The sequence below is a fragment of the Chenopodium quinoa genome, unplaced genomic scaffold (assembly GCF_001683475.1).
Source record: "Chenopodium quinoa cultivar QQ74 unplaced genomic scaffold, ASM168347v1, whole genome shotgun sequence".
NCBI classification, from domain to species: domain Eukaryota; kingdom Viridiplantae; phylum Streptophyta; class Magnoliopsida; order Caryophyllales; family Amaranthaceae; genus Chenopodium; species Chenopodium quinoa.
Window position 1 is genome coordinate 1,484,609 of NW_018743050.1, and position 72,089 is coordinate 1,556,697.

Consider the following 72,089-nt stretch of genomic DNA (forward strand, 5'->3'; position numbering starts at 1 on the left):
TTAGTAAGTGGATCGGCTACATTGTCATCCGTTCCCACTTTGCAAATTCTGATTTCACCCTCTGCCTTCCATTCTCGAATCATGTGAAATCGCCTCTTGACATGTTTGACCTTCTGATGTTCTCGTGGCTCTCTAGCCTGAGCAATAGCTCCATTGTTGTCACAATGGAGGTCTATTGGACCCTTGATGGAGGTTACAACACCAATTTCATCAATGAACTTGCGAATCCAAACTGCCTCAGACGCTGCCAAGTAATCGGCTTCAGTTGTAGAATCAGCAGTTGTGCTTTGCTTTGCACTCTTCCAAATAAACGCTCCTCCATTGAGACAGAATATGTATCCGGATAGTGACTTGGAGTCATCTCTATCTGTTTGGAAACTTGCGTCGGTATATCCCTTAACAACCAATTCATCTTTACCGCCATAGACCAGGAATTTATCCTTGTTCCTTTTCAGGCACTTCAGATTATTCTTGGCCGTAGTCCAATGCACCTCTCCTAGGTCTGATTGGTATCGGCTCGTAGCACTCAAGGCATACGATACATCCGGCTTAGTACATATCATGGCATACATGATCGATCCAATAAGAGAAGCATATGGAATACGACTCATCCTTTCTCGCTCATCAGGTGTCTTTGGACACTGCTTCTTGCTTAAGGTTATGCCATGTGACATGGGTAGGTGCCCTCTCTTGGCTCCTTCCATTTGGAATCGAGCTAGTACCTTATCGATGTAAGTACTTTGACTCATTCCTATCATCCTCTTTGATCTATCCCTATAGATCTTGATGCCTAGTATGTACTGAGCCTCTCCCAAGTCTTTCATTGAAAAACATTTCCCGATGAGCAAAATGTCATCGACATATAAGACTAGGAGGGCGATGTCACTCCCACTGACCTTCTTGTAAACACAAGACTCATCTGGATTCTTGATAAAACCAAACTTACTGATGGCTTCATCAAATCGCAGATTCCAACTTCTGCTTGCTTGCTTTAATCCATAAATGGACTTCTTAAGCTTGCAAACCTTCTTAGGATTGTTCTGGTCGACAAAACCTTCAGGCTGTGTGTAGACACCTAAAAATGTCTCCCCAAAACCAAACCCGATGATAAATAACCGCCACTGTTGTCGGGTTTAGTATTTAATCCCGAGAGTGCTTGAAAAATCATATTTTATTAAATTCATACCTTTGAAAGGTCCATGGATTAGTCTTGGTGTTTGGTAAAAGCATAGTTTTAATTTTAGCCCAAACTTGTTAATTAATTTTAAGCCCAAACCTTTTTATTTTATTATTTTATTTATTATTTATTTTTGGCCCAAATATTTTATTTTATTTTATTATTTTAGTTTGAATAATAAAGTCAGAAAAAAGCCCGAAATTATCAATCGACACTTAAAAAGCCGAAAGAAATTAGGGTTAAAAATGAATTTAGGCGGAAAAATGGACTGAAACTGATCGTGTCACGGTACAGCCTGACCGTGTCACGGGAACCCCTCCCGTCTGACGGTGGGACTTCCCGTGACACGGGAGGTCTGCCGTGACACGGAGAGTTCCGTGTCCTTTCCGCGTAAACCCTTAACGCGTTTTCCGTTCCGTTTTCTGAAAATTTCCCGCGTCACTTAAAACTGACCGTGTCACGGGAACTTGTACCGTCTGATGGTACAGTCTGACCGTGTCACGGTACAGTCTGACCGTGTCACGGGATACTTTTTTAGGGTTTTTTATCATTTTAGGGTTCCGTGTGCTCCCTCAACACATTTCCCTATAAATACCCCCTCATTTCTGATGTACGGGGCAACCAGAATTCGATTATTCTTATTTTTCTCTCTTCTATGCTCTTAACCTAAACACTAGCCTACCCTTTTCACTTCAAAATTCCTTCTTCAAGCACTCAAAGGAGTCCATATTTTACTCGAGGTTCTGTCCTTAAGCCAAGGCGTGAAAGGTAGAATCGTTTGAGGGTTTGGCCCCAAAATCAACCTTATTTTATTTAATTTAATTTAGTTATTGTTTTATTATTTCCTTGAAGTTACTAACTCGTTTATTATTTTGTAGTTGCAAACAAACAGATTCAAAGTAAGGATCATGCTCTTTTTATTATTATTATTTTTCTAACGATTTTTATATTGTTGGAATTATGATTAGATTGGTTTTTATATTAATATTGATTTTATTATTTTTATTGATCACCATATTGCATGTTAAAGGGAATATGTAATTGAAAATCACGCCTAATAAGATAATTTGGACAACCGGTTTAGGTTCCCTTTTAATCTTATGTTTAATTCAAGTGATCACCAATTTTTAGAATTATGTGTGCATTAATCTTAAACCAATTTAGTTAAATAATAGTTTGGAGCGAATTGAATTATTGTTTGTATGCCTTTGAGATCACATGAATGCTTTTCACTATAAGAATCGAATAGAGGCCAATACGGGCGAATGTGACTCCATGACTCACTTCGTACCATCATCCCCGATCCTCCTTTCATGGTTCCGAACCATATGGAGTTAGTAATCTCATGGATTATGAATGGGGTGTAACCTTCACGGGTCAATCGTTGTTGCCTTCGTTGTCCCTTTATCGTGGTTGCCTTTTATGATCCGTGAACGGTTTACAAGTTCCTTAAAAACTTGTTGGCGGCTCCCTACTTTATTTGCCCCTAATCGTAATGTCAATTCCCACTTCCTATGAGTGCCAAGCATATTCACAACATGCTTTTAACGTAGGCGCACTTCGAACGACGCCTACAATTTGGCGACTCCACTGGGGAGGATTCTTAATTAATTATCGATTTGAGTGATCGGTATTTAATTAAGATGAGTGGATGAGACTTGAAAGATTCTTGAAAAAAATATTCATGTGATTAATTTGGCATTTTTGCATCTGCATAGACGTTTTAACGTCGCATTCAGGTGTGTCCCGTAGGAAAAATTGGATAACTCGGTTGCGCGCAAAAGGAAACAGGGCACCAGTGTCACGACAGTCCTAAAATCAGTCCGGTGGCCTATTTTCTTTTCTCACAGTCGACTTCCTTCGATTTTTCTGAAAAAACGTATGTGTTCTACATGCGTCTTAGCCCCGGGGGATTTAAGCTCTATCAACCCAAAAACGCTCATGGCAATAAGGGTTTATCCGAGTCATTAAATCCACCCAAGCCATGGAGTCGAGTTCGATTTCATCACGAACTCGCGGAGCCGCCCGTTGGCATACACCCTCAAGGGAGGCTACCTTTCTAACGCGTCCAAACTCTTAACCATGGTACCCTTTTGACACCCAAAGCTTGACCAATAGTTGAACATAGATCTTGACTTTAGGTAGCGAACTTTTTTTACATCATCGTGCCTAAATGCTATGTGTTTGTTCGGTGCTAACCCTAATGTGTTTGCTCTTTTTGTTTGACCCATGACCGGGGGTTTTTATTCTCACATAGTAATTAGTACGGACTTAAAATCGATTAAAATCTGAAAAAAAATCACAAAACTTACCTGGAACTGCGCACCGTGTCACGGCATTTTCTGCTGTGTCACGGTGAACAGTGTCGTGACACGGTTAAGCCTACCGTCTGACGGTAGGCTTAACCGTGTCACGCCAGTCTGCACCGTGACACGGTGCCCAGGAAAGTGTCCCGACAGTCTTTTTTCTCGAATTTTGTGTCCAGTATTGAGTCGTGTCTAGCTATACGGTCAAAACACGCGTCTATAACCTCACCTAATCACTTACATGTTATGTCCACACATTTTTTTTAGTCATGCACAACTTTTGACCGTATTTTAGGGAAGTTTCGTTTTTTGTGTCGTTTTTTTTCGGAGTAAGTCGGATGGTATCCTCCCATGTTTTCTTTTTTTTTTAAGTAGAGCTTCAACAAAAAACAAAAAAAAAATTTTTAAAAAAAAAACGTCCTCTTCCCACGGACCCCTAAATTTCTTTTTTTTTTTTTTTAATCCTGATAGGTTAAGGTCAAGTGTGGTCATTAAAGGTGTGTTTGTTTCGGTGTCACGGCGCTTGGGCAAGAAGCAAGGGTAGATTGTTCCGGTTCGAGTCCATACCTCAACAACCTCTTGTATCAAAGAGGCGTACAAGGAAACCACCTCAGTCATCTCCACAAGACCCGTCTCCAGTCTACTTTCAACTAATGGCCACTAAGGAAGACATCGAGAACCTCAACAAGACAATCGAAAGATTGTCTGACATGATGCAGATACTAACTACTAGAGTCAGCACTGTAGAGCAAGACAAGCAAAACAGTGTCACTACTGCTGCGATGGACAAGATCAAGGAACAGATGAGCAAGATTTCCGAAGAGTTCACTTATGTGAAACAACCTATCACCCCCTCGTCCATAAGAGAGAAGCTTCCTGAAAAGTTTTCCACTGCTGATATTCCCAAGTTCAAGCCTACTGATAATCCACTTTTCCATTTGAAGGCTTTTTCTGCAACTATGGCTCTTAAGGGAGTAGATGTGACACTCTTCCCTACGGTGTTTCCTCTTTCCTTAGAACATGCCTGTCAACAGTGGTTCTATTCTCTGGAATCCAAGCATGTCGCGACCTGGGAGGATGTTACTGAAAGCTTTATGAATCGGTACAAGTGTAACATCCAGGCCAAGACTTCTGAACGTGAATTCTCCATTCTCAAACAGAAAGAGAATGAAGGCTTCACCACTTACCTAAGCAGGTGGAGAGAAACAACTGCGCTCTTGGTGGATCCTCCCAAGGAGAAGGAAATGGTTCGCTTGTTCATTGCCAACCTCACCCATAAGTACAAGCAACACCTGAAGTTTCTACCCCTAAGTACCTTTAATGCTGTATACGATATTGGAATCAATATCGAAGACGAATTGATGAAATCTGTTGGTAGCAACAATAACAACAGTACTTGGAAAAACAAGAAGAACGACACTCCTTCTTCTTTGTCTTCTAAGCCCAATAATGCTACCAACAATATCAACATCAATGATGTGCTGGCCCTTAATGCTCCTCCTCAAATATTCCACAGGAAAAGGAGGGTTTATACGCCTTTGGGAATGACTTATGATGCTGCTTATGACCGTCTCCATGGTCAGGGACTGATTATGCCAATCGGACCGTTTCCAAAACCTCGACCTGAGAATAGGACCGCCAACTATGACCCCAATGCTTATTGCAAGTATCATCAAGGCAAGGGTCATAACACTGAGAAGTGTTGGAGGCTGAAAGACGCAATCCAAGACCTGATAGATGCTAACCAACTTCCTGTCCCTCCAGTGGGCAAGAAGCTTAACATTCAAACAGGTCCTCTTTCTGATGCTTTGGCTATCATGGGAGATGAAGTCTCCTTTGATCTGTCAATACTCATTCAACCTGTGAATGAATCTCTGCCGGAAGTTGTATTTATCTCAAGCACTGAAGAAGTGAATGGGATTTAGGATAGTGATGATGAAGATGTCTATCTCAAAGACATAACCTGTTCATCTCTCGGCACCAGTAAAGATGTTTGGGGGGACCTTGAGGTCAAGGTTCTCACTAGAAGTGGACGGTTGCAACAACCTAACCCACCTCCACCTCCACCACAGTCAAATCCGATAGTTGATCCCATCAACCCTGTGAATAGCGATGTGGTCAAACAGCTACAAAAGACCAAGGTGGAGATGAATGTATGGAAGCTTTTGGCCACTTCCCACGAGCATCGAAAGGCTGTAATGAATGCTCTGGTGAAGATAGGAGTCGATGACGACATGACTCCTCAAGGATTGGTCAACTTTCTCACTACTGAGCTGTCGAGTACTAGCAATCTGATCTCCTTTTCTGATAAGGATCTACCCCCGGAAGGGGACCAACATAATAAGGCCTTACACTTCACTGTAGTGTGTAGGCAGATGAATGTTCCTATGAGCCTGGTTGATAATGGCTCTGCAATCAATGTGTGCCCACTCTGTACTGCAAATAAGTTGGGTATAAAGAATGAAGAGTTGACTCCCTCCACTCAAGGGATTCGAGCTTACGATAATACTCGCCGTCAAGCCGTGGGTACTATCATACTGAATATAACTACTGGGGTCGTTGAGCGTCGCACCAAATTTCAGGTGGTGGACATTAAGGCCTCTTTCAATCTGCTGTTAGGACGCCCTTGGCTTCATGAGCTAAAGGCGATTCCGTCGTCGCTTCATCAGAAGGTGAAAGCCATAGTTGGAGGGGTTCCGATTACCATCGATGCTTCTCCTATGCGTATTCAAGTTATTGATACTCCCATCGTCCATGTTGAACACGACGAGGAAGATGAAGATCTTTGGGGGTTTTCACTAGATGATGTTCTCGCAATCGAAGAAGAGGAAAAGTGTCATCTCGACTTCGATCCTTATTCAAACACCAGTATCAACGCCATTCTGAAGAAGCAAGGTCACTTTCCTGGAATGACCCTTGGGCTCAAGAAGGAAATGGCTAAATCTTGGGGCCATCCTTGTGCAGTCAAGAAGGACACTTTCGGCTTAGGATTCGAGCCGACAAAGGAAGATCTGAAACAGGCTGCGTTGAAAATGAAGGCTCGCAACAATGCTCGAATCACGAAGACAAAAATGGCCATGGATCCATATCCGTTCACTCTCAACGGCCAGTACATCAAAGAAGGGGAAGACTTCCCATGCTATGAATTCCTCGAACCATTTATCCATGATGGGATCCGTGAACCAGGATTCGAGGTGTTCCTCGATTGTGACTTCATCGATGAAGAGCTCTCCACAGTCGAGAAGTCAGCTAGCCTGAACTCTGATGATCTAGGAATTAACCTTCTTTTCGGAATGGAGAAGAATGAATCCAAGCCGGTCTACAATGACAACTCTGAGCTCGTTCAAGCGGTTATAGAAAACAAGGAATTTGATCCCTCCGAGTTAATCGTCCAAGCTGACAACATTTCAAGGGGATGGCGCAAGACATTGAGGATCACTACGCCAAGTGGAGAGAAGTTAGAAATAACCGCTGGCGAGGGTCCTATGTTTGATGAGTCTGAATCGTCTGGGTCCGAGTCTGAGTCTGAGTCTAAGTTTGTAGATGAGTCCTTAGAGTCTGAGGCTGACCCTCTTTCTGCTATAGAGTTCAACCCTGAGTCTCTTATTGAGCCCTATCCTTATAGTCCTAATAATTCTGGTGAGGTCGCAGCTGACCTTGCCTCTCTTGATGTATTAGCCGGTGATTTCAATAAAATGAGTACCTTTGATTACGATGTGTGCCATTCCCCTAGCCCTGATCAATATTGCTTTGCTAATGATAAAAATGACAAAGAAATACTAAAAGCAATGGAAGAACACGAAAATAAAACATCAGTTATTGAAGATACAGAAACAATTAATATTTCCAATGATACGACTGATAAAGAAGTAAAAATTGGATTAACCTAAGTCAAGATGAACGCAAGGAGCTAATTAACTTGCTTAGTGAATTTGTTGATGTATTTGCTTGGTCATACCAAGATATGTCAGGAATTGACAGGGATATAGCTTAGCATACGATACCACTCATTCCAGGTATGAAGCCTGTCAAACAAAAGTTGCGCCAAATGAAACCAGATGTGGCTCTTAAAATCAAGGAAGAAATCAGAAAGCAATTAGCCGCAGGTTTCATCAAAGTATCCAAGTATTCGGAATGGATAGCAAATGTGGTTCCAGTTCCAAAGAAGGATGGAAGGGTCAGAATGTGTGTTGATTACAGGGATCTCAATAAAGCAAGCCCAAAAGATGGGTTCCCTCTACCTCACATTGACATTCTGGTCGATAATACAGCAAACCATGCACTCCTGTCATTCATGGATGGTTACGCCGGATATAATCAGTTATTGATGGCCGAAGAAGACATGGAAAAAACCACATTCATCACACAGTGGGGTACATATTGCTATACGGTAATGCCATTCGGGTTAAAAAACGCGGGTGCTACCTACCAAAGAGCAGCTACAGCATTGTTACATGATATGATGCACAAAGAGGTGGAGGTCTATGTCGATGATATGATTGTCAAGTCTAAGGATCGCCCAGGCCATATCGTCGCACTTCGCAAGTTTTTTGAAAGACTCCGTAAGTACAACATGAGATTAAATCCAGCAAAATGTGCATTCGGAGTCACGTCAGGAAAATTACTTGGATATGTGATCAGTTCCCGAGGGATTGAAATAGATCCTTCAAAAGTAAAAGCGATCATGGCCATGCCACCACCCAAAATTGAGAAGGAGATTCGAGGCTTCATTGGAAGGTTGCAGTATATAAGTAGGTTCATATCAAAGCTCACAGCGATATGTGAACCTATATTCAAGAAGCTTAAGAAGAATGTCCCAGTCACATGGGATGATGACTGCCAAAAGGCTTTCGACAAAATCAAAGAGTATTTGGCAAACCCACCCGTGCTAGCGCCAACAATACCTGACTTTCCTCTTCGACTCTACCTTACGGTCACAAGAGAAACGATGGGGGCAATGCTAGCACAAGAGATCGAAAGCAAGGAGAATGCAATCTATTACTTGAGCAAGTAACTCCAAGGATATGAGACGCGATACACGCCACTCGAGAAACTGTGTCTCGCACTTGTATGGGCCGCACAGAAACTGAGACATTACATGCTCACTCATACAGTGCATGTCGTGTCTAAGATGGATCCTCTCAAATACCTGTTCGAGAAAGCAACACTCAACGGCAGATTATCAAGGTGGATAGTTAATCTAGCTCAATTTGACTTGAGATTTGTGCCACAAAAGGCCATCAAAGGTTCTGCAGTTTCTGACTTCTTAGCAGACTTTCCGCTAGAAGAAGCTGAAAAAGAAGAAGATGAGTACGATTCCCCTGACGAAGATTTACTCATGACCGAAGACGATAGTTGGACGCTCTACTTCGATGGAGCTTCAAACCAAAAAGGATGTGGCGTAGGAGTCTTGCTCGTATCGCCCAATGAAGAACACATCCCAATTTCCATGAAGCTCGACTTTGATGTCACCAATAATGCCGCAGAATATGAAGCATGCATTTTGGGATTAGAAACAGCTGTCGCCTTGGGAATCAAGAAACTCAGAATCTACGGTGACTCTTCGCTATTCATTAACCAAATCTCTAAGAGATGGAAAGTGAGGAGTGAAAGTCTCGCTACGTATCAAGCTCATTTGGAAACTCTCACGGAGCAACTAGATGAAGTGGAATATACGTATTTGCCAAGAGAAGAAAACCAGTTCACCGACGCACTAGCTAAGTTAGCATCAATGGTGCGAATTCCAGCTGACATGATGAACAAGAAAACCAGCTTACGTTCATGCACTTGATGATGAACAAGAACCACAGGAGGAAGATGAAGAGCCATGGTATACAGACATCCTTAATTATGTGACAAAAGCAGAGTACCCTCTTAATACTGATAAAAGGGCACGCCGTGCTTTGAGGCTCCTGGCCTCACAGTATGTGCTCATCAGGGGAGAACTCCACAAGAGAACCGCAACGGGAAGGAATCTCTTATGTATAGCAAAGAAAAAAGCACATAAAACCATGGAAAACCTTCATGCTGGTATATGTGGAACTCACATGAATGCAAAAATGCTAGTCCAAAAGATTCAACGACAAGGTTACTATTGGACTAATATGGAGAGAGATTGTCACGAGTACGTCAAGAAATGTATGAAGTGTCAAATCTATGCAAACTTACAGCATGTTTCACCTTCACTTCTCTATACGTATACTTCTCCATGGCCTTTCTCCACTTAGGGCATTGACATCATTGGAAAAATCACACCACCAGGACAAGGGGGGCATGAATTCATTCTCGTAGCAATCGACTACTTCACCAAATGGGTCAAGGCAGCCTCATATGCCAAGCTAACGGCAAAACACGTAGCTCAATTCATTGAGAAAAATATTATATGCCGCTATGGGGTACCACATGAGATGATCAGTGACAATGGAACACATTTCCAAGCCGAATGCGCGGAATTGTTGCAGAAATATCATATCAAACATCATCGATCATCACCTTACCGACCACAAACAAACGGAGCAGTCGAGTCGGCCAACAAAAATGTGAAGACCATCATCGAAAAGATGACGGAAAATTATAAAGATTGGCCAAGTAAGCTACATTTCGCCCTTTGGGATTATCGAACCTCTGTTCGTACATCGACAGGGGCTACCCCTTTCTCTTTAGTCTATGGCGTCGAAGCTGTACAACCAATCGAGCTCGAGATACCTTCTCTCCGAATCGCATTGGAAAGCCAACCGTATGAAGTCGACTGGATTAGAGCAAGATACGACGAACTGGTCTTGCTTGATGAAAAACGCTTGGCAGCTTTGCATCATGTCCAAACCTACCAACAACGTATGGCACGACATTTTAATAAAAAGTCAAGACCAGGAACATCAAAGAGGGTGACCTAGTGCTTAAGGCACTCCGCAAAAATGTGTTAGATCCAAGAGGAAAATTCAGACCGAACTGGTCAGGCTTGTACATTGTTAAAGCCATCCTGTCTGGCGGAGCGGCACAATTGGTAGACATGGACGACAACGGCTTCCATAATTTAACAACTTGGATCAACTCAAAAAATTCTACGCCTAGTCGCATGGGTTCATGACCCAATAGAGCTACGTCTGGCCTGATTCCTTTTTAGGTTACGTAGGCAACCCCTCAAGGGGGCCCGGCCGCTTTAAAAAAAAAAATCCTCCCTCTATTGATTTAATATGTGACCGGTTCAACATTGCGTCACGACAAAAAAAAAAAAGGGTAAATATGCCGCGACACGGGACATATTCCCGTCTAACGGGAGAAAATCCCGTGTCACGGCAAACTCTGAGCGGCAAAAAAGGACAGAGTGCCTCCCGTGACACGGGATTTGTTCCCGTTTGACGAGAAAACTGTTCCGTGCCACGTCATCTTGTCTGTCAAAAAAAAAAAAAATTTGCCGTGACGCGGGAATTTGAACCGTGTCACGGGACCCTCTGACCTTGACACGACAGATTTTTAGTTTCCCATTTTATTTATTGGCACATTCGTTGCGAATTTCCTGTTCGTGTTGTGTTTTCGTTCTTGCATTGCGTCCGACTCCTTGACTCGGATAATAAATAAAAGTCATTGTAATTTTTATTTAAGAAATAAATGCGCTATTATTATTAAAATAAATGCGACTACAATATCGGCATCATATGCCTTATTTTAAATAAAAATTATAAATAATAAAATGCAAAGTACTATTGATCTAATCTCTCTTCTCTTTAGGAACATCCTTCTCTTGTTCAATTAGGTCGGCCTTAACCATTAGTGTGTCTTTTGTAGCCCGAACCGTCACACCCCTAGTCGAACTTTCACCCTTTTCAACTTTCTTGAACTTTTTCGGTTGTTTCTCCCTATACACCATCTTTTCTTTACCCTTTCCTTTCACATAGGTCTTCTTTCTTGACATCCTAGGAGTCTTAAACTCAATTCCTTGGGTTTTCGGACCTAGGCGATCTTTAAGAGGAGATTTCTTATCTCCAAGACGACTCTTTACATCAGACTTGCGTGATCCGAATCGTTCCCTCCTACTTCTAGGGTTCAACCACGCTTTGTATGCACTAGATAAGGGAGGAGGAGCTTGGTCACTTGCAGAAACGGTCCACAAAGGTCTTCCAATCCAATAAGCCTCGTACTTGTGAACGTTACTTTCATGCAACGATATTTCACGAGGACTATCGTTATAGCGTGGAATTACTTGTCCAAGTCCATAATGCCGCATTAGTCGAGAGGGACATTAAAAAGTCAGTTTGGAGATACTAGGAACACGGCAATATGGAGTTTCATTCGTGCCAACCATCCTAGTAAGCCTCCACCAAGGCACCACCCAACGAATGGAAAATTCTCTCTTTGCAAAGAAATTTTTCCAAATATTCATACGACATGTTCGCAGAATAATTCTTCTTCCTACGGACTAAGTCGTTAGGGCCGTATTTTTCAATATCGTCGGGGGCTTCAAATAATTCCAAACGCTCCATCAACCAAATCTGCAAAACAAAAAAAAAAAAAAAGAATATCAGTCGAAAAAAAAAAAAAAACTGCAGATTCCCGTGACACGGCAGTTTTGACCGTGTCACGGCAGACCCTAACCGTGAAACGGTGACTGTTTTGTGTCACGGGGGCTATTCAGAGCGTATTTTTACCTGTAATAGTACCAGAGAGCCCTTCCTGATGGCTTTCCGGTCAGATTTTTCCTAGTCAAGGCCACGAAATGTTTCTCCAAGGCACGTTGGCATAGGAGATCTTCCGGATTCTACATGCTCAAGCACAGACGCTAGACAAGCATGTCCTACCCTACCGTTTGCAAAAAGTAGCTTGCTAAACATGCAAAAAATATATGCCCTTCTACGATACACATGATAAGACTCAGAGACAGGGCGATTAAAATATAAGTTAGCAAGTTTTTGTAAGTCTACTTCATTACCACAAACAATTCTATTTAAATCTGGATCTGTTAGATTCAGATGGCGTTCAAAGTCTTGGTAATAATATTCACGTAAGGTAGGCATGGCTATAAGATTCCTAGCAGGAAATCCAAAGATTGCACCAAATTCCTCCGGCAGAGGACATATTTCATCATAATCAAATTTGAAACAATGCGTTTCTGGACTCCAATAGTCTAATGCTGCTCTAAGAAAATCATGTTCAATAGCTACATGTCGCAGGGCTAGCAAACCCCTGACATAAAATAATTCTAACTCTCTTTTTTCAGCATTGATCAAAGAATAAGACCAGTCGCACAATGTATTAGCAAAATTCTGAGACATGATTATTGAAATATGGAATTCTAAATTATTTTGTGCTTCGTAATTTTGCACATCATGAATAATCTGGTCTTATTTTATAGCAAAAGCGCTCGAAACTGCCCAGAATTTATCTTTTCGCACGCGTGAAACAAACCGTTGAATAATACCCTTCCCGTGACACGGGAAATTCCACCGTGTCACGGGAACCATTGCCGTGACACGGCAGATTTTGCCGTGACACGGTGAACAGTGCCGTGTCACGGCACTTTACGCGTCTAATTTTTCATCTTTTCCGTATCTATCCGGATTTTTTTATATTTTCTTATCTTTAACGTTTTTTTTAGTCTTTTCTGAGAGTTTTATTTCTAATAAAATTCTCACCTTTTTTATCTTTATTTTAAAATTTTATTTCCGAGAGTTTTATTTCTAATAAAATCCTCACCTTTTTATTTCTTTATATTTGTTTTGTTTTTTACGAAAATATTTTTTATATTTATTTACTCATCATTTTATTTTATTTCTTTTCTTTTCTTTTGGGGAAATTTTATTTTAAGTATTTTTTTATTTTATTTATTCCTTTTCTTTTGGGGAAGGTCGGTACCCTCCATTACTCCACTTATGTTCTTCGTCGCGCCATTAATAAGTACACAATCACACACAAAGAGTCACAAACACACACTAACACACGTAATAATAGATGTATAAACTGTAAATAATGTACAAAGAGTCGTAATACATAAATGTGTCAAGTATCATCATAGTATGCACAAAAACCCTCGGTCAAAAATCTCTAGAATCAGAATCAGTCTCATCTTGACCCTGTGCATGTGGACCTCCCTGTGTGTATGGGAACGGCGAACCGAAGAGTCCCTCGACCATCCGAGTACGGGGAGTAGCGTCCCTACTAGTCCCCGTAGGCCCGGCAGTAGCTAAGCTCAAGGCAGGACCCGTCCAACCGGAAAATGGAGTAGACTGGCCCAAAGATACTGGAATCGTTGGCAAAGGCATCGTCCCATACATTGGAACTGAGAACAAGCCCGACAGCGGTGGAGGAATCCCGGATAATGGAGCCGAGAATGAACTAGGATCCAAAAGAGACCCAAACTCGGGAACTGTAGGCTGTGAAAATGACGGACGCTGAGAAGACTGACCCTGCTGCCACTGAGCCTCCTGGAATGGCTGAGTAGTCTGAGGCACTCGCTGAGAACGCCAGTGAGCCTCAGGAGATCATCTACCGTGGCCAAGCTCCTCCTCGTCCGAGCCTCTGGGCCTCGAGCGCGAGCGGGACCTCCGTCGCTCCTGAAAAACACAAAATCAAAAGGTGTCAATGATGCAAAATAAAACAAATGACAACTCGCACCACGCCGAAGCTTGATGATGCAATACTTCAGCGCGTCCACCAGCTTTATAATTCCCATCACCTCCGGGCGGTTAGGCTAAGGATAAAACAAAGAAAAATCAGTAATAAGCAGCATTAAAAGAGTGGATAATGCGTCGAAGAAAACTCACCGGCTCAAAAACCTCGGGCACTTACTCCTGCGCCTGTCTATAACCCTCCGGCGCGTCGGCAATATGGTCCTCCGTGATACCGATCGGCCCAGGGTAACGGACAGACTGAGGAGGAATCTGAATCCTCCCCGCAGGGTGGATGGTCGTCTGGAAATATGATCGAATAATCAAGTTATTCGACTATTTAAAACAGAGACTAGCAAAGAAGATTCTCGAAAGAAATCATACCTCGGGAAGACGGGGTGGAGGAGCCAGAGAGGGAAGCAAATCCCGCGCATAGTCGCTCTCCATGTGAACGAGCTCCTGCCACGGAAGAGTGTAGCGCTCTCCCCTGTTGATCAACCCTCTGATCAAGCGGGAGTCCAACATCGACTCTGGCGGGGATGAAGGACCACAAAGCGATCGCCGCTATGCTGACGGACGACTCGCTCCCCTAAATACCAGACGAAGCGCCCAGTACCAACCAAGATGGTACGGTACACTGAAAGACGTAGGGCCTCGGGTAGATCAGTCATCCAGGCCCAAGGACGATACTGGACATCGATGGGAACCTGGAAACCATAAAAAGTTAGGCGTGAAACAACAGAAACAACATTAGAAGGAAAAAACACAACAAAGCTAATCCTTACGCCAACGGAAGAGGTGCCTCGGCGTAGTAGCCCACGAAGCGCCGGAACAGACTCCACCCGTGACTCTCCTCGGTCACGCCAGCTGGCTCCGACGGGGAACTCATGGACCACTCCCCGACGCTGGCGAGGAGCCAAGCCTGGGAAGTACTCGTAGAAACATAACTGCAAAAAAAAGAACATTCAACACACGAATCGAACAAGCCGAAATGAAACAAGAAGGGAAAAGATCATCACCTCTACGACTCTCCACAGGCCGTAAACGGTGATAGGGGACTCGTCATTTAGCTGACGGCAGCCATGACGTAGAGATAGAAGAAGATCCGCGTACCAAAGACTAGCCCAGCTGTAGGATCCTATCTCGGGAATCCTGGCCAAAGAGGGGAGGTAGCAGAGGAGCACGCGTGAACCCCTGTCGGGAGAGAGGGTCATAGAGATCAGGATCAAAATGAAGATCCGCACCCGCTGCTCGGTCGTCGTATCCTCCATATCAAAGCCTCGAGCAAGAACTGAAGCCGACTCCGATCGTCCACTCCTAGGACAACCTCGAGACACCGGTCGGGTCCTGATGTGCTGAACGACCGGACCCAACAAATCAGCTACCTCAGCCGATGTCCAAGATAGATCAAACATCTGGCCTACTGCCCGGTCAGTAAAGCACAGCCTGTTGATCATGCTGAAGTCCAGGGGGGTCACCGTCATCTCCCCCCAAGCAAAGTGAAACGTGTTGGTAGTATCCCAAAAATACTCCAACAATGCGCGAACGACCGTCGCGCCGCAACCCTGGGGGCTGCGAAACCCTACAACCGCCGCGTAGAAATCGACCAAGCCAGATGACTCCCATAGGGCGCTCGTAGCAGGATCCCCCGTAATGACCTGGTAAAGTCGAGGGATCAAATCACCGGCCCCGGAACCATGCTGGCGAAGTGTGCCATCGACTATGCCGGAGAGTGCGCGGTGAGAGATGTGATTTTCACGGCAGAAAACCAACTGGTCTGGGGTCCACGGAGGTGGAACCCACCTACCCTACTCATAGAAGTCCGAGGCTCGGACTCCAAGACGTCGTCGTCCACGCCCTCAGGGACAGTGGGAGTGTCCTCCCGAAAAGCCCGACGTCGGCCGCGGGTAGAAAGGTCGCAATCGCGTCGTCTAGGCATGCTATTATAAAAATCTAAATGTTTAGCATCATTTCCTAAACATTTTTAAGTTGCATATTTATAATAAAAAATAAATATTTAAATACGTAGCATCATTTCCTAAGCTATTTAGTTGTTTATTGAATTATACGCTAAATTTTATTAAAATCTAAGTGTTTAGCATCATTTCCTAAACATTTTATACTGCGTATTTATAATAATAAAAATCTAAATACTTGGCATCATTTCCTAAGTTATTTAGTTGTTTATTGAATTATATGCTAAATTTTTACCTCAAGGCTACAAATTGGCAAAATTATGGTATTTAGTTTCTCCATGACAAACTAATACTACAGTTCTCCTAGCCGCATGATACTATGTTCTCCATGACAATATAGTACATATGAAAAATATGAATCAACACATCATTTCACAAGATTCACCACCATTTTTTTCACCATTTCTAAACATGAATATTATGTCACAAAGTAGCACCCAAAAATGGTGATTTGCTCAATTCTCCATCAAATCATGCAATTTTTTGTCTCAAATTTCTCACAAACACACATGTACACATATACAAGTAAAATCATGGCAAGAATTTCAACATAAAGCTTCAAAATCAAAAACCCCCAAATTGATTTTTTAGGGTTTGTCATGAAATTGTTAATGTGAAGCAAATTCAAAGCAAAAATCAAAGGGAGCTTACATGGATGTTTGTAAAAGGTCAAAAATGAGGAGAAGATCGAGAAATTACAACAAAATTGGTGAAATTCGAACTCCAAAACTCGAAAATATGTTCCGATCACCAGCGCAGCTGCCGCGACACGGGCAAGACTAACCGTGTCACGATCAAGAGCAACCGTGTCACGACAAACCTTCAAGGCTGACGGAGCTCCGGTGAACTGGGTGGCAGTACAGGAATAGAAACAGAAGCAGCAACGAAACAGCAGCAGCGCAGTACAGTAGCCAAACAACCACAGCAAAGCAAAAAGGAGAAGAAAAAAAAAAGAGACTAACCGTGTCACGGTCGCCGTTACCGTGTCACTGCGAGTTTCAAACGGCTGGCGGTTAACCTCAGGCGTGGCGCGGAAGCTTTTGGGGAGAGAGAAGCTAAAGTGGTAATGGTGAAAGCAAGTGTGAAGGCAAGAAGAAATGTGAAATGTGAAATGGTGAAATGGTGCACACGGATTTAAAGGCAGAAAAGGACAAAAAAGAGCAAAAGTAACCGTTGTTGACTTATTCAAACAGCGAAAAGAAAAAAAAATAAAAAAGAAAAAAAGAAAAATATGTGTCCCGTGACACGGGATACTAGTCCCGTCAGACAGGAATCCCTGATCGTGTCAAGGGAACCTACTGACGTGGCGCGGCAAATCTGAGCCTGGTCAGGGAATATTCTTAGCTTTTTGACCAGTTTGGCTGACTTTCCGAGTTTATTGGGCGATTATTTTTCGCTACGGTTACGCAGAAAATCCCAACTAATATTTAAGGGGGGGCTAAAATTACCATTTTACCCCTGGCAAGTGTCAAAGCCTATTTTTCCGCATTTTATGCATTTAATATGGTCGGATAATCGGCTTAAAATTTTGAATCATCTGCGGCCCACGTTCGGGGATAATCGAACCACCATACACTTATCAATTTTCAGCAATCGTCGGCTTTCCTCAGGCTTGGAAAGCGTTATCGGTGGATTTTTCTTCAAGTATAGAAAACCGCCAAGTCGGCTTTCCTCAGGCTTGGAAAGCGTTGTCAGGTGGATTTTTCTTCAAGTATAGAAAACTGCCAAGTCGACTTTCCTCAGGCTTGGAAAGCGTTATCGGTGGATTTTTCTTCAAGTATAGAAAACCGCCAAGTTGGCTTTCCTCAGGCGTGGAAAGCATCATCCGTGGATTTTTCTTCAAGTATAGAAAACCACAAAATTCCTTTGTCGGCTTTCCTCAAGTATGGAAGGCATTATCGGTGGAATTCTTCAAGCATAGAATGACACCAAATTCGTTCGTCGACTTTCCTCAGGCATGGAAAGTATTATCCGGTAGCTTTCTTCAGGCTTAGAAAGGTACCAAACTCTTCAGTCGGCTTTCCTCAAGCATGGAAAGCGTTTCAACCAATGTCACTCGGTGGATTCCTTCAAGCTTAGGAAGCTGCCAAATTCGTTTGTCACCGACACACTGGTGCCAGATATGTATTCTATCCTTTTACTCTTTTATCTGTGGAATTAACATTTTTCTGCAGGTATCGGCGTATACAGAATGATTTAGGATCGCAAAATGTCTTAAATCATTCTCCGTCCCTATCGACTACTTTGACTATCGTTTTCGAAACTGACGTTTCTACAAACTCAGTCAAAGTGGGGGCTTCTGTAGACACCTAAAAATGTCTCCCCAAAACCAAACCCGATGATAAATAACCTTTCACCGCCACTGTTGGTCGGGTTTAGTATTTAATCCCGAGAGTGCTTGAAAAATCATATTTGATTAAATTCATACCTTTTAAAGGTCCATGGATTAGTCTTGGTGTTTGGTAAAAGCATAGTTTTAATTTTAGCCCAAACTTGTTAATTAATTTTAAGCCCAAACCTTTTTATTTTATTATTTTATTTATTATTTATTTTTGGCCCAAATATTTTATTTTATTTTATTATTTTAGTCCAAATAATAAAGTCAGAAAAAAGCCCAAAATTATCAATCGGCACTTAAACAGCCGAAAGAAATTAGGGTTAAAAATGAATTTAGACGGAAAAATGGACTGAAACTGACCGTGTCACGGTACAGCCTGACCGTGTCACAGGAACCCCTCCCGTCTGACGGTGGGACTTCCCGTGACACAGGAGGTCTGCCGTGACACGGAGAGTTTCGTGTCCTTTCCGCGTAAACCCTTAAAGCGTTTTCCGTTCCGTTTTCTAAAAATTTCCCGCGTCACTCCAAAACTGACCGTGTCACGGGAACTTGTACCGTCTGACGGTACAGTCTGACCAAGTCACGGTACAGTCTGACCGTGTCACGGGATACTTTTTTAGGGTTTTCATCATTTTAGGGTTCCGTGTGCTCCCTTAGCACATTTCCCTATAAATACCCCCTCATTTCTGATGTGTGGGGCAACCAGAATTTGATTATTCTTATTTTTCTCTCTTCAATGCTCTTAACCTAAACACTAGCCTACCCTTTTCACTTCAAAATTCCTTCTTCAAGCACTCAAAGGAGTCCATATTTTACTCGAGGTTCTGTCCTTAAGCCAAGGCGTGAAAGGTAGAATCGTTTGAGGGTTTGGCCCCAAAATCAACCTTATTTTATTTAATTTAATTTAGTTATTGTTTTATTATTTCCTTGAAGTTACTAACTCGTTTATTATTTTGTAGTTGCAAACAAACAGATTCAAAGTAAGGATCATGCTCTTTTTATTATTATTATTTTTCTAACGATTTTTATATTGTTGGAATTATGATTAGATTGGTTTTTATATTAATATTGATTCTATTATTTTTTATTGATCACCATATTGCATGTTAAAGGGAATATGTAATTGAAAATCACGCCTAATAAGATAATTTGGACAACCGGTTTAGGTTCCCTTTTAATCTTATGTTTAATTCAAGTGATCACCAATTTTTAGAATTATGTGTGCATTAATCTTAAACCAATTTAGTTAAATAATAGTTTGGAGCGAATTGAATTATTGTTTGTATGCCTTTGAGATCACATGAATGCTTTTCACTATAAGAATCGAATAGAGGCCAATACGGGCGAATGTGACTCCATGACTCACTTCGTACCATCATCCCCGATCCTCCTTTCATGGTTCCGAACCATATGGAGTTAGTAATCTCATGGATTATGAATGGGGTGTAACCTTCACGGGTCAATCGTTGTTGCCTTCGTTGTCCCTTTATCGTGGTTGCCTTTTATGATCCGTGAACGGTTTACAAGTTCCTTAAAAACTTGTTGGCGGCTCCCTACTTTATTTGCCCCTAATCGTAATGTCAATTCCCACTTCCTATGAGTGCCAAGCATATTCACAACATGCTTTTAACGTAGGCGCACTTCGAACGACGCCTACAATTTGGCGACTCCACTGGGGAGGATTCTTAATTAATTATCGATTTGAGTGATCGGTATTTAATTAAGATGAGTGGATGAGACTTGAAAGATTCTTGAAAAAAATATTCATGTGATTAATTTGGCATTTTTGCATCTGCATAGACGTTTTAACGTCGCATTCAGGTCTGTCCCGTAGGAAAAATTGGATAACTCGGTTGCGCGCAAAAGGAAACAGGGCACCAGTGTCACGACAGTCCTAAAATCAGTCCGGTGGCCTATTTTCTTTTCTCACAGTCGACTTCCTTCGATTTTTCTGAAAAAACGTATGTGTTCTACATGCGTCTTAGCCCCGGGGGATTTAAGCTCTATCAACCAAAAAACGCTCATGGCCCCGGGGGATCATGCTCTTTTTATTATTATTATTTTTCTAACGATTTTTATATTGTTGGAATTATGATTAGATTGGTTTTTATATTAATATTGATTCTATTATTTTTTATTGATCACCATATTTCATGTTAAAGGGAATATGTAATTGAAAATCACGCCTAATAAGAAAATTTGGACAACCGGTTTAGGTTCCCTTTTAATCTTATTGTTAATTCAAGTGATCACCAATTTTTAGAAATATGTGTGCATTAATCTTAAACCAATTTAGTTAAATAATAGTTTGGAGCGAATTGAATTATTGTTTGTATGCCTTTGAGATCACAGGAATGCTTTTCACTATAAGAATCGAGTAGAGGCCAATACGGGCGAATGTGACTCCATGACTCACTTCGTACCATCATCCCGATCTTTCTTTCGTGGTTCCGAACCATATGGAGTTAGTAATCTCATGGATTATGAATGGGGTGAAACCTTCACGGGTCAATCGTTGTTGCCTTCGTTGTCCTTTTATCGTGGTTGCCTTTTATGATCCGTGAACGGTTTACAAGTTCCTTAAAAACTTGTTGGCGGCTCCCTACTTTATTTGTCCCTAATCGTAATGTCAATTCCCACTTCCTATGAGTACCAAGCATATTACAACATGCTTTTAACGTAGGCACACTTCGAATGACGCCTACACTGTGTCATGTACACAGTTTCTTCCAAAATTCCATTGAGGAAGGCGGTTTTGACGTCCATGTGCCATATTTCATAATTGTAATATGCAGCAATCGCCAGAAGAATTCGAACGGACGTAAGCATAGCTACTGGAGAAAAGGTTTCATCATAATCAACGCCGTGAACTTGCCTGTAACCTTTTGCTACCAGCCTTGCTTTGTAAATAAATACATATCCATCTTTGAAAATCCATTTACATCCGATAGGTGTGTAAACTACGGGTAAATCAACCAAGTCCCATACTTGATTTTCAAACATGGAGTCCATTTCGGATTTCATGGCCTCTTGCCAGGTTGCCGGCTCATCTCCATCCACTACTAGGATGTCCTGATCTTCAGTTAATACAACACCGAGATATCTGTCAGGTTTAGATCTTGGCCGAGTTGACCTACGTAGGGTAATGGACTGAGCATTTGCATTGTCGGTTTGACTTTGCATATTTTGACTTTGACCAATGTCAACAGATGCTTCGTGAGCACTTTGATTGTCAACTTGTCCTTGTTACTCGTCCTCTCGAACTTCGTCGAGTTCGATTTTCCTCCCACTTGTCATCTTGAAGAGATGCTCCTTCTCCAAAAAGACACCATCACGAGCAACAAACACTTTGTTCTCGGATTTGTTGTAGAAGTAATACCCTTTGGTTTCTTTTGGATAACCCACAAAGTAAACCTCGTCAGATTTCGGATGAAGTTTTTCATAAATGAGTTTCTTGACATATGCTTCGCATCCCCAAATCTTGAGAAAAGACAACCTTGGAGGTTTATTTGTCCATAATTCATATGAAGTCTTTTCCACTTCCTTTGACGGAGCACGATTCAGTGTAAGTGCCGCAGTTAAAAGTGCATGTCCCCAGAGAAAGATTGGAAGTTCACTAAGACCCATAGTCGATCGGACCATGTCTAACAGGGTTCGATTCCTCCTTTCAGATACTCCATTCCATTAAGGAGTTCCCGGAGGTGGCAACTCTGAAAGTATTCCATGTTCTTTCAGATGGTCATCGAATTCTTGGCTCAAATATTCGCCACCTTGATCTGATCGAAGCGCTTTGATTTTCTTGCCGAGTTGGTTTTCAACTTCTTTCTGAAATTCCTTGAATTTATCAAACGATTCAGATTTGTGCGACATTAGATAGACATAACCATATCTACTAGAGTCGTCCGTGAAGGTTATGAAATACCGATAACCACTCCTTGCGGGTGTACTCATTGGCCCACATACATCGGTGTGTATTAGTCCCAACAAGTCACCAGCCCTTTCTCCCAACTTGGAGAATGGTTGCTTTATCATCTTGCCTAATAAACATCATTCGCAATTCTCAAAGGATTCTAAATCAAATGAGTCAAGAATACCTTCTTGAAGAAGCTTCTTGATGCGTTTGATGTTAATGTGGCCAAGACGACAACGCTATAAGTAAGTTTGACTAGGCGGTGTAGTCTTAGCTTTCTTTGCATTGGTATCAAAAATTTTGTCTAAAAACACGTGAAAGTGTCATTCCATAAATATATTCAAGACATCAAAACAAAAGTCTTGGTTGATGAAAACGACGTCCAACGTCGGAAATACATCAAAAGTATGGTGTATAAAACTAAATAAGTTCTACTTCTTTAGACAAAACATGAGATTACAAGTTTTCTTGGATAGATCACCTTCATCCTACTTGTGTACTCATTTCCACATGAAAAAGCACCGCTCACTTGGTTCCTGAAAAAGGAGTGTATTGTGAGTCAATTTTCCGGTATCTAATACCTTTTAAAATTGCTTATATTCAAGTGTTTAAGATGATACTTGAGGTTGAGGTTACTTTTCCTTTCGCCTCATCATCCAGATACTTGCTGCATTCTCTTTTGTAGTGTCCGGGGTTACCACAATAGAAGCAGCGCATCTTCCTCTTGTCTTTGAACTCCTTCTTCCTTGGTCTAAGGGAAAAGTTAGCCTTCTTGCAAGAATAGGTCTTTTGGAGCTCTTGGATGTCTTCCCTTAAGGACAGTGTATCCCTATTGGCGGTGAGACGCATTTTAAGCCCCACATATCCCGAGTGAAGAGAGCTAAGAAGCATGTGAGCCGCTTGCTCGTCTTCCACTGGTTTGCCAATTAGCTCCAGATGGTTGAATAACCTTGTCATGTTAATTACATGAGCTTGAAGTGGCATTCCGGGCCTAAGTCTCGCATTATAGACTTTTCCTCACACCTCTTGTCTTTCTTTCGAGAGACAACCATCTTGCGGTGGCTTGATCCTCATTTTGGAGAGTGACCTAGTCACATCCTCAACGTGACCATCATAATTGCCCCTAGAACTTTTGGTGACACTAAAATTGACTACATCTTCAAGTGCTTTGAGCATCATGTCCGGAAAATAGCCAGAGAAAATCTCCTTCCATTGTATCGGGATGGAGTTTGCCATGAGTTTCGAAACTCTCTTGCAATCCATGCTTCATTCATCATGAGCTTCATCACTCATGATCCCTTTCGAGTAGAAACTGGGGATCGGAGTGTCCAAGGTATGCTCTAGGTAGCAATTTCTGAGTGTCTTTCGGAGTTCATCTTCCCATCCTTAAAGTTCACCAAATTGAGAAAAAATGGTAACTATTCGGGAAGTTCCGGGTACATAAGGTCGTTGTCATCAGTTGAAGACACGATTCTACAATTGAAAGAATTTTAATGAAAAAACATTCAAAATTACTTAAATAAGATTGAATTTTATTCATGTAAATTTTCAATACTTATTTAGCGTCTTATTTACACGTAAAATTGTCCCTATTTTGTGAAAATAAGGCGATTCCAAGATCCGAAGAAACAAAGAGTGGTTAAGCATGCTTTGGCTTGTCTTAACACTCAATCTTCTAGGGTAAGCATTGCCTTGCTAATGGCTCTAAGCCACTCTTGGTTAGACAATCGTCGCATCTAATGCATCTTTGACGATGTATCTCTTTTGCCACGGTATGTGAGGACTCCTCACTCATACCGATGAGTTAAACCAAAACCAACGTGCACACCCGGTGTGCCTTATGAGCCTTGGAGAAGTGACGGAACCTCGCTTTGGCATAGCCTACCATCACCCTCGTTCGGTTGGTAAGTGTTGTTTTGGAAAGGCAAGTTTGACTTAATATTATTAGGGACCTAGGATTTCTTTGTTGGTTGATTTAAGTGAACTTAACTAATCATCGCAACATAAAGAAAACCTAAACATGCATCTAACGAATAATTCACATGTATATAAGCATAAAATAAAAAAGCGAAATTATAGATGCATATTGGCAACTAGCATGACCCCTTGAATTCTTCAAATCTTCAAAAGGTCTTCATTTGCAATTCAAGGCTTTGTCTTCCAAGATACGCCGTCTTCAAGATTTAACCAAACTATGCAAATACTAGTGTCTACGACTAGGAATAATCTAAATATTAAGGTACAAAAATACTTAACGGTGTGTAGACCGTATTTAGATTTACAAAAATACATAACGACACGTAGTCCGTATTTTCTATCCTAATCGGGTCCCACTAGTTGCCATTTCATAAAACCCGTGAGAGAGAATACATATTCCATTCATCCATTCACTATTTGTGAATGGCCCATGCAATTTACAATATCAAACAAGTAAAATGCATTTAAACAACGCGTGAACTAGTAACTAATCTAGGTGGTTAATCCGATTAACACGCCTAATTAAAACTAGTCAAAGTTGTTTAACCGATTATGTAATTGACGTCATTAATAATTGAAGCTCCCACTAAATTCCGCATTTCCCTTAATTAATCCAATTAATTAAGTCGGTAGCACCCAAACTTGTCAAAATAAAATTTTGCCAATGCCGCTCAAAACGGAGGCCTAGCCTCCCAAAATTTTAATTAAAATAAACAAAATTAATTAAAATAAATAAAACGGCAAAATAAGCAATATTAAGCTAACCGCATTTCTTTCGCTTTAAGCGTTTTGCCAAGGAAACTCGAATAATTGCGGCTCATGCAAACCAAGCATACTACGGCTATTCACCTCACCGCACCAAGCATATGCACACAAAAAAAAACTCCGCACACACGGCCCGCGGCAAGCAGCCATGGGCTGCTGCCACTGCCGCACGCACAGCCATGGCTGCTGGTGCGTGGCTGCTGCGGCCGTGTGCTGCTGCCGCGCGTGTGGCCGCACGCAAGGCAGGGCAGCCACATGCGGGCTGCTATGCAGCTCGGCTAGCCAAGGGTGATTCTTTGCCTCGCTTTGCGTGCCATGGCCTCGGGATTTGATCCCATTTCGCGAGATATAATTAATTAATTTTAGAACTAAATTAATGAGCAAAAAATAAAATTTTAAACAAGTCTAACTTAATAAAATTTCAAAGTGCAAATAACCAAAATAATTCCAAGAACCATTCTTAATTAAATTGGTTTAGCTTGGTGCAATAACAAAGTTGAGGCAATTTCTCACTTTTAATTTAATCAATTTAAATTAAACTTGAGAATTTGACAAAGTAAGGGGAAGTTGGAAAAATATGAACTTTAATGTTCAAATAAAAACTCCAACATCTAAATTTTGTGAATCCTTGAAAATTATATCTTCCAACATGAGGATAACCAAATTTCTATCACAAAAATTGAAACTTTATGTTTCCAATCAACTCAAAATGATTAAAACAACAAAGTTTAATACAAAATAACATGGAATTTAGTTTTTTTTAAAGTTTCAATCACTTATCACAAATAAAGATTGAATCTTTAACACTTAGGAAGCCTCAAAACAAAAAATTTAACACTAAAAAGCAATTAGTTTGCAATTATGTGAAAATAAATCAATCTTTAAGCATCAAATACTACCAAGTAAGTATGCTTTAAGGGGACTTAAAAAAAGCAGAAAATAATGCAAATAATCAACCACATAATCAACAAGTTATGCCATTAATTTTAAGGTTAGAAAAGACTTAAAATTTTTCGTCAAAAACGAAAAATCCCTCGAAAAAGGCATTTCTGGTCAGAATTTGGCTAAAATCCCAGGTCCAAAGGGGTAAAAACCTTTCCAGAACACCTTTTCCACCAAAAATTCACTATTTTTGGGCGAAAATCTGGGTTTTGGGCCAAATTCAACATTAAAAACGGGATTAAAATAAATAAAACCGAGCTACTAATCTAATTAGCAACTTAAAACAGAAAAATAAGCCAAAATAAACCTTGAAAAACATGATTATAAAAATAAACGAGCGGGGCTCCGATACCGCTGTTGGGGTTTGGTGAGTCCGACTCACCGTGGAAACAACCCCGACCCAAGGAACCACTCGTAATTAATAAAACCATAAAGCATAAATAAATAAACACAAGAAAAGGAAGAACGAATCATACCCTTGAAGCAAGCTTCGCCCTCTCAAAACGGGCTCTTACTTAAAAGCCTTGAGCACCGCAAATGTCGTGCCTCCAACGGTATCCACCCACAAAGGACGAACACGACTTTTTAGGTCCGCTACCTTGGAGTTAGCAAGGTCCGACCAAAACCCAAGTGTTAATGGATTTTAAGAGTTTTTCCCAAAATATGAAATGCTCTTTCTAACTCCCACTCAAGCACTTTACTCCAAATCCCAAGGTTGGTATTTATAGAGGAAAGTATGAGTGGGAATTTCTATCCCATCAATGTGGGATCATGAAATTCCACAAATTAATTTAAAGCTAAAATAAATTAAAATTGCAAACTAATAATAAATCTACAAGTGGCATTACCATGTGAAATGGGTTGGTGAGGACCACATGGAGAGTAGGGGACCATACTTGCTCCCCACTCAATACTCTACTTGTGCCACATGTCCTTACCCACTTTCTCCCATATTCCTCAAGCTTCCCCATATTTAGCGGCCCTATGGCCCAGCCACGAGCCCAGCCCCACACCAAGATGCGGGTTGCTGCTGTGCGCGCAAGCCACGCACTTGGTGCGGGCTTGCTGCTGTGCGTGGCTTCTAGTGTGTACGCTGCTAGCACGCCTAGCTTGAGGCAGCTAGCTGCTGCACGCACCACGTGCACGCGGCTGCTAGCTGCTGCTGTGCGTGGCTGCTAGCACGCACCTAGCCATCCATGCTAGGCTCGGCTTGGTGCACTTGCTAACCACCTATGCTTGGACATTTTTTCCTCTAGCATTCGGATGCTCGGGGCATTCCTATACTAGGGGTATTTTGGGAATATGGTCGATTTATTATTATTTTGCGCGTCTCGTCTTTTTATTATTTTTGAATCGACTTCCGACGATCGGTTTCGACGCTCCAAGCTCGAATTACCGACGTCTAAATATTTAAACTCGGGCGACGAATTAATTTCTTTCGAATTAATTCGTCGAGTCGGTTCGTATATTTTGCTTGGGTGTGACCCAAAGGGTTCAGTCAAGATTAAGCTGTAATATTAATTATATTAATATTACTGATCGGAAGCGGCCTCCACCTAGGTATTTCGATCACTTGACCTTACTGAATATATTAGCTTTCTAATAATTTTGAACCCGCTATCAGAATAATACACTTATTCGAAGGACACCATTCCTTTCAAAAATGTGGATGATAGTCTTGATAATACAACAACATATATACGTATTGATCATGAGGAAGGGACTTGGCATGACAAAAAAAATAGTGATGCTAATAATCGACCTAAAAAGCGACTTCGTACAGGTTATTATGCTACTAAAAAATCTTATTCTTGTGGTTCTTGTATTGAAATTTATAATCTGTTCTTCATATAAAGTTTTTAGACAGATGCTTTATTTTATTTGGTTTTAATGACACTTCTTAGAGATGATTTCTAATATATTTGTATGTTTGCAGGTTGATGTCGAAAAAGAGAAAGCAAGCATGTGCTAATGAGGCCTCTGAAACTGGCGAGGCTGAAGAATCTGCTGAGTGTGAGAATCAAAGGGGTCGTACAGTTGCTGCAGTAGTTGGAAAAGCAATTCTGAGTGGCGTCAAAATCCCCTTGGAATGGAATCACAATAAAGTGCCAATTGGGGAAAATAGATACATCTTTTCATCATACATTGGTGTAGTTGTTCGTGAAAGAGTGAATATAAATTATCGCGACTGGGAGGATGTTCCGAAAGAAGTTATTGATGACCTCTTTAAATTCATTACGGTAAGATTAAAGGCTTTTTTATTACTTCCATGATCATGAGTTAGTTGCAGAATTGGAGAATACTTTGTTATGTTGTTTGTAGCCTGTGAATTGGAGAATCTGGTAGGGTTGGATTTCTTTTTTTTTTTTTGTTTTTCCCCATGAAATTCACATATCTTCTTAATGCTAACACATTGATTTAAACTTTGTGCCTTTTAGTGAAATTTTTTAAAAAATCTAGTTTATTTCAATGCCATTGCCACCATTGAGACTGACCGCATGTAATGACTGGTAGCTAATAGCCATTGTGATGTTCTTTCTTATCTCTTGATTAGAAATACAGTCACATGTGCCATGTTTAAATATAGCTACAAGTACATGTGGTTTCTGTTCCTGCTCTAATAGCTTGCCAACAATAAGAGCTCCCTCCACACCAACTTTTTTAGCAATGGTGTAAACAGGGGTCTGCAATATAATGATAAATAGAATCATTTAGGATGATAGTATTGATAAAATCTAATTTGTCAGAGATAATAACATATTCATCCATGCTCTAATTGTAGCAGCAACACGAGGAACAGGCCTTTTATCCATGGCAAGCAATTTTAGAGCATATGTCCTGATAGAAAACTCCAATTTAAATTACTCACCACAACAGCGGAAGCAAAAGTGAGGGATTTATCTGGTGTATCAAAAGCTACATTTTTTTTTGAAACCTATCAAAAGCTACATTACTAAGCCATTCAAAAACAAATAAAGTAAGCTTGTAATACCAAATTACAAGTATTACCAATTTAAATCTGATGTTCTGACTCACCAGTTTATCTGATGTTCTGACTCAAAAAGTGAAGGATTGTTGTGCTTGTTTGTGTTCATCCCACTTGTATGCTTATATGTAAATAAGTACAGGAGGCTATTGTGCATACGCATGCTGGGATTATTCTTCCCACTTGTTTGTCCAGTGATGTGATAGGTGGGAATTGAAGGCTACTGAAGCTATCTGGTGGGGTTTACAGCTTGCTAGAGAGGCTGGCTGATGAAAATAATCATAGAGTGATTCACAGTTGGTTATCTAGGCCTTGAAAACAGCTCAGAGGGAAGGAGTTCGTTCCATTTAATCATTGATGAGATTCTAGTTCGTTCCATTTTATCATTGATGATATTATTGATATAGCTGAATCTGATTTATCTACATAATTTCTTCCTTGATGGGGTTCCTAAAAAAAGATGAAAAAAAAGAAAATCAAGACTGCAGTGTGGCTTCCAGAGAATGATCAAGCCTCATAAAATCTTGTTTATTCGAATTCAGGTATTGTTTTAATATATGAATTTACGTATTGTCATATCTAATATCTTTTATTTGAATTGTGTAGAGAGGATTTATAGTGCCGGAAGAACGTAGAAATTATGTATTAGGGATAGCTTTAATCCGATGGAGAGCTTTCAAGTCCAGATTAAGAAAGGATTGGATGTACGACACCAAGGGAGTAAATCCAAATGTGATTATAAAGAAGCCACCTTCGATATATACATTTATAACACAAGCTAATTGGACCAAGTTCATTGTAACATATACTGATGATACATTTAAGGTAATCTTTGAATTATAGCCCATAACTAATCATATTTATGAAAAAACCTTTGAAAACTGGGAATTAATTGTTTGTACATTATTATATTGAAAGAAACTAAGTGACAAGAATCGAGAGAGGGCAAAAATGAACACTTCAAGATATCGAGGAGGTCGAAAAGGGTACTTGTATTATGAACAAGAGATTGTAAGTTTAGAAATGATTATGTTAGATTTTTTGTTGATTTTTTTAAGGAGTAACAGTAAATAATCAATTAAGGGAAGACTTTTAGTTGTTAAATGGCATTGTGTTATTTATATTGTCAGGCTACTGAACTGAAATGATTATCTCAGATTTTTTGTTGATTTTTTTTAAGGAATAACAGTAAATAATCAATTAAGGGAAGACTTTTAGTTGTTAAATGGCATTGTGTTATTTATATTGTCAGGCTGCTGAACTGAAATGATTATGTCAGATTTTTTGTTGATTTTTTTAAGGAATAACAATAAATAATCAATTAAGGAAAGACTTTTAGTTGTTAAATGGCATTGTGTTATCTGTATTGTCAGGCTGCTGAACTTCAGAAACAAGGAGTGCAAGTTAGAGACGTGCCTCGACATTTGGTTTGGATAAGAGCTCATTCCAGACAAAAAGATGGTTAAACACTAGTAGAAAAAGGCTCATTTGCGTCGCCATATTTGCGTCACTTGTTATTAAAGAAGCGACGCAAAAAACAAGTGTATGTTAGCTTTCTATCATTTGCGTCGCTCTTATTTATTGAAGCGACGCAAATAATAAACTTATTTGCGTCACTCATTTACTGACAAGCGACGCAAATAAGGCAGTGAATAAATTGCGTCACTCTTTTAATAAATGAGCGACGCAAATAACAAATTTTCAGCATTTCAGATTTTGTTATTTGCGTCGCATTTTTATTATAAAGTGACGCAAATAACTCAGTTGCACCTTAGGTTACCCATTCTTTGCTTTTTTGACCTTAGCTTTTCACTTTCACTAATTCACTAAACAGAGTTGCTTAATTTCGACCCTTCAATCCAACAAATTCGCCCAAAAAACACCCACAAATTCGCCCAAAAAACTGCAATTCCCCAGCAAATTCAACATCCAAAATCGCAATCAAGTTCAACACCCATAATCGGCAGCAAATCCGAGCAATTTCGAGCAAAAATTTAAACCAAAAACCCTAATTAATTTGAACCCTTAAACCCCAGAAAATTGATTATTTTCGACAAAAAATCCCCCATTTCGAGCAAAAAATGTACTCAATTCCATACGAATTCGAACCCTAGAAACCTCAAAAAATTCAATTAAAAATCCTGCTGAAAAAATTCGAGCAATAAGTGATATTTTCGAGTGGAAAATCGCTTAATTTCGCCCCCAAAAACCCGAGGAAGTTCAAGCAAATTACAGCAATGTTGAATTTTTGAATTTTCGAGTGGAAAATCGCTTAATTTCGCCCCCAAAAATCGATTTCGGCTCGACATTGTTGAATTTTTAGAAATCAATTTCACCTATGGTAAGATTGCTTTTATTTATGTTCAATCTTTTCATGGTAGATAGAATGTAGTATTTAACTTGAATAATGACTTAGTTTAATTTCAGGTTTAGTGTTAGTTCACTAATCAGAATTTATATGGCAGATTTAATTGAATTTTTATAATTTTCAGTCATTGAATTTTCATTTGAGCATATTGCATACTTGTGAATTTCAGTCATTGAATTTTTGAAGTCAATTTTCATCAGAGCATATTGCATAGTCATTGAATTTATATGGCTGTTTTGCAATATACTACTGGTTGCTTGTTTGCATCTTTGAACAGTCTGTAGAATAGCATAGTCATTTGAGCATATTGCATAGTCCCTGAAAACGGATATGTACCATACCGGCATACCCAAGCCTAAATAGCATAGTCAATAACGCATGAATAAATTGTTAACTTTGCAATTTAAGCCAGTAGTAACTTTTAAAAACTAAAAAACCGAGAAGGCGTTGCATGATAAGCCAGGCCTCTAGCTTATGTCCTAATAGAGAAGTGATATTGTAATTGGAATTCTAGGTTTAATCATCTGGGATCTTTTCAATATTATGTACGGTATAATTATGGAGCAAATATTGAACTTTTTCTCTTTGGGTCTTTGACCTTTAGAAGTAGGCGGATACTTGTGAAGGTATCACAGCCTCACAGGTTATGTACTTTCTCTGGCGTGTAGGAAATTGTCTTTTACTTTCTCTATGTAGTTTAGTTAAGTAAGGAGATTATTATTACTTCATGTTATTGGCGTAGGAGTGCAGTCAACTTGACATAGTTGTTCACCTGCAAAGCCTGCTTTTATGCGATCTGTTCTTCCACCCAGTGAAATACTATTGCACTGTTCAAAGCCTGGATACAATTTGCGGTAAAAGTTTTTTGGGACTTTTTTTTTTTTTTTTGAAATACCATGGTTTCTTTGAAGTTTCAAACTTCAAACTAAAGTAATTTAATAGATTGTGTTCTTTTACTATGCATAATTGTTAGTGCTCCATTTGTTCTGCAAATTTGTTTGCATTTAGTCTGTAGATTTTTACAGTTGATGTTTTGCAATATACTACTGGTTGACATCTATGATTCTTTGAATGTCTTATTAAAATTATTTTCTATCATTTAATTTTTTTGTAGGCATCATCATAATGGGCGATGGGAAGCACGAATTGGGCGCGGTTATGAGAACAAGTACCTCTACTTAGGCACTTTCAGTAATGTCCTGAACTCTATTTCTCTCGTGCTCGCTCTTGTTCTATGAGATTTAGGATCACGAGCACACACGCAAATACGTGGTCAGACAAAGTGATTATCATAATCACAGGGACAAAGATACTTAATATTTGGATTGTCCCTTTTGGTTTGATCACTTTCTGTGATCATCATATATAGTATATGTTGTATGTATTCCTGTCCACTATAAACAATAAGATATAAAGGAAAGGGGGTGAGTACGGTACCAGTAGATATGCCATTAATTAAAAAATTGCTCCTACAGACTCACATGGCGTCACGTGAGTCAAATATTGTGAATACCTCTTAGGAATGGGTTGCTTGATCTGATTTATGAAGAAAATTATTAGTATGATTAATTAATTAGGTAAGGTTTTGGTGAAAATTATGATCCACTAAGATTCCTGCTCTTTGCTTGAACCCCGTCACACCTGACTATTACATATGCAGTTATGCACCCCCACCTTTACTTATAAAGATATGTAATAAAGTCAAATTTGATCAGAAAAGAAAACAAAAAGAGGATTAAAGAATAGAATCAATGCCGAATAACAACTTTTATGTCACATGGCAGATTAAGTTGAATCAACCATGTTGGTTTAATATATGTAATTTTTTATGGCAGATTCTTAATTATGCGGAAGTGAATTCCACAAGTTGCTCGAGGTTCTGGTTGTGGACAAACGATTAAGGCAGTAGTACGCATACGAGATTGTCTTCACTTGTGGTATATATATCTGAACCATTGTACTTATTTGTTCTGGTTGGTATAATGATTGTGAATTGTATGAGATTTTTAATTGTGATATAATTGATTGGAATTGCAATAATACTTGCATCATTGACTTAGATACCCGTTCAGGGCTTACTCATTAGGAGTAAGTCTTGAATAGTCCCCGGTTTGGGACTGTTCTTGAATGTTCTATCTCATTTAGGTGATAACTACTTGAATTGTTTTGGATCTAAGAAGATCATGGCTCACTATTTCCCGATTGTTCTCTGGGTACATATGTTGATAGCCGATTATCTACATTGTGTGCTTGGAGAACTATAGGGAAATGCTGCCGGATTTTCTTTAGAACCAAACTTTACAAGTAGTTATTAGTGAGATAGGACATTCAAGAATGGGTTAGGTTGGAGTGATAAGGACCTTATTGGATCATCCGGAGTTGCATTTACATGATATAAACTTTGAATGAAAATGTTTGATGCCTTATATTCTTGTTTATGGTTAAGGAGCTATATATGTTACAAAATATACACATTATCTTAAAATTAATTTTGTTATTCAGTGGTTGAAAATGGATCGAAGTTGGATGTATGGTAAACGAAATTGTACAAGTTTTTTACGAGGAATTGAAGAGTTTAGCATTGTTGCCTTAAAACACCAAATAGAGAATAAATCAAAGAATATTCTTTGTCCTTGTTGTGACTGTAATAATTCGAGGGGATATCGTGATATAGTTGATATTAAAGATCATCTAATTCGTCGTGGGTTTAAAGAAAACTACACGAGGTGGACATGGCATGGTGAGAGCATATATATTGAGGCAAGTTCTAGTTATTGTCCAAGGGAAGATGAGAATCATTGTGATGACGATAATGACCCCCAAGGTGAGGATATCGATACAGCTGATGATATTGGTGTTGAAAGTGAGAGTGAAGTGGAGAAGGACAGGATAGATGAAATGATGCAAGATGTTGAAGACCATTTCACAGAGTGTCCCCAGACATATGATAGTATTTTGAGAGCTGCTGAAACCCCGTTATATCCTAGTTGTACAAAGTTCACTAAACTTGGTGCTATTATGAAGTTATTCAACTTAAAGGCGAGCAATTGTTGGACTAACAAGGGTTTTACGCAGTTGTTAGAAGCCTTAGTAGAAATGTTTCCCGACGGGAATGAACTTCCAAACTCCACCTATGAGGCCAAGAAACTTATGTGCCCCTTGGGTATGGAGTATGAGAATATACATGCTTGTCCCAATGACTGTGTGTTGTATCGAAATGAGTATGCTGATTTGCATGAGTGTCCAAGGTGTGGAGTTTCTCGTTACAAGATGAATGATACTGGTGAGATGTGTAAGAAAGGGTCTCCTGCTAAAGTATTATGGTATCTTCCAATTATACCGAGATTTAGGAGACTCTTCTCGGATGAAAAAACTGCAAAATTATTGAGGTGGCATGCTGATGGGAGGAAGAAAGATGGGTTAATGAGGCATCCTGCTGATTCCCCGCAATGGAGGAACATTGATCGAAAGTTCAAGGACTTTGGTGAAGAAGATCGAAATCTTAGGCTTGGTCTTAGTACAAATGGAATGAACCCATTTCGGACACTAAGTACCCAATATAGCACCTGGCCGGTTCTTCTAACTATCTACAATTTGCCTCCTTGGTTATGCATGAAGTCTAAATACATTATGTTGTCCCTTCTAATATATGGGCCTAAACAACCTGGAAATGACATTGATGTGTATCTAGCGCCTCTCATTGAAGATTTGAAATTGTTGTGGAATGAAGGTGTCCAAATGTTTGATGCATATAGTAAAACCAATTTCACTTTACGTGCCATGATTTTTTGTACGATAAATGACTTCCCAGCTTATGGGAATTTGTCGGGGTACACTGTGAAGGGAAGAACTCCTTGCCCCATTTTTGAAGATGATTTGGAGGATTGCGCCTAGACAATTGTGGCAAGCATGTATACATGGATAATCAAAGACATCTTCCAGAAGACCACCCTTTTTGATTCAATAAGGATGCTTTTAATGGAAAAGTGGAGTTGAGAGAAGCTCGTGGCCCTTTACGTGCAAGTGAGGTTTATCAGCGGGTCAAAGACATTGAGAATGAGTTTGGTAAGCCTTACAAAAGCAAATAAACTAGGGGTTACAAGAAGAAGTCTGATCTATGGTCTCTTCCATATTTGAGACATTTGGAAGTTAGACATTGTCTAGATGTAATGCATATTGAGAAAAATATATGTGATGCCATTGTGGGAACTTTATTAAACATGCCAGGAAAGACAAAGGATGGAGTTAAAGTAAGAAAAGACATGGCTGCTATGGGTCGTTCAGAGTTGGCACCCGAATCTCGAGGAAAACGCTGGTATCTTCCCCCAGCTTGCTTTACCTTGTCTAAAAAATAAAAAACTAGCTTTTGTGAGTCATTGCATGGTTTAAAGGTCCCGGCTGGATGTTCTTCTAATTTTCGTAGACTTGTGTCAATGTCTGACTTGAAATTGGGTGGCATGAAATCTCATGATTGTCATGTCTTGATGCAACAATTATTACCAGTTGCCATCCGAGGAATTTTTCCACCTCAAGTGAGGTATACAATTACAAGATTATGTGTCTTTTTTAACAATATCTATAGCAAGGTCATAAATCCAAGTATTTTAGATGACTTGCAAGCAGATATACTTGAGACAATGTGTCGATTTGAAATGTATTTTCCCCCATCTTTATTTGACGTGATGCCTCATTTGGTTATTCATCTTGTACGTGAAATTAAACTTTGTGGACCAGTGTGTAAGAGATACATGTATCCTTTTGAACGAGAAATGGGTGACTTAAAGGGAAAAGTCATGAATCCGGCCAAACCTGAAGCTAGTATTGTACAACGAACAGTTGCTGAGGAAGTGGCAGCATGGGTTGCTCAATATCTTGCACGTTCACAGAAAATTGGGTTGCCAAAGTCTTGACACGATGGGAGGCTTGGAGGTCAAGGTACTATTGGCAAGAAAAGGATATCCATGGGCTTTGAAATGAAAAATAAGGCCGAGCTTTTTGTGTTGCAAAATCTTAGTGAGGTTCATCCTTACTTGGATGAGCACATGCTTTTTCTTAAAAATAAATATCCTTCCAAAAGTGATCTTCAGCTGATAAAGGAGCATAATTGTTCATTCGTTACATGGTTCAAGGAACGAGTGATGTCCCAACTATCCACAACACCTAACGATATATCTGACACATTGAGATGGTTGGCATATGGTGCTAAATGTCAAGTCATGTCATATGAGGGATACGACATCAATGGGTATTCTTTTTACACTAGCCGACAAGATGACAAGTCAACAATGCAAAACAGTGGTGTTAAAGTAGTAGGTTTGTCATCTGAGTATGTTAGTGCACATGATAAAACACTTGTGGATAAGAAGAAATTTTATTATGGAATCATTGAAGAAATAATAGAGCTGGATTATGTTGATTTCAAGATTCCTCTATTTCGATGTAAGTGGGCTGATAGTAGCCGTGGTGTAAAAAAAGATGAACAAGGGAACTTGACCCTTGTAAATCTTGGTCGACGAGGGCATCTAGCTGATCCATTTATATTAGCTTCACAAGCAAAACAAGTTTTTTACATGGCTGACCCAGCTGATTGTAAGTGGTCAGTTGTTTTAGAAGGTAAAAGAAGGATACTTGGCATTGAAGATGTGGTGGACGAGGAAGATTATGATGAGCAATTTAATGAGTCCCCACCTTCCGTTTGGAGCTTCCCTCCAATAGTCGATGATTTTGACACAACGTTGAAACGAAAAGATCATAATGAAGGATTTTATGTCGCAAAAGAGAAGAATGAAGTAGGTATGAATTCTATGATATTTTTTTTCCAATATGTGTTAGTAATTGCATAAATTGCTTATTATTGTTATGTGTTCAAGTTTATAATTTAAAAATGATATAAATTGATGTCTTAATTTATTTATGTCTTTTTTTTAGGTAAGTAATAATGGAGGATGAGGATTTGCATAATCGTTCCATGCCTTTGCAAAGTGAGGAAGATGAGCCACACAATCAGTCACAATCAGAGCAACAAACAACCGACTCTCAGAAGAAGAAAAAGAAGCCAAGAGGTCCTTCAAAGGGCCTAAAATCCATGCCTGGGCTTCCTAGAGTGCTTGAATGGGATGAATTGTGTCGACCCATTGGAAAGTGGGCAAAAGCATACAAAATTCATGTTGGTGAAATAAGTCGTGCAAATGTGTCTATATTGTATAAAGATTGGAATCAAGTTCCACAAGGAATAAAAGATACTTTGTGGGAAGATGTTAAGGTAATATTCACTATTATATGTTAAATGTTATCCTATTATATGATCATTTTGACATTATTTGAATATGATGAAAACAATTTATTTGAATATGATGAAATTATTTACTAACTTTTTTTATTTTTTTAATTTTTTGCGTAGAGAGAGTTTCAAATCGAAGAAGATGAAGACAAGAAAAAAAAGTTCCTACGCACTTGTGATAAAGCTTGGAGAGATTTCAAAACAAAATTGGTCAGTGGTTGGATCACATGTACCAGGAATATGCCGAAGGAGAAAATAATGTCGTATGTACTCTATGATTTCATATCTGAGGATATGTGGAAAACATTTGTGGAGGAGCATACTACAGATGATTTTAAGGTTTGTGTGTATTAATATCAATGATCATGCGGGTTATTAATACTTTGTTAACGGATTCTTATGTACTAATCTTCATTTATGCTCGTGAAAATAGGAAATCAGTGAGAAGCCAAGACAAAGCCAGTCTTTCAACGAATACCCTCACCATTAAGGAGCCAAATCATATGGTGAAATGAATATTGTATGGTGTAGAAAAGGGTATATTCCCATGGCATCTTCAGCATCCAGTACTTCATCTTGTTCTTCGGTTGTGTCTAGTTTGCCGGATAGGACATATGCTTAGCTTCTAGCAAGATCAGTAGAAGATGATAAGGGAAATCCTTATTTGCCGGATGAGAAAACAAGAGAGGTGAAATAATCCATTGTAAGTATATAATAAGTATATGTAATAAGTCTTTATTTCAATTTTGAATATATTTTGTTAAGTTTATGTATTGCAACCAAAGTTTTCTAACTTGAAGTCATTGTGTAGGATAATTGGAGAAAGCAACAAGCTGAAGGAAACTTTGTTCCTAATAGGCATGATGATATCTTATGTCGTGCCCTTGGGAAAAAAGATCGTAATGGTCGGGCAATAGCATTTGGCAGTGGAATTGGCATTAAAGCTGTATGGGGATCCGGAGAGAGGCGTAGTGGCCGACGGGGTAGGGAATTCGGAGATGATGAGCTGGAAGAATTAGAGGCAAGAGTAGCCCGGAGGGTACGAGAGGAGACTATGCAGGAGATGGATTCTAAAATGGATTCCATGGTTCAAGAGAAGTTTATGTTATTTGCTAAACAGATTGGTATTCAAATTCCAACTGAAATGATAGAAATGAATAACATAGGCCGGACGACTCAACAAAATCCTAGTAGTTGCCAATCAGTGGGTGATGATCCAATTGCAAACATACAGGTATCCAAAACTTTGTTATTTTATATTTTTTATCTTTTTTTTAATGATTTATGAATGCGACATACTTTTAACTTTGTAACTCAGTTTTCTATATTTTTTAATTATGATTTTTTTCTATCTTTATAAGGAACCGGTTCCTTGTCGGCTATCATTGTTGAAAAATGACTCTGAGAAAGTCATTGTAGCTGAAGGTACATATCATCCGGAGTTAATCCTTGATTATCATAGTAACCTCCTTCCGGATCACGTGAGGGTGAGTGTTGATGATTTTTTTGACTAGTTCAAAGAATTCTCGGTTCCAGTTCCTTCTTCAGTCATCAAGAAACTTAAGCATGCTCATGGTACATTTACCCAATGGCCAAAAGACTTGGTTTCACTCATGCATGACAAGGTAAATTATTTTTGTAACAATTTACATATAGTTTGCCATACAAAATATAGCAAATTGTTGAATAGATGTGCTTTACTATTGATTAGGAATTCATATCAAATAAGAACAATGGTAACAACAAAGCGGCCAAAGAAAACATGCAAGACAAAATGAAAGTAGTTGAAAGTGGTCGCGAAACAAAAGAGTCCAACACCAATCCAAAAAAAGATTTTCTTATGGATTATGCTTTGGAAAACTTGTCTCGGAAGTGTGGGTCTTTAAATAGTTTGTTATCTTCATTACCCGAAGGTAAAACTATTAAGGTTAAGGCTGATGCTTGGACCTTTAGTTATGAAGACAGTAAGGACATCATTATCAAACGTGAAGATGTCAATCAACTTCTCATAGGAGCTTGGCTGAATATTTCAGTTTTGCAAGTTTTTATGATGTAAGATATTCAAATTTCACTCTTCCCATATACTTATTTATTACCATTTATAATGTTATTACATGATATATATGTAGGGCCTTGAGTGACTTACTCGATACGGAGGAAGTGACTTCCATTGGATTCATGTGTCCGGAAATGATTTCAGAAACCTATTTGCATAGTGATGTTGATCGTATCCTACTATACATGACACATGTGATGGAAAAACAAAAATCTAAGCAGTTCATCTTATGCCCATACCATGAAAAGTATAAACTTTGAACTTGTATTTATTTGAACATTGCAAATTGTTGATATTATTTTACTCTTTTACAAATGTGTGTCTAATTTATTATGTAGGAATCATTGGGTTCTTTTGGTCTTATGCATGGCTAAGCGTGAAGTCATCATCTTTGATTCTTTGAGGCAGAAGCGAAATTTAGCAGTTAAGTTTGCAATGACAAAGTAAGTCTAGTTTGTTATTAATGTCATGATTTTATGTGTGTAAGGGTAATATATATGTTATTTGTTTCAAATGTGTAGTGCTTTTCGAAGTTTTAAGGCATTAAGTGGACAATCTAGGGGAAGTAAATTGACATGGCATTTGGGACAGGTTACCTTAATTTCTTACCCTAACTTTTAGTTTCTTAATAATTGAAGTATAGCAATTTAATTCAACTTACAAATATATTACATGTAGTGTCCTCAACAATTGGGTGGACGTGAGTGTGGCTACTACGTCATGCGTTATATGTACGAAATACTTGAACATCACCATAGCAGTGAAGATCTTATTCAGGTATGAGTTGTCAAATATTTCATTTTTGTTTGATAAATACAATTTGATGTTAGCTACAATCTTGAATTAAAACTTTCCTCTTGTATATTTGTTGTGTTGATAGGATTTTTCAAGAACCACACCGTACACCGAGGAGGAGATAAATGAGATCCGAGATATTTGGGCAGAGTATTTTATATGTAATGTTGAACTTTAGATTTACCACTTAGCGCATGTTTGACTCTTGTTTTGGATTATAGGCTTGAAATGAAGTAATTTGGTTCATTGGTGTTGGGATGATGAGTATAATGTCTATGATATTGAGATGTAAATTATTGGACAGGTTGTTAATATAATGTCGTCATTCCCAATTTTATGGGTAGGCCAAATTACAAAGGAGACTCTGCCGAAATTTACATTTGCATTATTCAATAATATTGCATTTTAATTTCAATTATATTAGCGTTAGCATATTACTTTATACCTAGGAAAACAGGTACTACAAACATATACAAGGCAATTATTATATTATAATTAAAAAAAAAAAATTCACCTCATTTGCGTCACTCATTAAACAAACAAGTGACGCAAATACAGCAGTTTTGTATTGTCTACTCAGTCATTTGCGTCACTCCTATATAAACAAGTGACGCAAATAACAAAAAATAAGTTTATTGGAAGAGTCATTTGCGTCGCTTTTTTATAAAGGAGCGACGCAAATAACAAAAAAAGTTTATCTGAAGAGTCATTTGCGTCGCTTGTTTATAAAGGGGTGACGCAAATGACTAAAAATAAGTTTATTAGAAAAGTCATTTGCGTCGCTCTTTTATAAAGAAGTGACGCAAATAACAAAAAATAAGTTTATCTGAAGAGTTATTTGCGTCACTTTTTTATAAAAGAGTGAAGCAAATAACAAAAAATAAGTTTGTCAGAAGAGTCATTTGCGTCGCTCTTTTATAAAGGAGTGACGCAAATAACAAAAAATAAGTTTATCTGAAGAGTTATTTGCGTCGCTCCTTTATAAAAGAGTGACGCAAATAACAAATAATAAGTTTGTCAGAAGAGTCATTTGCGTCGCTTATTTATAAAGGAGCGACGCAAATGACAAAAAATAAGTTTATCAAAAAAGTCATTTGCGTCGCTCCTTTATAAAGGAGCGACGCAAATGACTCTTATTTGCGTCGCGCCTAGGAGCGACGCAAATGACTTAAAAGTCATTTGCGTCGCTCATAGAAGCGACGCAAATACTCTATAAATGAGCGACGCAAATAAGCCTTTTTCTACTAGTGAAATGACCTTTGACAATCCTGCTGATTTTGAAATAGCTCAAACAATTGTGAGTTTGTTTCTACTTTTGAATCAAATAAATTATTTGGCTATAATAGATTACACTACCTTAATTAGGTTTTTTATTATTGATGTCAGAAAGCATTGGAGGCTCAACAAATCCAAGGAGAAATTGAGGGCACTGACCGGAATGATATCCTAGCGTTAGTATTAAAGAATCCTGAACATGGTGGTTGTGTTAGGGGCGTTGGGTCCGGTGTTACAAATAAGATGTACTTTGGCTACAACAAACCATTACCACAAAGTCAATTGCAATCAGATCTTAAGTGTCTCAAATCAAAATTAGAAAATGTGGTTAATACACAAAATTTGTTATTGTCTTACTTATTGTCAAGTGGTCAGGTTAACGCGGAGCAATTGAAAGAACTTGGTGATTCAAATGGAAACCAAGTTGCCCACCAGTTAGTGGGTATCCAAGCTGGTGGATCTGGTGGCCAAGGTTTAGATGGCCTTGTCTTGGGTCGTGACAGTTGGCTTTAAGGTCTTAGCTTCCAACTTGCCTTAGAGCAAAACAAAGTTATCCATTAGTTAGCAAGTGTCCAAAAGGGTGGTTCTGGTGGTGAAGAGTTAGATGATCATTTAGATGTGTTTGGCTCCCAAGGTGACCAAGGGGTTCGAGGTTTCAACTTCCAAGAGAAGAATGTTCAAGCGTTTGAGGTTCAACCCGAGCCATACCATCTTGCATGGCCCGAGGAGGAATATGTGCTAGAAAATGAGAATTTGGAAACGCATGTACTCAATAATGAACAAGACATTACTGGCCAACCATTTCCAAAGGTAACATTATTTCATAATACTTATGTTTGATGTAAGTACATATATCCTAGATTCTTCTGATGGTGTTAAATTATAGACTACTACATCTTATCAATCCACAAAAGGTTTATTAATACCATAATCCATATTTAGGGAGTTGATAGTCTTTGTTCCTTGGCAATTAAGAGTGACAAAGGGGTCGATATAGTTGCTATTGGAGAAGTGTATGTTGGGATGGAAGGAGAAGTTGTCAAGCATCATTTCAAGCCCGCCCCAAGTGGTCATTATCGAGTTTTTGTGTTAAAGAAGAAATCAACCCAAATGCACCTCTGCCATGTCCTGAAGGGGAGATAAGATTCATTTGTCAAACTTTAAATTATTATTTAATATGGCCTTCTCACTTGGTTTTTCCTATAAAGAAGGTTAAATTCAGTTTTAAATTATAATTATCTGTCACATTATATAAATACGATCATCTTGTTTTTTTTTTTTGGCTGATTTTTTTCCTGTGATTATATGACAAGGCTGATAAGCAAGTCCCTAAAGAAATCGCTGCACCATCTCCACACTCGCCATCATCACAATCATCATGCACTAGAAAGTACATAATAACTCATGCTGATAAGTTGAAGTTGACTTCTAATTTGGTTAGAGTATTTAAGGATGTGGCTATTGCAATGAAAACTAGCGGTAAAACCAAATCTTTTACAGTTTTGGCTAAAGTGTTTCAAAATGAGAAATGTGTTACCCTTGATTATGAAGACATGCTTGACTGGTGCTTCCAAAGAGAGATAAAATCGTCACACATGTCAATTTTAATGATGTAAGTGTTGTATCCTTTGCCATTTCTAGGTTAAATTTATAACGCTTTTTGATTAATGAGCTAATAAATTTAAATGAATATTTTCTATGCAAGGTATATGAGTGAGATTGTTCATACATAAGGTATCTCAGGGTTGTATGGATTTTGTGATTGCAACTATCTATCCTCGTATGCTCCAACAGTGGAAAAAGACGATGATCGATGTGACTATCTAGCTAGGCTATTTTCATGTAATGATGCCAAAAACAAAAATCAGCTCTTCTTTGCCCCGTATTATGAGGAGTAAGTGAATATGAGTCTATCACATATTTTTTTTTTTTTTTATTAGTTTTATTTCTAATTCCTTTTAAACATTCATTATTGTATTTGAATTTATTGTTTTAATCAATATAGTGGACATTGGATGTTGGCTGCTATTTGTCCATGGGTTGGTTTGGTGCATTGGCTAGATCCCGCGGGAGTAAAAGATGAACCTCCCAAATTTGCTCAAACAATAATCAACAAGTATGTGCTAGATTAATTATTTTGTTACATGTTAACTTCTTTTTATGAAAGTATTTCAATACTATTACTCTAATATTTTGATAATTACTTAGGGCAATGATCAATTTTAGCGCGGAACATCGAAAGGATATCACAAAAATGAAGAAGAAACCTTACATTAAATGGATAAGCATAGAGGTATTTGTATCTTTAATATAATTTTGCAATGCTTAGTACATAATATATGTTGATACATTATATATAACTAGGTGTTTGATTTAACCCTCCCCTTTTTTTTGGTTTGTATTAGTTTCCTCGTCAAGCTAATGGCTCTAGTGGTAGTGGATATTACGTTTGTCGCTACATGATTGAGACAATTGAATCTAGGCAAATGATCATCCCCGACAAGGTACGACATTTAGTTTAAATGTATTTTGAGTAGCTGATGCACACATCTGACTATACTCTCTAAAATTTGTAGTTTTTGCACAATTATGCTCTCTAAAATTACTGTTGGGCCCTACAATGGTGGGTCTAGGGTTGTTTTGAGATTTTATTTGTTGGGTTTTGATGGGAAATTTGTGAATGTACCTCAGTTTGTTTGTAGTCAAAATGGGGTTAGTTTTGATAGGAAATTAGGTGTGATTGTGGATGTGAGTCATGGGTTGAAGATTTCATATTTGCTTGTTTTTTGTGTCAAATTCATGTAATTTAGATTAAAACATTGTAGTGCAAATAAGCTTTAGGAATTAAATTCGGATTGCACTCTTAGCTTTAATTTCTCCCTAATGCTCCCTGCTTCTTGAATGGACTCACTAGCAAACTGGACCCTAATCACATGCCATTCTAATTCATTCTATTCTATATATACTCAGCCTCCCTCATACAAGGACTATCATACTTAATTGAATTTGTCTTGTACTTCTGCCAAAACAGAACAGCTACCACAGCACACACACTACACTCCATAGTGGGTGTAGTTTGTTCCAATGTTTTCCCCTGCTACAGTGATAATGCTTAATGGAATTTGATTTTCTTGCTCACTACTTTATTTGTGCACTAGCTTTGGCAAGTTCTCCTCTATCTCTTTTTGAAAAGTAGGCTGATCCTTCTGCATTTTCATGCTTATGAGGCACTGGCAGAAACTATTATGCACATGGCTGTTATGTGTATTATGAGCAGCCTTTTTGGTACCTGTTGTTCTTATGAACTTAAACTTACATAAACTTCTACTGTAGACTTTTTATTAGCTGGTTGGTTTCTAGGTTCTTTAGGTGAAGTTTCTTGCTTTCTTAGGTCTTTTGGATTTTGAGTAATGTCAGTTGCAACTGCTTGAGGTTTCTTTGTGGGGGATGAGTGCTTTGCAGAAGATGTTGGAGGTGACCCTGTTGTGGCTTTTGTCTAAATTGGCTTGTCACTTCTTCGTGATAGAGATAGTGACTGTGGTAGTGAAGGAGATGGAGATGGTTTGGGCTGTGCTGGCGCCACTCCTGCTGGATGGAAAGGGGGCCGCTGTGTAGGTGGCTGAGATGGTGCTTGGGTCTCTTGGCTGGGACGTGGAGCAGCAGGTGCTTGCTGAGGTGGTAATAGGCTGATATGGTGTTTGGGCCATTTGGCTGGAACTGTGTACTAATATGTGCTACTCTGCTTGCTGCGTTTTGTCAAAAAAGAAAAAAGATATACATATTTATATTTAATTCGATGAACTTATTTTATATAATTAACTAATATTTATGTATTTTACATTGTTTTGTAGTATTTTAAGCAAGTTCCTCCAACATATTCTCAACAAATGATCGACGAGCTTAGGGAAAGATGGATTTCATATGTTACTGGATACCATCAACCAAATGACAACAACGATGATTTATGTGAATTGTAGATCAATATGGTATTGGTATATCTAAGCATAATTTTTTATTTTAATCAACATTAACTAGAAAGGTTTTTGATATTTAACTCACGAATTTTCTTGTATAGAACAAATTTTGTATGAATGATTCAATTTAATTGTGGTTGGATGTTTTTAATTATATATATGAAGTATATTTTGATGGCTTTCGTCGTATCTGGAAATATTTTTGTTAATTTTATTATACAGAAAATTATATTGCACGTACAGGATCTTGGATTTATTTTACATGTGAAATGTGAAGATTTTCTTACAGGATATATAAATTTACAAGATATAAAACAGGAATACAGGTCTAAAATGAAATACAAAAATAATTCAGATTATTAAAATACAGGAATAATACGGTATAACATACGTAGAGGGGTAATTCGAATAATTAAATACATATGGCCGGATTTTTTTTTTTTTAAAAAAAAACATTAGAGAACTGTTATCTAACTTAACCGTTCTCTATTGTAATGCAATATAGAACGGTTAAGTGGCCTAAACCGTTCTGTATTTCTTCCTTGGTGTACAAATTTAAGAAGGGAAAAGAGAACGGTTGTGACTAACAAGCGTTCTCTATTTGTTAATATATAAAACGCCTACACGACCCGTTCTCTATACTTTATACATCGCTTAGCAGAAGAACGCCCCTAAGGAGATCTATAAAGCCTATTATAACAGTTCTCTAAGGCCTTTTTTGTAGTAGTAGCCCACGTCCGGGGACAAGCGGACCAACTACAACCCACGTTCGGGGACAAGCAAACGATTTACAGCCCACGTTCGGGGACAAGCGAACCAACTACAGCCCATGTCCGGGGACAAGCGGACCATCTACAGCCCACGTTCGGGGACAATTGAACCACCATCATTTCATGACGCAAGGTTCTCGATACACAGAGACTTGCAATCTCAGCATCTGTCGACTTTCCTCAAGCATGGAAAGTATTATCCGGTGGATTTCTTCAAGCATAGAAAACTGCCAAATTCCTTTGTCGGCTTTCCTCAAGCATGGAAAGCATTATCGGTGGATTTCTTCAAGCATAGAAAAACGCCAAAATCATATGTCAACTTTCCTCAAGCATGGAAAGTGTCATCCGGTAGGTTTCTTCAGGCTTAAAAAGCTACCAAACTCATCTGTCAGCTTTCTTCAAGCATGGAAAGCATTTCAACAAACGTCATCCGGTGGATTCCTTCAAGCATAGGAAAATACCATTTCAACAAACGTCATCCGATACACTGGTGTCAGATAAGCGTTCTATACCTTTACTCTTTTATCTGTGGAATTAACATTTTTTGCAGGTATCGACGTATACAGTGTGATTTAGGATCGCAGAACGTCTTAAATCATTCTCCGTCCATATCGACTACTTTGACTATCGTTTTCAAAACTGACGTTTCTACAAACTTATTCAAAGTGGGGGCTTTTGTACACACCTAAAAATGTCTCCCCAAAACCAAACCTGATGATGAACAACCTTTTACCGCCATTATTGGTCGGGTTGAGTATTTAATCTTGGAGTGCTTAAATCTATATTTCCATTTCATAAAACCAACCCAACTCCTATCCCATTTCCCTAAACCATAACTTATTTTCCTCTTTTCGTGCCTTTAAACCCAAAATAATTCATTTCGTGTCCTTTAAAATCATTCATTTCGTGTTCTTTTTATAAAATCGTTTAATCCAGTTTATTTTGGTCCATAATATGGGTCCAATGATTAAAAATTTGGATGGGGCTTTAAAAGAGCTTTCTAGCGATATATTATAAGCCCAAATCCGAGTTATACGAATAAGTTATGACCAAAATTTTAAATTGAGCCCAAGCCGAACCTAAGCTCACCTTACCTACGACCCAATGATCATGTGGAGGGTCCAAATTATTTAATCCCATTCCTAAAACATTTAGGATTAATTAGAAACTTCTATAAGTTTCTAAAAGATCCCAATTATCCTTTTTGAAAAGATAAGATTAAAAAGTTTGAAAGTGAATAAAACTCCTTTTTTTTAAAGTCCTAATTTTATTCGAATTGAAAGACATTCAAAGATAGATAGATATTATTTTCGTTCCTCATAGTTTTCATCCAAATTTTATATGGTTGGATATCGCTTGAAATTATCTTTCCAATTATATATTATAATATCAATTCCGAGCTATAACGGAAAAGATATGAATAAATATCAAACTCTATCCAAAACTGACACCGTCTCACTATTTCGGACATATATTTTATTCTATAAAATATTTTAATCTGATTATAACTGGGTTATAAATTAGACTTCAAGAGCTTTCCAACGATATCTTATTCATATTATTCCGATTTATGGATCAAAAGATATGATAAAAACAAAAAACCGCAAAAACTGCAGTCTATCGAGTTTTATTCCGATTTAATTCGGATCTTATCTTAATTCTTCGACCCTTCTTTTTTTTCTCTTTAAATAGAGGTCATATCACCCCTTTTCCAATCATCAACAAGCTTGATAAAAAAAATAAGTATCTTCTCCCTCTTTAGCCTAAACACTAGCCTCTCCATTCTTTCATTATTCCTTCCTTTAATTAAGCACTCCAAGGAGTCCATATAATACCCAAAGTTCTATACTTAAACCAAGGCGTGAAAGGTATAATTGACTGATGGTTTGGACCAAATCCACTCTACTTTTTATTTAATTATTTCAATTCGATTTATATTTTAATTGAAGTTACTAACAGTTTATTCATGATGTAGCAATTCAAGGAAATGCGGAAAAGTGAGTAATTGATTCACTTAATTACTCTTATTTTAATATTGCTATTATCTTGATTAGGGTTATGATTTGATTTGAATAACAATATTATTGTTGAATTGCTTCCAATATTAATATTAATTCTATTATTTTTATTATGATCACCATATTGCATGTTTAAAGGGAATATGTAATTGAATATCACGCCTAATAAGATAATTTGGACAACCGGTTTAGGTTCCTTTTTAATCTTGTTGTTTAATCAAGTGATCACGATATTTTAGAATTATATGTTGCATTAATATTCAACCAATTTAGCTTAATAATAATTTGGAGAAAATTGAATCATTGTTTGTATGCCTTTGAGATCGCAGGAATCACTTTTCACTATAAGAATCGAGTAGAGGCCAATACGGGCGAATGTGACTCCATGAATCACTTCGTACCATCATCCCCGGTCCTCCTTTCGTTGTTCCGAACCATATGGAGTTAGTAATATCATGGATTATGAATGGGGTGTAACCTTCACGGGTCAATCGTTGTTGCCTATCATTGTCCCTTTATCGTGGTTGCCTTTTATGATCCGTGAACGATTTACAAGTTCCTTAAAAACTTGTTGGCGGCTCCCTACTTTCCTTGTCCCTAATCTTATTATGTCAATTCCCACTTCCTATGAGTGCCAAGCATATTAACAACATGATTTAACGTAGGCGCATTTCAAGCGACGCCTACAATACTACATAATCCGAAAACTTCACTCTAGAACATGCATAAATATTTCACCAAAATACCCATCAAAGTTAAATTACTCCTTTGCTACTAAATAATTTACATGTTTAACTTTTTTCACTGTTCATAACTTCATACCAACTTTGACTAACATTTTTGGTAAAATATAAAGACCAAATTTTATCATAAAAATATCGTTAAATAGATATTAAAATAAAGTTTCACAGTATCAACTGTTGAATAATTTTTAGGAAAAATTGACTGGAATAATCCCAGCTTTGCTAAATTCGTCAAAAATAATCTGAATTTCTGATTATTTTTTTAATAATTCGAAATTTAACATGAATTTACTTCAAATGGCCAAGGTGACAAGTAACCTGTTGAATAGGTAAAATTATTTTTATTTAAAGCTTAATGTACATGTGTCATCACGTGACTGGTTAGAAATAAGTTTAATTTTTATTTTTTTTATAGAAAAGAGTATTAATTACTAATCAACACATTATTATTTTTGTAAGGAAATTAACACTTAACTAAAACTCAACAATGAACTAAATATTCTAAAAATAATTTTTTTTTAAAAAAAACCACTCTTCCCCTTCCCCCACATGCCCTAGCCACTTCTCCGACCCCTTCCCCAGGCCACTGGGTCCCACCGCTCCCAAGACCTCTTCCCTTTTCTACCCCACCTTTAGCTTCCCCCTTAACCTCCATACTCCCACCCCAAAACCCACCCCCCCCCCCAAAAAAAAACTTTAAAAAAATCCTCCTACCACCTCTAAAATCTCTAATTGCCCCTCCCCCAAACCTTGATACCCCTATTCGCTAAGGTTCCGAGGTTGGGGGAGGTGGAGGTCTGCGGTGGCTGGGGGAGGTTTTTTGTAGGGATTTCGGGGGTGGGCATGGCGGTTTTGGGGTGGGGGGGACGCTAGAGGGAATGGTGGTGTCGTTTCTAACGCATGGGATCGGAGGTGAGTTAGGATGCGATCGGAGATGGGGCAGGAAGTCACTGGGCTATGCGGGGGTATGGTGCTGGAAAGGTGGCTGGGGCTGCCGAGGATCGGAGGGTGATGGGTTTTTACTTTTTAGTTAATTAATTTTTTATATTATTTATTTATTTATTTATTTTTCTACTAATCACGTCCTAACACGTGTCAGGTGACTTGTTATAACAAGTTTGATAACCGATTGAGAACATTATAAACAAATTCATATTAATGTTCAGATTATTAAAAAATAGGACTTTTTGTCAAAATCTACATAATAAAACCAAAAACCAAGACTTTGTGAAAAAAAACACTATCTGATAAAAAAGGAAAAATACATTCTATTAATCTCAACTTTGGCCAATTTACTTTGAATAATCCCAACTATTGATTATTCTACAATAATCCCAACTTTCACCTCCGTTATCTTCTATCAATCCCAAAAACTGGTTACCTGTTAAAAAGGTTGTTGACTGTCGTTGGCCGGTTTGGTATAAATAGAAGAAAACTGAGGTGAAAGTTGGGATTATTGCAGAATAATCAATAATTGGGATTATTGAAAGTAAATTGGCCAACGTTGGTATTAATAAAGTGTATTTTTCCTAAAAAAATGTTGTAATGAACTACCTTAAGGGACCTCAAAATACTCTCAAAACCACCGTAATCATTCCTAAAACTAACACAACTTGCTTAAAATCGCCCCCACCATACCTAAACCACCTTTCAACCCCAAAAACACCACCTCTAATCCCAAAAACCACCATCCCTGAGCACTAATCTACCCTCACCAACTCGAAATATCCTTCAACCACCCGGAAATAAGCCTTATCACCTTGAATATCAACCCTCATGGTGGTTTCGGGGATGTTTGAAGGCAGATCAATGTCGTAAAATTAAGTCAACGGCGAAAAATCGATCAAAGGTAGTATCTTACAACATTTTACCTTTTATTAGTTAGTTTCTTATAATTTTTTCTATTAGGTAGTTTCTCACAAAATTTTGGTTTTATTAGTTATTTTATCACAAAAAGTTCTAAAAATTAATTGAAAGTTGGGATTATTTTTGTGAATCGAGCATAATTAGGATTATTTAAGTCAATTATTCCTATATTTTTACTAATATTTAATCACATATATCTAATGTCAAAGTATTGCATTGATATGTGTATTAAGTTTTTTGAAACAGAGAGAGTACAATTTATTAACTATTACTAAAACAAAACATGGTTGACATCATCAATCCTTAAACTATTCTACGTGTCATTCTCACGTCAAAATTTTTCTCTCCATTTCTACGTGTGATATCTTCAATTATTAATTTTTTTTAATCTATCTACACTATGTTTTTCAAACAAAAAATAATTGTCACTCTATTTTTACACAAATGAAATTTTTTTATGCATAACAATAAAATTATTCAAATCATGCAGTTGCATAATAATAAAGTTATTCAAGTCGTTCGAGTTTAATCTAATTATTTCTAATAATATCAGACAATTTTTGCTTGATTGCTCATTGAATATTTTCCAATAAGAACTACTACCTCTGGTCCAAATTACTCGCAACTTTGGGGTATTATTTGTGAGATATAAAATATTCCAAAGTTGCGAGTAATTTGGACCAGAGGTAGTATAATGAATGCATATCATAAAATGGATTTCAGGTAAAACATCTCAACTTACTATATATACTTCTGTCTAGAATTGTTTTTATAAAAGAAAATGTTTTGGTGTAATTGTGTAAAAGAAGAAAGAAAAAATTATTGATAGAGTAAACGATTGAAGGATGGGTAGTGTAGAAAAATTGTACATAATTAAAGTATGAGAGATTAGTGAAACATGTATATGTATACAATTTAGAATACAACAATAAGGGTGTATTCTGATTAACTGAAATGAGCTTAACTGAACTGAACTAAACTAGACTGATTGGAGCTGAACTGAACTAAATATTTTATGAGAGAAGGAAATTAAATTAGAAAGTGAAGTGAACTCAGCTGAACTGATTGGAGTCAGCTGAGCTGAATTGAATTGAAAATAAGATGAAAAGAACAGGTTCTAAGTCGAATTTTCTAAACGCTCAAATACAAAAAATTACACGAACTTTTAGAAATAAAGAGAGTAATCAACTACTGTGTATACTCATTGGCCTCATGGATTAATGGGTAAGCTATTAGTATAATGTAAAATAAGGGTAGATGCTAATTGTCAAAGAAAGTTGACGTCTTTGAATAAACGTAAAGAAAATTGTTAGTGTTTTCATGGTCCGTCAACTTGCATTATTGAGGCTTGGCATCATCTCAGCACCTACCCAACTTTGACGAAAATACGCTCACATATGAAAATATACTCACCAACTTATGCACCCACCAACTCCATCCTATCCACCCCTTTTTCATTTATCCAAATATTTTCAGTGTTAATACGTGGCCCCAATTGTTACCTTTAATCCACCTAACTCGTTCACTAAACACACCACTTACATACCATTATATATAGACGTTACATAGCACTAGTATTTCTCAAGCAACATAAAAAGTTCATAGCCCTTGTTCAACTATACACACCAAGATATATATATAACCTTTTTATAATCAAACTCTAGGTTAATTTATTTACCAATATGTCTCTTATGACACAAGAAACGACTCCCCTAGTGTTGAACGTAACACGAGGGGAGCCTGAGCTGGTGTGTCCGGCTAAGGATACACCACGAGAACAAAAATTGGTTTCGGATATTGATGACCAAGAGGGTCTCCGGTTCCAAATGCCGGCTATTATGTTTTACCGAGCTGACCCTTCCATGCAGGGTAAGGACCCCGTGAAAGTGGTCAAGGATGCTCTTGCTAAGGCTCTTGTGTTTTTCTACCCTTATGCTGGTCGACTGGTAGAAGGATCAAAGAGGAAGCTTATTGTCGATTGCACCGGTGAAGGTGTACCCTTCATCGAGGCTGAGGCCGATGCTACACTCGAGGATTTCGGTGAAATTCATCCTCCATTTCCTTTGGAAGAGTTGCTATATGAAATTCCCAACACTGATGCTATGGTTGGCACTCCCTTGCTCATAGTTCAGGTACATATATACTGTTTTATTGTCTAATATTCTTAAATTCCTTATACTTCTTAGTTATACACAAGTATATTGAACGTTTATCCTTTAAAGTCGTTAAAACAACAATTATGTGTTTGCATTGCTATCTAACACCGACTACACTTATAAATTTTTTACTTTAGATAAATAAATTAAAAATTCATCATTTATGGAATATCTAATCTTGTGAAAGATAGTGCATAATAAGACCTCATCATTAGTTGAAGTAGGTACATTTTTCCTTCCACCATAGCTTAAATATTATCGAAATAAGATAATAAAGTTGGTCTTATGTACAACTCTTATTTCTGTTAGTTACATTCAACATTCATAAATTTATTATGAACTAAGTACGACAATCATGACAATTCAAGAGAACAAATTTAAATTGTTTACGTAATAAAAACAACACTTGTTTGTTGGATATATTCCTACTTACCATAATTCATATGTTAATGGTCCGTGTTAATAAGTCAAATAAGAACAAATTGTAATAATGTATTTGTTCGTTATGTGATAGGTAACCCGTCTCAAATGTGGTGGATTCATAGTAGCCCTTCGATGCAACCATGTCATAAGCGATGGCACGGGCGTAATGCAACTAATGAACGCGGTAGGTGAGATGGGGCGGGGCTTTGCCGTCCCATCCATCCTCCCGGTATGGGATCGTGAACGCTTACTCGCTAGAGACACCCCAAAAGTCACCTTCCCCCACCCCGAGTACGACCAACATGAAGAAGTCGATCACCACTCGAATGGTGAAGCCGACTTAGTCCAAAAATCCTTCCTCTTTGGACCAACCGAGCTTGCTGCCCTACGTCACCATGTCCCTTCACACACCAAACAATTCTCCACCTTTGACATCCTCAGCGCTTCCCTATGGCGTTGTCGTACCATAGCACTCGGGTTTGACCCCGAGCAGGAAATTCGTCTTCTCTTTGCTGTGAACGCAAGGGGTAAGTTTAACCCGCCCTTAGAGAAGGGGTACTATGGGAATGCTTGCGCATTCCCGGCCGTTTGCGCTAAGGCGGGTGATATATGCAAAAGTGACGTAGGATATATTTTAGAAAAAATAAGGAGCGTTAAAAGTGATGTGAACGAGGAATATATGAGGTCTAATATGGACCTTATGGTAACAAAAGATAGGCCACATTTTACCGTGCATCAAACCTACGTGGTGTCCGACCTTAGGCATTTAGGGTTCGCGGATGCTGATTTCGGGTGGGGAAAGCCTGTATTCGGAGGGCCGGCGAGTAATGGGTCGATACCGGATGCTAGCTTCTTTATTTCCTTTAAGAACAAGAAAGGAGAGACTATGGTCATGGTGCCTGTTTCCTTGGCTCCCCCTAAAATGGATGTTTTTATTAACGAATTGAGAGGGATGCTTCAAGCACAACTTTAAATTTTCGGATTATTATGTATTTTTTTAATGTTGTTAATTACATGGTTTCTTAATCTCATTACGTGTTAGTATTACCTTTTCTATAAATGTTAGCCCGTTTTGAGCTGTAATGCGTATTATATTGCCTTTGACATTGTATATGATCTAGTTGTAACTCATTTGCAAGCAATATTATTAAATTGTTCAAATTATCTTTATATTGTTATCTTTGACAAAATGTTTTTTTTTTTTTTTTTTAATTTGCTTAAATTTAATTACAGTTTCTAGTCAATAGTCAATGTTTCGTTACACCTTTTCAAAGGTCACTTTTGCCGCTAATTGCCAAAGCCACATACTATAACAAACGTAATTGCATTTATGTTCACATGATTTCATTGAGAAAGTAGTCAATATTGGCAACAAGCAAATTAAACAAGGAGGTTTGATAAAACTTGACTTATCAACAAGCTCAAGCTAATTTCTAAAGTATTATGCTTATGAAGGAAGTCCTGGTAATTCACAAAGTATTGGGTGCAAAGCCGCGCCTAATATTTTATGTATTGGCAACTAATTGTACGTATTCATTATCAAATAACACATATCCTCTAACAAGTTGCGTTATAAATATCCTCTATTAAATAATACACATTCTCCATCAAATATTATATATATATATATATATATATATATATATATTTGCCGCACGAATTCTTAGTGCGGCCAATACCTTTTCTTAGTGCGGCCAATACCTTTTCTTGGTAATTTGATAGTGTGTATAAAGTAGGTTGAATCCATGCGAAAGCAATGTGGATAAAAACAATAGTCATCTGTGTTACGGAATAGAATGTAGTCAAAACATTAAATTGGTCTAAATGAGCATGGCTTCTTTGATTAGTAGACAATTTTGAATTAAAACTTTAGCTTAATATTTACTTATGTCTCCATCTTTATTTTATTGCACTTATTATATAAGTATAATTATATATCATGGTTTCGTGTTTTCATCAATGATTGCAAAAACAAATACGGAGTAGAAAAAATGTGTCTTTGTATAATATTATTGGTTTGGATAGCGACTTAACAATCGAGATCACTCACAAAAAAAAAATCATTCATATGTTCATCTTCTCTTACAACAAATTTAGCCCTTAAGAGGCTTTGAGACTTTACTTAGAGTTGAAGTATCATTTTCCAAAAAGTAAAAGGTTCTTATCAAAAGATTATATTTTCTAAAAGATTAATAATCGTAAAATTGTCCTACATGCAAATAATCATTAATTTGTGACTTTGAAATTAATAAGATCCCCCGTCAAAAAAAAAAAAAGAAATTAATAAGATCTCATGATTCCATTTTTGTCGTCCACGGAAATATCGGTTTTGGAATCATAAAAATGTGTGTATAGTTGTAAGTGAAAAATTGATTTGGGGAAAAAAAATAGAGTCCAAGAAACTGATTTTAATTTCTTTTCTTTTTAGAACCCTAGAGTTCTTGATACCATATATGAGTATTTGGGAAAAATACGGCTACCCTCAATAGAAAGCCTCGGCGATATATATATATATATATATATATATATATATATATATATATATATATATATATATATATATATATATATATATATATATATATATATATATATATATATATATATATATATATATATATATATATATATATATATATAAAAGACCAAATACACTGAAAATGTCCTTCCATCCTACCTTATATATTGTAGTAGTTCCTAAATATATTTCTAAAACTTATTAAATTTATTATTTGTTTCAAAAGGATAAAATTGATAATTTGATGTATTTGTTGAAAATATACCCAACACATGTAATGTTAACCATTAATAATTTTTATGTATATATAAAAATAAAAATTATAATCATCATCCGCTAAGCATCCGATCCACCCATTTCACCCGCGGATGACAGATAGATTGGATGCGGGTGATGGGTTTTGCGGGTGGATCGGGTGGAGTGGGTGGATGCGAGTGGAGCTCCATCCGACCCGAATCTGATCCTTTGTCATTCCTAGTGTTTGTTCAGGTAAAATATGTTTAGCTCAAAATTGTTCTTTAATTCGGATTGGTTAGGGTTGGGTCAAATTCGGGGTGAAATAATAGGTATGGTAATTTTGACTATTCAATGGCTACCCAAAAATTCTGATCATTGTATGATTTTTCAATCTAAACCCTTTATCTTTTAGGAGAAAATCTTACCCATTCATTTATTTGACTTTTATTTAAAAAAATTCAAAGCAAAAAAAAACCAATTAAAAACTGCTATTACCCAATTTATTCATTTATTTATTTTTTATTTTTTAAAAAAAAAACTGCTTCTCCATTAACGTACTTAAAATTAACTTCTTGAAATACTCCGTATAAGTTTCAATTTTCACACGTGGTTTCCAACGGACCTTTCTTTCAATAGGAGATTGGTTAATTTCCATACACATAGTATAATAGTATCAGAACTTCTAATTATATAATCAAGTAACATAGTATAATAGCATCAGGAGTACAGTTCTAATTATATAATCAAATAGCAAATACAGAATAAATATATACTCGGTAGTGTTAGATTACAATTTATATATAGATGAAAAGTATAAAGGACATGATTAATGGTGAAATTAGACGGATAATGAAGTTTTGATTTCTGTTGAACATGACCTTTGATTTTTTGAAGATAAATTCATGGTAAATGGAGTACTATGATAAAGTAACTGATTTTTAAATTAATGATAAATAAAAGAATTTGTCAAGTCAAATGAGAGAATGATGTTTATTAAATAATGACAAATGTACGTTTATGATTTAAAATTACAATGACTACAAAATTTATGTAGCTATTGTAAAATTGTCCTTGTTTCTTATTACTATGTGTTTTGAAAATTGTAAAGTCCTTATGTTATTACTTGTTATATTTTATTTATTTGGTGTTGTTTGGGCTCCGACCATGTCTGAAACCCAATTTGATCTTGTCCATCATCCAATAGTCATCAAAAAGTACATATTAATTCTTAATTTTGCTAAGTTTTGCCATTTAAAAGTACATCTATAAGTAGCAGCCAACGATTAATGACAGATAAAATTTTCTAATATCTCTTATTCTCTCTCTATAAAGTACATTTCACGGACTTGAGAGTCGGACGGGCATTTCCGGTTCAGCCCCTTGGGTTAGCTTACTATCTCTTTCTTGCAGGCATAGCTCAATCTCGGACATCCCTGCAAGTCGTAGCTCAAGTACGTTCAAACGTCGGACATCAAACCTTAAACATCTTGATACCCGAAATACCCTTGCACCGAGTAGAATTCTGTTTCCAGAAATAGGTGTTAATCGATTAATTATTTTATAAATGACTTTTCAATTCTTATAAATTTTATTTTATTTTCAATACTTTAAATGTCAACCTGAACACTAAATAAAAATGTCTCTAATAAAAAGTTGGTAAGATAATAATAAAAACATCATGACTATAAATCGTAGGTGTGAATGCCTTAATTATAAAATGCTCTATATCATATCAAACCGGACACACAAGCAAACGTGTATGGATGAAAATTAGTCCAATTTTAAGAAAAAAATGCGTGTTATTCCTACAACACTTGAGTCTAAAAGAGTATTTATCTAATATTGACAAAATACCAAAATACCGGCGCATCTTACCAACCCATGCTACCCCATAACCACACCAACCCCAACCCTTTATTTTATACTAGTAACTAGCACTGTTAAAACGGTTTGACAGTTCAGGTTCGGTTCGATTTGAAATCGGTTCGGCATTAAATCGGGTCGGTTTGAAATCGGTTTAAATGTATCGCGGGTCGGTTTCAGTTCGGTTTAAATAGTTATCAGTTCGATTCGGTTTCGGTTTATTCTTGAGCGGTTTTAATTCGGTTTGGGAAGTAAACGGTTTGGTACAGTCGGGTTGCGGTTTGTTAACGGTTCGTTGTAAACGATTTTTATACCGGTTCAAATAGTTTCAGGTTGGAAACGTTTTCGAGTTAGAAACGGTTCGGTTTTTTTTCGGTTCAGTTTTATTTTGGTTCAGTTCGTTAACGGGTTTGCCTTTTATACGATTTAACGTTATTCGGATCAGTTTCATTTCACTTTTACTAAATTATGGTTTTGAATGGTTTTTTTATTTCAAAAAGTCGGTTTTTAATCGGGTCGTTTGGATTCTGGCAGTTAAACAATTTTGGTTTGAAATTTCATAGTACTTGCTAACTAACCTTTTGCTGGTTAACAAGTTTTATATCAAGCCGAGACTTCATCACTTCATATTTAGGCATTATATTATACACAAATTCTCATCGATTTTAAAAATATATATCATGTAATTTTCAAGTTTAGTCATACTGATGTTACTAGTTTATTACGAAGTAACGTAGATTATAAAAGTTTAGTGTATTAATGAATTATTATTGTTTTACTATCACATTATTAGCTGCTTCTTATTCAATCATCTAATTGATGTGTCATAATCATGATTTGATGAGTTATTGTGAGATCGAAATTACAGTTTGATTTATAGACAGTTCGTTTTATAAACGGTTCGGTGCAAACGGGTTGTAGTTTGTTAACGGTTCGGTGTAAACGGTTTTACCTCTGTTCAAACGGTTTCGGGTTGGAAACGGTTTCGGGTTAGAAACGGTTCGATTCTTTTTCTGTTTGGTTTGATTTCATTTCGGTTTTAAACTGGTTCGGTTTGTTAACGGGTTCGGTTCTTATACGGTTTGACATTATTCGGATCGGATCGGTTTCGGTTTTACTTAAATACGGTTCGGGCCGGTTTTCGGTTTTACCAAATCGGTTTTAAATCGGTTCGGTTCTCATTTGGATCGGTTGATTTCAGGCAGTTAAACGGTTTCGGTTTGAAATTTGACAGCACTACTAGTAACACATAAATTAATATTAGTACGTATAATATATGATATATGACGTGATCTTAATGATAGCGTTACTCCATGCACCTAACACAAAACAAAACATGCACATAATATTCCATGCATATATCTAGACGTAATTAACTAGCCTATTTTCTACAACTTACATCTATAAATGTTATAGTCATAGCTTTCACGTAGCACACTAATTAATTTCAAAATACTTGAGAATTGATCATTATGGCTCTTATGGCGCAAGACACTACTCCCCTAGTGTTAAATGTAACACGAGGGGAGCCGAAGCTGGTGTGTCCAGCTGAGCCTACACCACGAGAACTAAAACCACTTTCAGAAATCGATGATCAAGAGGGACTCCGATTTCATATGCCAGCTACTATGTTTTACCGGGCTGACTCTTCCATGCATGGGAAAGACCCGGTGAAGGTTGTAAAGGATGGGCTAGCTAAGGCTCTTGTGTTTTTCTACCCTTATGCCGGTAGGCTAGTAGAGGGACCAAATAGAAAACTCGTTGTTGATTGCACCGGTGAGGGGGTACCCTTCATCGAGGCTGAGGCAAATGCAACACTCGAGGATTTTGGTGATGAGATTCATCCTCCATTCCCCTTGGAGGAGTTGCTTTATGACATTCCTGGCACTAATAGAATGCTAGGAACTCCTTTGCTCATAATTCAGGTACTTTGTATTAAATATTTTACGTACTGAAAACAAAATTGGATCTAGTAGCAGGATCCATTCCAAGTCAGACCTGTATGATCCCTAGCTAGCTTTACACCCTTAATTGATCTGAATTCGATAATATAATAAATATAATACATAGGTTTTTATGTGTGTGGTACTAGCTTGTACAATGATTGTTGATAATTTTTAAACTATAGTATGATTATGATTCTAAAACTATATATAGTTCGGTAATTTTCAAACTTTAGTAACAGGGCCTTTTTATTAACTCCACTTTATTTCCAATTACTCATAGGAATAATTTAGTTTATCAATTTTGTTCTAGATGAATGAGTCTAGTATATATGTTGGCCACAAAAATAAGTTATAGAATAATATATTCTTTAAAACATTTAGATTCAAATAGTTATAGTTATAAAAAGGTCTACTGATTAATTTATTGTTAAATAAGTAATAATATGTTCAATAATTCAAAAGCAAAAACAAATTATCATACAACTTCATATTTATAAATAGTCTATCAATAGTGGGTTATATGTCAACTATCTAGCGAATAGATGTAGTAAACATTTTAGTTAAATTTATATACATTGACTCAGTGACTCTCACAAAGTTCAAAATTTTAAAGAATACTAAAAGTCTAAAACAAACACAATGAAATTTGTCAACTAGTTCAACATCACTAAAGTGGAATAAATTTGCATGCACACTCAAAATCTCAGAAGAAACGCAAAGAACTCTGATTTTTCTCATACCAAAAAACATACTTTATTTGTTTGGTAAAAAATGGTATAAATTCGGAATCCAGATTAAAACTAGGATGGCATGGATGCCGGACTTAATGGACAAAAAAATTAATTGAAAAAAAAATTAAAATTTTCCTTTGAAGTGGAACCCTCTTGTTGTTGATTATTAGCTTTTTATATATAAAAAAAAATAGTGTTCTTGATTTCATGATTTAACCTATTTTTATATAAAAACAATAATTATCAAATTAAATAGTAGCGAGTTCAAAAAAAAAAAAGGGTAGAATATAACCCTACAAGCTTGGTATTTCATATTAAATGCAAGCAATTAGCCTAAAGGCACATTCAATAAAAAAAATATAAATAAAAGCCCTAATTATTAAATAAAATTAACATGTTAACCAAGTAAGCAACTAAATCACAATCATGTAAATTGCACAAAGAATTATATTAATTGAATGACACATAATTTAAAAAAAAAAATCATAAATAAGATGTTTTTTTTAAAAAAAAAAAAAAAAAATACCTGCTATGCTACTGAATAAGCTAGTAAATTAGAATATGATTGCCCTCTTATTAAGTTACTAAATCGTACGATGCATGATTTGTTTGTATTTTTTCAAATATAAAATATTATATTAATATGTATTTATTAAATAAACTTTGTGATATTCGCTTGCTTACCACTCGAATTTCTTTATTATAAAATGAATTATTAACTTTGTTTCTCATATTTAGATAAAATTTGTAATATAAAAAGATAATATTTATTCCATAAAGTTTTATATGTGGCTGGTTATAGTGTGTGGTCGGGATTATTTGGTCAAGAATTACTTGATTGGTCAAGGGTTACTTAATCAATCAGGGGTTACTTAAACGGTCAGGGGTTACTTGATATGTGTTTGGGTTTGTCTCAACCGGCCACACGATATGGCCAACCACGAAAATGTCACGGGTAGGATACAAACTCAGCTCCCTTATGAGAATGGTTCGTCCCTCAACCAACTTTACAAACTTTGTTTAACAATACTCGTGAATCTTTAATAATATATATAATAGTTTATAGGGGCGTAAGTTATAAACATAGGCTACAAATTTGGGCCGTGGAGTCCGGGCCTCCACCAGCCCCCCCCCCCCTCCCTCCGCCCTTGGCATGGGGATGAAGATAAAACATGATTCTTAATTAGTGCTGTCAAATTTCAAACCGAAACCGTTTAACTGCCCGAAACCAATCAATCCAAATGAGAACCAAACCGATTAAAAATCGATTTTGTAAAACTGAAAACCGGCCCGAACCGTATTTAAGTAAAACCGAAACCGATACGATCCGAATAATGTCAAACCGTATAAGAACCGAACCCGTTAACAACCCGAACCAGTTTAAAACCGAAATGAAATCAAACCAAACCGAAAAAGAACCGAACCGTTTCTAACCCAAAACCGTTTCCAACCTGAAACCGTTTGAACAGAGGTAAAAACCGTTTACACCGAACCGTTAACAAACTGCAACCCGTTTGCACCGAACCGTTTATAAACTGAACTGTCTATAAATCAAACTGCAATTTCGATCTCACAATAACTCATCAAATCATGATTATGACACATCAATTACATGATTGAATAAGAAGCAACTAATAATGTGATAGTAAAACAATAATAATTCATTAATACACTTAATTTTTTAATCTACGTTACTTCGTAATAAACTAGTAACATCAGTATGACTAAACTTGAAAATAACATGATACGTATTTTTAAAATCGATGAGAATTTGTATATAATATAATGCCTAAATATGAAGTGATGAAGTCTCGGCTTGATATAAAACTTGTTAACCAGCAAAAGGTTAGTTAGCAAGTACTATGAAATTTCGAACCAAAATTGTTTAACTGCCCGAATCCAAACGACCCAATTAAAAACCGACTTTTTGAAATAAAAAAGCCATTTTGAACCATAATTTAGTAAAAGTGAAATGAAACTGATCCGAATAACGTTAAATTGTATAAAAGGCGAACCCGTTAACAAACCGAACCAAAATAAAACTGAACCGAAAAAGAACCGAACCGTTTCTAACTCGAAAACGTTTCCAACCCGAAACTGTTTGAACCGGTATAAAAACCGTTTACAACAAACCGTTAACAAACCGCAACCCGACTGTACCGAACCGTTTACAACCCGAACCGAATTAAAACCGCTCAAGAATAAACCGAAATCGAATCGAACCGATAACTATTTAAACCGAACTGAAACCGACCCGCGATACATTTAAACCGATTTCAAACCGACCCGATTTAATACCGAATCGATTTCAAACCGAATCGAACCCGAACTGTCAAACCGTTTTGACAGTGCTATCTTAATACCTCGTCTTTAGTTGTTGGTTGAGAATTAATTTTTCTATTTTCTTTTTATTTGAAACCTAGAGGTGCAGTATGAGCCATATCCACCTCCTTGGCTCCCGCTTAGGTTGGTATACATGTTATTAGTCAACTAGTATCTAGTATGATCTGATTAATTGTTATACATGTTAATAGTCAACTAGCTAGTATATACGAGTATATGTTATATTCCTTAGAGTTGTCAATTTAGTTGTTTGATGCGGGCCGGGTATTCCACATAAATTAGTTGATTTAAAATGATAAACTAAAAATTTATTGTGCATGATACTTTAAAGAAGAAATAAGCTAAGTATTTTTAATTTTGACAAACACGTACAATTTAAAAGTTAATTTTGTTAAACACCATTTTCGAAGTTAAAAGCTATCATTCACGACTTTACGTTCTACAATTTAATTAGGTAGCCATTACATTTTAAATTAAGTGGTGTTTTATCTTGTCAAAAAAAAAAAAAATTAAATAAAAAAATTAAATAAAAAATAAGTAGTGTTTTAACTTAGCCAAAATACAACGAGTACACTAGCTACTCCAAAAGTTATTGCCGAACACGTATACATATATGATATATCTGTAATGTCACTCAAAACACTAAATTTTGTTGCTGCTTACTTGACGCTTATCTTCAATTCATTTGAAAGGGACATATATCGTGTTCTATATAGTTCGTGATAATATTTTTTTTTTAAACCCACAATGATATGTTACTTAATAATAGTGGTCCACTAAGTATTTCATTTTATGTGGTAGAATGATTGAGACATAAAATCACAGAATGCAATTGATTTACTTTTTTCAACGAAGGATCAATCCATCAAATTAAACCATTTGGCTTTTACAACTCCATAAAATTGCCCAGGCTTCAGTGGAGATTCCATAAATTTTTTGTTATGGGTTCGAAATTGCTAAACACATATTTCGTACGTGAATGAATTCAAATAACATAATTTAAAATACATTACAATTGATAATTTGGGTGTGCACATTTGTAATACAAGTGCAAAATAATAAAAAATTATAATTAAACTTGACAAGTCTCCAAATTTTGGAACGATTATATATCTATAATCTCTACAAATCTGAACTAGAAAAAAAAATTGAATCTTCAATGTAATCATATTTCATGGTTAAGGTATTTTGGATAATGGGTAATTGGGGTATTAAGCATGGAAAAGCCAAAGAAACAAAATAAAAGCCCAAAAAAAAAACAAGAAAGAGAAAGAAATAAACCTAAAATAAAAGGAAAAAAGAAAAAGGAAAATCACAATATAGTGATAATATTTTTTTTTAAACCCACAATGATATGTTACTTAATAATAGTGGTCCACTAAGTATTTCATTTTATGTGGTAGAATGATTGAGACATAAAATCACAGAATGCAATTGATTTACTTTTTTCAACGAAGGATCAATCCATCAAATTAAACCATTTGGCTTTTACAACTCCATAAAATTGCCCAGGCTACAGTGGAGATTCCATAAATTTTTTGTTATGGGTTCGAAATTGCTAAACACATATTTCGTACGTGAATGAATTCAAATAACATAATTTAAAATACATTACAATTGATAATTTGGGTGTGCACATTTGTAATACAAGTGCAAAATAATAAAAATTTATAATTAAACTTGACAAGTCTCCAAATTTTGGAACGATTATATATCTATAATCTCTACAAATCCGAACTAGAAAAAAAAAATTGAATCTTCAATGTAATCATATTTCATGGTTAAGGTATTTTGGATAATGGGTAATTGGGGTATTAAGCATGGAAAAGCCAAAGAAACAAAATAAAAGCCCAAAAAAAAAACAAGAAAGAGAAAGAAATAAACCTAAAATAAAAGGAAAAAAGAAAAAGGAAAATCACAATATAGTGCAAGGTGAACTCGAACCCGCAACCTTCAAGAAAAAGTAATAGACTTCAACCGCTGGGCCGCGTTAGAAGTTCAACATATATTTGTACATTATATTATATTTATCTCAACTTTTTTGCATAGAAAACTTATCAGAATTTTCCGGATCCAGTATGGGTTCAGCTGAACCCACTGAACCCATACTGGAATCGCCACTGCGAGGCTAAGTCACAATCTTAGAAGAGTACACTGTACTAGCAGCACCAATAAACATCGCGTGTTATATTGTGGAAATTTTGACAATTACCACCTTCTGTTATGATCATTTTAGCAATTATCACCTTTTTTTTAATTTATTTTTTGAAAATTACCACCTTCTATTTTCAAAAACATCAAAAATTACCACTTTCTTGCCCCCCAACTACCACGTGACGTCATTTTGGGCCCATTATTTCCCTTCCCTCCCTATTTCCCTCACATTTCTCATTCATATATGGATTCTCATCTCCCCTTTCACTTTTTTTCCCCCAAACCACCAATAATTGTTCGTCAATTTTGATTTGGAGGAGTGAATTGAAGTGTTTTTGATTGTTTGGGGGAAAAAAAGTGAAAGGGGGGATGAGAATCGAGTTAGGAATGAGAAATGTGAGGAAAATAGTGAGGAAAGGGAAAGAATAAGCGCAAAATGACGTCATGTGGTAGGTGGGAGGCAAGAATATGGTAACTTTTGATGTTTTTGAAAATAGAAGGTGGTAATTTAAAAAAAAAAAATTAGAAGGTGATAATTGCTAAAATGGACATAACATAAGGTGGTAATTGTCAAAATTTCCTTATATTGTGGCAAAAGAACTTCAGTTACTGATAGTGCAGTGTGCGACAAATATGATTCAATTTTATTCGATTCAGATCAATTGACATAAACGTGTTTCACATCTTTTGAATACACCTTTGAGCATAAATAATGGGTTTCCACATTAAAAAACTATACACTTGAATGTATTGTACTCCGTAGCTGATATGTTGAAAGTTCACTAAATCTAACAAAATATTATTGATTTTTATTTTTCCCATATAAATTGATCATGGTAATTTCTAATTTGTGATCAAAGTTTGTAAAAATTTGTTTCATAGAAGCATTATTAGTTACAATCTTAAAGACCTAAGTTAATTTGGGATGGAGAATTGGAGGGAAAACTTGCGAAGTTTAATTTTGATGTAAAATTATTTCACAGAAAACACCAAAATATGGATTTATACACATAATAATCACGCACCTTTTTTTTTAATATTTTAGATGTCACTCTTTATTTCATTTTAATTGTTACACTCCATATTTCATTTAAGCTAGAAAAATAATTGAAGACCGCTAATTAATCAATAGCGGTCTTCAATTATTTTTCTAGCTTAAATGAAATATGGAGTGTAACAATTAAAATGAAATAAAGAGTGACATCTAAAGAATATTAATAATCACCAAGTACATTTAATTTGTTTGCTTTTTTATCCATACATTTGAATTTGTTTGTGATAGGTAACCCGTCTCAAATGCGGAGGATTCATATTGGCCCTTCGAGCAAACCACACGCTCAGCGACGGAACAGGCATTATGCACCTAATGAACACCGTAGGCGAAATGGGAAGAGGCTTGGCCACCCCCTCCATCCGCCCTATTTGGGATCGCGAACGCTTATTCGCTAGAGAATCCCCAAAAATCAGCTTCCCTCACCCTGAGTATGACCAACATGAAACTAACCACCACTCCAATAATGGTCAACTCAACTTGGTTCAACAATCCTTCCTCTTTGGCCCTACTGAGCTTGCTGCCCTACGTCGCCATGTACCACCACATACTAAACAATTCTCCACCTTCGACATTCTTAGTGCTTCCCTATGGAGGTGTAGGACCATAGCACTTGGACTTAACCCTAAGGACGAGGTACGTTTACTCTTTGCTGTTAACGCGAGGAACAAGTTTGATCCCCCACTTGAAAAAGGTTACTATGGAAATGCATGTGCATTTCCGGCTGTCTGTGCTAATGCAGGGGATATATGCACCAACAAAGTTGGCTATATTTTGGAGTTAATAAGGAACACAAAAAATAATGTGAATGAGGAATATATGAGGTCTATTATGGACCTTATGGTAACAAAAAATAGGCCACATTTCACGGTGCATCAAACGTACGTGGTGTCTGACCTTAGGCATCTAGGGTTTGCGGACGTGGATTTTGGGTGGGGAAAACCCATTTACGGAGGGCCGGCTAGTAATGGGTCAGTACCGGATGCAAGCTTCTTTATATCTTTTAAGAACAAGAAAGGAGAGACTATGGTTATGGTGCCCATTTCCTTGCCTCCCACATCAATGGATGATTTTGTTAAGGAATTGCAGGATATGCTTCGAGCTCACCCCTAAAAGGTGGTCTTTTCTAGTATATAGTTACAATTTAATTTTGTTGCTGCTGTTGTAAAATTTTATTTTACAATACATAGTAAGCTTGGTTATAATTAGAACAAGTTGTAGAAACATTGTTGTTCCTGTACTATAGGCCTATAGCTAAGGTCACTTTACAAGTGTAATGTGTGAAATGTATTGGCTGATAATAAGCTTGGTTTTCATGGTGTAATGTGTGAAATGTATTGACTAAGTTTATAAATAGTGTCAATAGTCAAATGTGTTTTTTATTTGATGTACATGACATACTCACTTCTACCATTCTACTTCAGTTCGATTTTGGTACATACATACATTTTATTTTATTATCTTTCGTACCACCCCATAATACTTGTACCTTTACATTCACCCTCACTATTGACCTATTGTATTTACGTTTTTTCTTACACCAATCCTCCTTTACATAGCTATTCATCGCTTTGAAAGAAAATGTTATTTAAAAGGTAATCTTGTATACAACTCTTAGAATAGCATATAAGCATTTAACATACTTTCTTTTTTATTATTAAATTGTAAATTTATTGACAATTCACGAGTAAATCGGTGTAATAAATATTTATTTATTGTCAATTCTTTCCACTTTTAGTTTCTTATATGCAGCCCTAAGGCATACATATACCTTTTTCCTTATTTAAAATCTACATTTAAAAAGAAATGCTCTATCATTTACTTTTTTTCTTTTTAATGCATAACTTACCTTTTTTAAATATTCTTTTTGTTCCCATAAAAAAAAATTATTCTTTTTGTTAAAGGACCAACTCAACCAAAAGCCTAAGTTGATGGTTGAGGGCCATTAATATGTTTTATACACTATCACTCCCCCTTACGTGAAAGGTCATTTGGGCTTGAAATATGGACGCAGCACAGGCCCTCCCATACCCGGGCGCGAATTAATTCCAATTTGAAGGAGGGGTGGGTGAGATTCGAACCCGTGCTCTCTATGTCACGTTGGCTCCAATACCATGTTAAATGACCAATTCAACCAAAAGATTAGGTTGATGGTACGATTGAGGCCCGAAAATATGTTTTATACTCTATCACTTTTCGATCCATCACTTACTTTTTTTTTTTAATTAGTCTTTTAAAATGAATTACTTTTACATCTAATAACTTTCTACCATATTTATCATTTCTTTCTCTTTTCTAAAGCACTGCTCAAAATAATTTACGCTACCAAAATTATCACTTTCATGATCTCCATATTACTTTCATTATTAGAATACATAAATTAACCAACCACTTACATGCCTAGGGATGGCAGTGGGTTGGGTTAAATAGGAGACCCGCCCCAGTGGGGCGGGGATGGAGAAAGGTTTGGTGGGTGATGGGTATAAAATGTGTACCTGCCACGGGTGATGGGGCGGGTATGGATTCTAAATTAGACTCGTCCCATACTCGTCCCTCCCGTACCCACCTTATACCCGCCCCATATTTTCATAAAAAAGTTTAGAATTTATAAAACTTGATATCCTTTTTAAGGCCCAATCCGCCCAAACCGTAAGAGTCCCAAATTTTTAAACTTAATTTGATATAATTGTCATTAATGTGATACACTACAACATCATGGTAGTGAGTTTGGGACGATTTTGGGGCGGGTATAGAGTGGGTAAGAGGTGGATATGGATATTCGGTGGTGGGGCGGGGATGGATCTTATCTTGTACCTAGCGGGACAAGAATGGATGTGATATTGTATCCGCATGGGTGGTGGGGCGGGGATGGGTATAAGTTTTTTAGGCGGGTATGGAGGTACCATCATTCACATCCGACCCACCCCATTGCCATCCCTATGCATGCCTCATTTACAATCCATATATTTCGGGCGGCTCGGATCTTGTCTTTATGGATTATCTTTTATACTGGCACATTATTGATATCGCTCTTCAAAGTCGGTCACGTGGAGAGTTGCTTTCGGCCACGTGGACACCCACCGCCCACTTGACATACTAGCTACGTGGACCGACACGTGGCACCAGTTTGTGGATTTAGATTTCTATAAATACCCAAGCATAATTCATTTTTAAGGTACAATTCTCTTAACCTAAACACTCTCAAACCACCTATTTTACTAATATACTCCCTCCGTTTTTAAATACTTGCTCCATTTCTCCATGTGCGAAGTTTTAGGAGAAATTGGAGAGAGTAATAAAGTATGGAGGTAGTGGGGTAGTTGAGAAAATAAAAAATTGTAAAAAGCAAAAGTAGTGGAAGAATAGGAGGAGAGAGTATTATATTGGGTCCACCAATATAATACTCTCTCCTAAACACTCTCAAACCACCAATTTTACTAATATACTCCCTCCGTTTTTAAATACTTGCTTCATTTCTCCATGCGCGGAGTTTTAGGAGAAATAGGAGAGAGTAATAAAGTATGGACGTAGTAGGGTAGTTGAGAAAATAAAAAATTGTAAAAAGCAAAAGTAGTGGAAGAATAGGAGGAGAGAATATTATATTGTGTCCACCAAGTGTGAGAAATGAATTAAATATTGTAAAAGCTTTCCAAAAAAGGAAATGGAGCAAGTATTTAAAAACGGGCGGAAAAGAACAATGGAGCAAATATTTATAAACAAAGGGAGTATTGCTTTTTGCAAACCTTAGCATTGGAGCAGTTATCCTCGAACAAATCTCAAGGCCCATATATAAGTATTCGGAGCTATCCTGAAATAATACAAACTACTCTGTACTAAACTAGTCTTTTTTTCGGTGCAAATACAAATACTGAAAAAAAAAAGTTAATACACATACGAGCAAGACTTTGGCTTCATTGCTTGGAGGTTCCCGTGTATAAGAAAATCAATAAGGTTTGTATTTCAAACTTAACTTGCCTTCTAATTTCTTCTTTAGGTTTTTTCATTGAATTTCCAATTGATCGTCTTCACCAAAAACATAAATAAATCAAGTGTCCGTTCATCAATTCTCCCTAATTATATCCCTCTTTTCATGCAAGATTTTGTTTTCGCATCAAAACCTAGGTTTTATTTTTAATTTTTTTTTTATTTTTAATTGATCGTTACTCAAATATTTGATCTTAGGGTTTCAATTTAATTAGGATATGAAGCTCAATTATACGTTAAATTTATGTACGATATTGTTAAAATGTAATACTTGTACAGATGAATGAAACTGAACATCAACTTATTCGTCGTCGAATGCAACTTCTTTACGACTATTGTGAGTCTCCATTCAATGATATTATATATTTGCGTGCATTGTTTCGACATGTCTCTTAATCTTTTTCATGAACTTTTTATCATTTTGGTTTTGATTTGATTAATTTTAGCCTCTGAGGAGGACCTTCAATCGATGAGGATACAACGTCGTCGTCGAATGCAACCACTTTACGACTCATGTGAGTTCATCCTTTTTTTTCTTTCTTTTTTGTATTTATGCATTATGTCTCCTAATTTTTGCGTTACCTCGATCTTGTTCTATTGGTTTTGATTCCATCGATCTTAGGCTCAAAGCTCTTGTAGAGTTGTAGTCTTGTGATAGTGTGAGATTGTCGTTTTACTACCTCTATTTCATATTATTTACAGCTTTTGAAATGTCTTATAATACAATTATAATACTGTTAGAATATATGGAAATATATTCTAGTTTGACTTTGTATATAACTAATTTGGTTAGTGTAGATTAATTAGCCTTGTTTATAGCCTAATTTATAGCTAAATCAGTAGCATGATTATCTCTTGTAATTTGTGTATTTATACCGAAGATAATCAATGAGAAAGCAACGATCATATTACTTTCATGGTATCAGATTAAGGGTTTCGATCCTATCCTTCCTCTTCCCCTATCTCACGGCCTATCTCCTTCCTCTTCCTCAAACTTTCTTTTCCTCTTCCGCTGCACCATTCAATGGCAGATTCTCCTAAATATCACCCTTCTTTCGCTATCACAAACGTGAAATCACTTATCCCAATTACCTTGGACGCTGCCGGAATGTACCACTCTTGGGCCGCTCTCTTCAAAGTGCTATGTCGGGTTCATGAACTGACATATCACATTATTCCTCCAACGGAGGAGACCAAAATCGCTGCATATGACACAACCAAGAAGGCCGACTTGGCTTATTGGAAAAGACTCGATGCTGCGGTCCTTAATTGGATTTATGGGTCAATATCTCATGATCTTCTTACCGCCATCCTTCTCAAGGATGATACCGCTCAAGGTGCTTGGGCTCGTCTCGGGTCAATGTTCCAGGACAACAAAGCAGCCCGAGCCTCACACCTTGAACAAGTACTTGCGGATCTTGACTTCGAAAATTTCACCTCCATTGACGACTATTGCAATCACATCAAATCCCTTGCCGATCGTCTTGCGGATGTGTAGACACCCATTTGTGTCTCCCCAAAACCAAACCCGGTGATGAGTACCTTTCACGTTGAATCATA

The 72,089-nt window shown here is 37.1% G+C and overlaps 6 protein-coding genes across 7 annotated transcripts; all 6 read left to right on the forward strand.

The window, feature by feature from the left end:
* Positions 1 to 27,914: 27,914 nt before the first annotated feature.
* LOC110730776 lies at positions 27,915 to 29,821 on the forward strand. Its single transcript, XM_021910597.1, has 2 exons — positions 27,915 to 28,232; positions 29,585 to 29,821. Exons 1-2 carry the CDS (start codon positions 27,933 to 27,935, stop codon positions 29,819 to 29,821), a joined length of 537 nt encoding a protein of 178 aa, XP_021766289.1. The 5' UTR covers positions 27,915 to 27,932.
* Positions 29,822 to 33,153: 3,332 nt separating this feature from the next.
* Positions 33,154 to 40,892, forward strand: LOC110730881. 2 transcript variants are annotated; one of them, XM_021910708.1, is made up of 8 exons: positions 33,154 to 33,283; positions 38,224 to 39,251; positions 39,338 to 39,678; positions 39,756 to 39,929; positions 40,021 to 40,125; positions 40,204 to 40,273; positions 40,361 to 40,459; positions 40,563 to 40,892. In XM_021910708.1, exons 2-8 carry the CDS (start codon positions 39,240 to 39,242, stop codon positions 40,653 to 40,655), a joined length of 894 nt encoding a protein of 297 aa, XP_021766400.1. In that variant the 5' UTR covers positions 33,154 to 33,283; positions 38,224 to 39,239; the 3' UTR covers positions 40,656 to 40,892. The 2 variants fall into 2 exon arrangements, with proteins under 2 accessions (XP_021766400.1, XP_021766401.1); XM_021910709.1 differs by lacking the exons at positions 33,154 to 33,283; positions 40,204 to 40,273 and having other exon boundaries at positions 38,161 to 39,251.
* Positions 33,858 to 35,240, forward strand: LOC110730777. The gene has a single exon (XM_021910598.1). The coding sequence runs from the start codon at positions 33,858 to 33,860 to the stop codon at positions 35,238 to 35,240; it is 1,383 nt and encodes a 460-aa protein (XP_021766290.1).
* Positions 40,893 to 41,995: 1,103 nt separating the features above from the next.
* LOC110730778 lies at positions 41,996 to 45,790 on the forward strand. The gene is made up of 7 exons (XM_021910600.1): positions 41,996 to 42,224; positions 42,318 to 42,562; positions 43,066 to 43,364; positions 43,584 to 43,646; positions 43,758 to 43,868; positions 43,961 to 44,256; positions 45,604 to 45,790. The coding sequence occupies exons 1-6, from the start codon at positions 41,996 to 41,998 to the stop codon at positions 44,064 to 44,066; spliced, it is 1,053 nt and encodes a 350-aa protein (XP_021766292.1). The 3' UTR covers positions 44,067 to 44,256; positions 45,604 to 45,790.
* A 6,906-nt stretch (positions 45,791 to 52,696) lies between these two features.
* Positions 52,697 to 54,872, forward strand: LOC110730882 (benzyl alcohol O-benzoyltransferase-like). The gene is made up of 2 exons (XM_021910710.1): positions 52,697 to 53,255; positions 53,794 to 54,872. Exons 1-2 carry the CDS (start codon positions 52,806 to 52,808, stop codon positions 54,673 to 54,675), a joined length of 1,332 nt encoding a protein of 443 aa, XP_021766402.1. The 5' UTR covers positions 52,697 to 52,805; the 3' UTR covers positions 54,676 to 54,872.
* Positions 54,873 to 59,703: 4,831 nt separating this feature from the next.
* On the forward strand, positions 59,704 to 67,943 carry LOC110730883 (benzyl alcohol O-benzoyltransferase-like). The gene is made up of 2 exons (XM_021910711.1): positions 59,704 to 60,245; positions 66,777 to 67,943. Exons 1-2 carry the CDS (start codon positions 59,793 to 59,795, stop codon positions 67,656 to 67,658), a joined length of 1,335 nt encoding a protein of 444 aa, XP_021766403.1. The 5' UTR covers positions 59,704 to 59,792; the 3' UTR covers positions 67,659 to 67,943.
* Positions 67,944 to 72,089: the final 4,146 nt, after the last annotated feature.

Excerpts from the sequence above, each read along its gene's own strand:
- LOC110730881 (XM_021910708.1), top strand. Across the intron at positions 39,930-40,020 it reads TTATGCCCATACCATGAAAA|GAATCATTGGGTTCTTTTGG; the intron begins GTATAAACTTTG and ends TTTATTATGTAG. Across the intron at positions 40,274-40,360 it reads TGACATGGCATTTGGGACAG|TGTCCTCAACAATTGGGTGG; the intron begins GTTACCTTAATT and ends TATTACATGTAG.
- LOC110730883 (XM_021910711.1), top strand. The coding sequence starts at position 59,793 with ATGGCTCTTATGGCGCAAGACACTACTCCCCTAGTGTTAAATGTAACA. Across the intron at positions 60,246-66,776 it reads CTCCTTTGCTCATAATTCAG|GTAACCCGTCTCAAATGCGG; the intron begins GTACTTTGTATT and ends TGTTTGTGATAG.
- LOC110730776 (XM_021910597.1), top strand. The coding sequence starts at position 27,933 with ATGTCGAAAAAGAGAAAGCAAGCATGTGCTAATGAGGCCTCTGAAACT. Across the intron at positions 28,233-29,584 it reads ACCTCTTTAAATTCATTACG|AGAGGATTTATAGTGCCGGA; the intron begins GTAAGATTAAAG and ends TGAATTGTGTAG.
- LOC110730777 (XM_021910598.1), top strand. The coding sequence starts at position 33,858 with ATGGATCGAAGTTGGATGTATGGTAAACGAAATTGTACAAGTTTTTTA.
- LOC110730778 (XM_021910600.1), top strand. The coding sequence starts at position 41,996 with ATGTACTTTGGCTACAACAAACCATTACCACAAAGTCAATTGCAATCA. Across the intron at positions 42,563-43,065 it reads CTGGCCAACCATTTCCAAAG|GCTGATAAGCAAGTCCCTAA; the intron begins GTAACATTATTT and ends TTATATGACAAG. Across the intron at positions 43,647-43,757 it reads TTTGCCCCGTATTATGAGGA|TGGACATTGGATGTTGGCTG; the intron begins GTAAGTGAATAT and ends TAATCAATATAG.
- LOC110730882 (XM_021910710.1), top strand. The coding sequence starts at position 52,806 with ATGTCTCTTATGACACAAGAAACGACTCCCCTAGTGTTGAACGTAACA. Across the intron at positions 53,256-53,793 it reads CTCCCTTGCTCATAGTTCAG|GTAACCCGTCTCAAATGTGG; the intron begins GTACATATATAC and ends GTTATGTGATAG.